Raw genomic sequence first — 72,089 nt, forward strand, 5'->3', positions numbered from 1 at the left:
GGAGAAACACAAGGACAACAGGTGAAGACAATCAGACACTAGGGCCACCAGGGTGGGTGGAGGGGGTCTGGAGGACGGGTTTTGGGCTGACAGCCCAGGAGCACAGCGGAGGGCCCGGAAGGGATCTCGGGCGGACGGCCCGGGGGCAAGGCAAAGTCCAAGGTGGGGGTCTCGGGCGGACGGCCCGGGGGCAAGGTAGAGTCCATGGAGGGGCGAAGACCACAGCGGGCAAACTCAGGGGGCCGAGCATGATGGCGAAGGCAGCGGCAGGAAGAGTCAGGGGGCCGATTATGAGGGCGAAGACTGTGGCACTCAGGGGGCCGGGCTCGCGGGCGAAGACCGCGGCTCTCAGGGGGCCGGGATCGGGGCCGGGATCGAGGCCGAAGACCGCGGCTCTCAGGGGGCCGGGCTCGAGGCCGAAGACCGCGGCACTCAGGGGGCCGGGCTCGAAGGCGAAGACCGCAGCTCTCAGGGGGCCGGGCTCGAAGGCGAAGACCAGACAGCTCCGGAGGCCGGGCAGGAAGGCGCTGACGGGACAGCTCCGGAGGCCGGGCAGGAAGGCACTGACGGGACAGCTCCGGAGGCCGGGCAGGACCCGGTGTCGGCCGGACAGGAACCAGAGCCGGTGGGACAGGCTTCGGCAATATCCCCCACGGAAGAGGACCAGGAGTTGGCAGGACCCCCGGCGAGACAGGTAACGGCGGGACCTCCAACGGAACAAGACATAGGATTGGCAGGACTCTCAGCGGAAGAGTAGACGGCGGGACCCCCAACGGGACAGGACACAGGGTTGGCAGGACCCCCGGCAGGAGAGTAGTCGGCGGGACCTCCAACGGCACAGGACATAGGGTTGGCAGAACCCCCGGCAGAAGAGTAGTCGGCGGGACCCCCAACGGGACAGGACATAGAGTTGGCAGGACCCCCAGCGGAACCTCCAACGGCACAGGACATAGGGTTGGCAGGACCCCCGGCAGAAGAGTAGTCGGCGGGGCCTCCAACGGCACAGGACATAAAGTTGGCAGGACGCCCAGCGGAACCTCCAACGGCCCAGGACATTGGGTAGGGACTTGAGAGGGAACTCAAGAGGAGACTCGAGAGGTGACTTGAGAGGGAACTCGAGAGGTGACTTGAGAGGGAACTCGAGAGGTGACTTGAGAGGGGACTGGAGAAGAGACTTGAGAGGGGACTGGAGAAGAGACTTGAGAGGGGACTCGAGAGGGAACTCGGGAGGTGACTCGAGAGGGAACTCGGGAGGTGACTTGAGAATTGTTTGGATTTATCCTTAATTAAAGTGAATTTATTTTATTTCAGTCAGTCATTTGTGTGTAGGCCTATGCAGGTGTGGGACATTCCAAATGTTCCAAAAGTGAGCACTCCACGAATGGACAACAGTTTGCCAGGGTAAAATAAAACATTGTCAACATATTATTTTGTGCCACAAGAAGCAGAATGTTTTAACAGTACAGTAGTTTGAATATATTTGTTGTTTACCTTTATCAGACCTCTCAGGCACCCACAACCAGCGTCTGATCGGGTAAGACTAATTACAAATGTAATTATACCATGTAGGTTTGAATTTGTGAACATGAAATCAATAAATACCTTTATGTGCACTTATTTCCTGGGTAAAAATAGGATGCAGCACCAACCCCATTCCAGGAAGAGGTCCAGTCTGCCCCGGGTCAGAACAACTTCTTTAGGTAAACGATGTTGACAGTTGCATCGTGACACAGTTGTTTGGTGTGTATCTTTATTTGTACATGTGTTTGTTTGTATAGCCTCCAATCACAGTGGGTAACATTGCCAGGAAGCAGAACAATTATACTTTCATACATTTCCAAATGACACCCACAACATCTGACATCTTAGTGAAGACGATACAAAAAACACCCACAAATATTTTTCAAAGATCAGATATTGTTTGTTTCATCCATTTCAAATGTTTACAAGGATTGTGCAGGAGTATGACAAAGTACTATTGTCAGTTTAGAACCAGATGTATTGAAAAAAAACAGGAAGAGGATCGACATCCTTTTGTAAATATGACGGTCATGCATATATTATGTATTTGAAAATAATTATTCAACTGTCTTCTCACTGCAGCAACTACACAAATGTGTATGCACTTATCATTATTGATAGCCAGTCTGAGCTAGAAGACAAAATGGAGCAACGGTGTTAATTGTTACTATTACCACTTAATTGTTCTATTCTATACCGTAAATCTTATTACTAGCTTCATCATTTAATATTACGATACATCACTTTGTCTTTCATAGCACAGAATACCTGACTGCGGCACACATTGTTGCAGAACTCTCTGCAAAAATAACAAATACATCTTGCAGCAGGTTCAATATTAATAGAGCCAATGTGTGGGATGGAGCAATCCGCGGCTTCAAAGGTGCCTCATTCGACCCCTCTCATGAGATGTCAGTTAAGTTCAATGATGATGAGGGACACACTGAGGATGGAGGGGACACTGGTGGTCCCAAGCGTGAGTTCCTGACCCTTCTTATGGAATGCCTGAGAATGCGAAGAAAACATCACGTCAGCAACTGTTTGTGCCCCATGGCGGTGTGACTTTCCCAACCGCTCACTGTCTCAAAATCTGATTCTAAATGTATAATGTTCTCTATAAAGATAGAACTAATACACAATTATGAATGTATAATATAAGCTGTTTTGTGTATTTAATCATGCATTGGTCTACAATTTAATGATGGCTTCTACATATTTCACATAAACAGACAATGAAAAAAATGTCTGCCAATTAGTATTCTAAACAGAGTAGTGTGTTGAATCCTTATTTCTTGCATTTGAAACCGATACAATAAAAAAAAGTGAACTTACTGTTGTGTTCAACTTCTGCCAAAAACTGTACATTTTTGCCACAGGAGCCACAGAACACTTGAACTGTCCCCAGATGATGGCCACAGAAAGGACAAAACATGGCAGCATGAAAAGACATACATTGATGTAGTAAATCCATTTAATCAAATCAATCAAAAACACATAGTCTAAATAGTGGTTAGCTAAATAAATAGAAAGATACATCATGTTTACCGTTGAATCTGTGTTTAGTCTCTCTCTCCTTGAATATCTTCTCTATATTTGTTCTTGAGCATGTCTAATGCACACTACTCTCCTGTCATTACTTTGTCCCTCTTCACATTTTGTTACTTCTCTCTCTCTCCTTCTCTCTCAATTCAATAGCTTTATTAGCATGACCACAGGCAATTGCTAAATCTCTGTATAGTTGCACCATCTATACACAAATACATACATATAAACAAACTGCTAAGAATTCAAATGTCCTTTTTCCGCGGTACTCACTATGGCCCGTGTTATTTGCCTGCACTTGATTTGTCATCTCTTTTAACAATGTTCTTCCCTCACTTTATCTTCTCTTCACGTGAAGCTCTCCTCTCCTCAGCTGGTGTAGTAGTTAGGCACGCTAACGCTAGCTATATAAATATGACGCTATATGTATAAAAACAAAACTTACCTTTGTGGTGACCACCTATTAATACACTGGGACATAATTCATACATGGAACTACAGTTGGGGCTATTGTTTCCACACGGACATATATGTGTTGTTATCTATATATGTTGTGTGCCCTCCTGGCTCTTTCTCTTGTCGTCCCGGGCTGCGACCCAACAACATCTACATTTCTGCTGCTCATTAAAGCAAGCTTTGTACCTCCATTGCACCGCCTCCGACTCCCTATCTCTCGGCACTACATTGGTGACCCCGACAGCGTCTTGGGAAGTTTCCGAGACGGACCCGAACACGGCAAAGGAAACCCAGGTTTCTTTCTCGAAATGCCGGGGATTTTTTGGAGTCTACCGTAGCTGCTACAGGCACGCGGACTGAGGCTCGGTGCGCGCCTCGTGGAATGGCTGAGGATGTTGCTCGCCATTCCCGCATCGGCCTTCCGACTACAGGGGGGACGATGCACGACCTGCTGGGTAGGGATGAACCCGATTGCTACCTCGTGGGGTTGTTTCTTCGGGGCGTGCGGCTGCACGTCCCAGCTGCGCTAGCTAACGACAACTAGCAGCTAACCACGTTGGCTAACTACGGCTAGCAGCTACCGGTGGCTGCCAGCTAACGGCAACAGCTAACGGCTATCGACCCTTTTGAGTTTTTGCTTTTTTTTTCTGGTGCCGGAGAGGAGGTTCGACCAGCCGGTTGACCTCAGGTGGACACTCTCACATTTTTCACGACCTCCACGGCGGTTCCAGACGCCACTCACGTTTTCATCGACGCCTGGGTGGTGCACTCCTGGACCCCGTCTCGCCTCGACGGTTTTGGACGTCGCCCATGCTGCCATTGGCCCGTGGGTGGCGCGCTTCGGAGCCTGTCTGGCCTCTCCTGCCTTCCGGGGATATCCAGACGCCACTCACGTTCATCGGCGCCTGGGTGGCGCACTCCTGGACCCCCTCTCGCCTCGACAGTTCCGGACGTCGCCCATGCTCCATCGGCCCATGGGTGCCGCGCTCCGGGATCCTGTCTGGCCTCTCCTGCTTCCCGGGGATGCCTCGACATCTGCTGAGGACTTCATGCCCGCCGCCGCGGCACGTCTGCCTGCGGCCGGGTTGCTCTCCTGCTTCCCGGGGATGCCTCGACGCCTGCCGAGGACTTCGTGCCCGCCGCCGTTGCACGTCTGCCTGCGGCCGGGTTGCGCTCCTTCCTCCCGAGGACTTCATGCCCGCCGCCGCTGTGCCCTCGCCTGCGGCCGGGCAGCGCTCCTTCCTGCTGGGGACCACCGGGTTGTTGACGCCCGTCGCGACTCAGCGACCCGGCTTTCACCGACTGGCGGGTGATGACTTCATTCGCCACGATGCCTACTGCGGCCCCCCTTCCGACGGCCCGTTCCATGGCCCGGTCCTCACCTGCGGCCCCACCCTCCTCGGCCCCTGTGGTGCTTCCTCCACGGACGCGAGGATTTTTTGCCATGTTTGAATTCTGGGGGGGCTTGTGTGGTGACCACCTATTAATACACTGGGACATAATTCATACATGGAACTACAGTTGGGGCTATTGTTTCCACACGGACATATATGTGTTGTTATCTATATATGTTGTGTGCCCTCCTGGCTCTTTCTCTTGTCGTCCCGGGCTGCGACCCAACAACATCTACATTTCTGCTGCTCATTAAAGCAAGCTTTGTACCTCCATTGCACTGCCTCCGACTCCCTATCTCTCGGCACTACACCTTCTTATATCTTTCTCCACTTAAAGGTGGGGTAGGTACGTTTGAGAAACCGGCTCGAGTCGAGATACACTTTTTTTTATATTCCATGGAATGCTCTTAACATCCCGATAGCAATGAATATCTCAAGTGCTTTGACAAAAAATCAATTAAAAAAATGTCATCTGTGGAGGCCGTGGTACTGTAAAAAACACGACCAATCATTTTAGCTGGCCCGGCTAAAATAACTGGATGGCCTACCTGCCTGTCAGCCTTCCATCTGTGCACAAACTTATCTCGTGCTCTCATTGGTCATGTGCGCGTTTGTGTGTGTTGGAGGAGGGGCTCTGTAAGGAAGTAGCAGATTTTTTCCGGTGTACCATATCTGCTCGGGGTACCATGGCCCTTTCTCATTTCATCAAATCCCCCTCCTCGACTCCTCGGTCCTCCGGTAGTGACCAGGACATACATTTTAGCGCGCCATGTTGAAGGACATCTCATTTCTCTAAATGCACTTCGAGGACCGAGCATCGAGCATCGAGGAGGCTCTCTGGAGGAGCTATAACCGAGGATACACTGATGGGTCCTCCACGGCTCCTTCGCGGATGCATTTCCGGCAACAGAGATGTTTCAAAGAGTCGTGACGCACGGCCGGACTTATCTCAGCCAATGACAGCTCTGCATGCATCCCCTGGATATTATTTTATTAACTGCTCTCATCGCAACGCGATGTTTACAGAGAGAACAGCTGTGAGGTCCGTGCAGAAAGCAGAGCAGTGTGTAAAATATATATCACTCAGTATAACAGGCCTACTCTCTTTATTTGCTGTAGTTTAGTAGATAACTACAAACAAAGAGTCGATATTTTTCTAAAACCATTTAGTGCTTCACATAATAAAATACACAACGGCTGTAGCCTGATGATGCTTTAGGAGCTGTAGGTGTGTGTGGTACAGTGTGTTGGTGTGTGTATGGTACAGTGCGTAGATACAGCGGACAGACAGGTCCCAGTTGGTTTGGTGTCCTCTGCTTACTTTTAATACTTGTAAATAAAACTTTTGGCCCGTAATTTACTTCCCTCATTGTAGCGACCAGAGAGGGGGGGGGGGGGATATATCCAGTCTCTGATAGTGTTACGTTATTATGAGAGTGCTCTGTTTGATTCTGAAATGGTATATATTTATATATATGTGTGTGTGTGTGTGTGTGTGTGTGTATGTATGTGTGTGTCCGCATCTGTAGCCTGTTATTGTCTCATTATACCGCACGGTGAATGAATTAAAAGTAAATATATAAGTCGTCATGAACACATCTGTCCATCAGACAGAGAGAGGGCTGCTGTGCCTCCTGTCATCATTAATGGACGTCTCTTTAAAATGACCGCTCAGAGGAGAGGAGTTCTCATTTCTCTAACCGCCTGCTGCTTCCCCTCCTCTCTCCTCGGTTCCCCTCCTCGACTCCTCCGTTCGCATCTCCTGTGGGCGGGACTAAGTCTTGAGGATAGGAGTCGAGGATAGGAGTCGAGGAGGGGAGTTAGAGAAATGAGAAAGGGCCCAGCTGTCCGTGCAGAAAGCAGAGCAGTGTGTATAATATATATCACTCAGTATAACAGGCCTACTCTCTTTATTTGCTTTAGTTTAGTAGATATCTACAAACAAAGAGTCGATATTTTTCTAAAACCATTCAGTGCTTCACATAATAAAATACACAACGGCTGTAGCCTGATGATGCTTTAGGAGCTGTAGGTGTGTGTGTAGCCTGATTATGTGTGTGTGTGGTACAGTGGCCCTTTCTCATTTAATCAAATCCCCTTCCTCGACTCCTCGGTACTCCGGTAGTGACCCGGAAATTAATTTTAGCGCGCCATGTTGAAGGACATCTCATTTCTCTAAATGCACTTCGAGGACCGAGCATCGAGCATCGAGGAGGCTCTCTGGAGGAGCTATAACCGAGGATACACTGATGGGTCCTCCACGGTCCTCCACGGCTCCTTCGTGGATGCATTTCCGGGAACAGAGATGTTTCAAAGAGTCGTGACCGTCGTGACGCACGGCCGGACTTATCTCAGCCAATGACAGCTCTGCATGCATCCCCTGGATATTATTTTATTAACTGCTCTCATCGCAACGCGATGTTTACAGAGAGAACAGCTGTGAGGTCCGTGCAGAAAGCAGAGCAGTGTGTAAAATATATATCACTCAGTAACAGGCCTACATTACTCTCTGTATTTGCTGTAGTTTAGTAGATATCTACAAACAAAGAGTCGATATTTTTCTAAAACCATTTAGTGCTTCACATAATAAAATACACAACGGCTGCAGCCTGATGATGCTTTAGGAGCTGTAGGTGTGTGTGGTACAGTGTGTTGGTGTGTGTGTTGTACAGTGTGTAGGTGTGTGTGGTACAGTGTGTAGGTGTGTGTGTTGTACAGTGTGTAAGTGTGTGTGTTGTACAGTGTGTAGATGCAGCGGACAGACAGGTCTCAGTTGGTTTGGTGTCCTCTGCTTACTTTTAATACTTGTAAATAAAACTTTTGGCCCGTAATTTACTTCCCTCATTGTAGCGACCAGAGAGGGGAGAGGGGGGGATATATATCCAGTCTCTGATAGTGTTACGTTATTATGAGAGTGCTCTGTTTGATTCTGAAATGGTATATATTTATATAAATATATATATATGTGTGTGTGTGTGTGTGTAGGTGTGTGTGTGTGTGTGTCCGCATCTGTAGCCTGTTATTGTCTCATTATACCGCACTGTGAATGAATTAAAAGTAAATATATAAGTGGTCATGAACACATCTGTCCATCAGACAGAGGGCTGCTGTGCCTCCTGTCATCATTAATGGACGTCTCTTTCAAATGACCGCTCAGAGGAGAGGAGTTCTCATTTCTCTAACCGCCTGCTGCTTCCCCTCCTCTCTCCTCGGCTTCCCTCCTCGACTCCTCCGTTCGCATCTCCTGTGGGCGGGACTAAGTCTCGAGGATAGGAGTCGAGGAGGGGAGTCGAGGAGGGGAGGGGAGTTAGAGAAATGAGAAAGGGCCCGTGTGTGCGTAGATGCAGCGGACGGATGCGACGGAAATACACCCGAGCAGATATGGGCCCTTTCTCATTTCTCTAACTCCCCTCCTCGACTCCTATCCTCGACTCCTATCCTCGAGACTTACTCCCGCCCACAGGAGATGCGAACGGAGGAGTCGAGGAGGGGAACCGAGGAGAGAGGAGGGGAAGCAGCAGGCGGTTAGAGAAATGAGAACTCCTCTCCTCTGAGCGGTCATTTTAAAGAGACGTCCATTAATGATGACAGGAGGCACAGCAGCCCTCTGTCTGATGGACAGATGTGTTCATGACGACTTATATATTTACTTTTAATTCATTCACCGTGCGGTATAATGAGACAATAACAGGCTACAGATGCGGACACACACATATACACATATATATATATATATATATATATATATATATAAATATATACCATTTCAGAATCAAACAGAGTACTCTCATAACACTATCAGAGACTGGATATATCCCCCCCCCCTCTCTGGTCGCTACAATGAGGGAAATAAATTACGGGCCAAAAGTTTTATTTACAAGTATTAAAACTAGTAAGCAGAGGACACCAAACCAACTGAGACCTGTCTGTCCGCTGCATCTACGCACTGTACAACACACACACACCTACACACTGTACCACACACACACCAACACACTGTACCACACACACCTACAGCTCCTAAAGCATATTATCAGGCTACAGCCGTTGTGTATTTTATTATGTGAAGCACTAAATGGTTTTAGAAAAATATCGACTCTTTGTTTGTAGTTATCTACTAAACTACAGCAAATAAAGAGAGTAGGCCTGTTATACTGAGTGATATATATTATACACACTGCTCTGCTTTCTGCACGGACCTCACAGCTGTTCTGTGCATCCACGAAGGAGCCGTGGAGGACCGTGGAGGACCCATCAGTGTATCCTCGGTTATAGCTCCTACAGAGAGCCTCCTCGACGCTCGATCCTCGGTCCTCGAAGTGCATTGAGAGAAATTAGATGTCCTTCAACATGGCGCGCTAAAATTCATTTCCGGGTCACTACCGGAGGACCGAGGAGTCGAGGAGTCGAGGAGGGGGATTTGATGAAATGAGAAAGGGCCATGGTACCCCGAGCAGATATGCAGTGGCGGTTCTATACCAATTTCACTGGGGGGGCCACTGGGGGGCCAGTTATTTTCTGAGGGGGAAACAATACATGCAGGACGAAAAAGAGAACTGGACAGTATGAAGTAATTGGGCATAAGAAAACAATGCAATACAGTTATTGGTATTTGTTTCAGTACACTTATTTATTTCAGATAGATCTTATAGTTATTACTGTTAGCTTCAGCTTAAGTTATAGTACCATCTTTGCACTAACATCATATTTATATAAAAATAAAGGCAATGAACAGTTACATCTCTACTTTACATAAGGGTGTCTGCATCCCAGGCTGTTGTTTCCTTCCCAAAATCTCACATTACAGCAACAAAATCTTGCGGTTTTTATCAAACCGATCAACAAGTTTACACAACAAGAGTACCAGAAAATATACATTTTTAAATCCACAGAAAAGGATTTAATGTAAAAGTCTACAAATCTTAAATGTTGACTTTAAATGAAATAAAATACATGCATATAGATAGAAAACATAGATTTCAGATGTATTATTTCCCATAAGCACAGACACGTAGGCTATTTAACAAACATGAAGACTGAATACAGAATGCACACCTGTTCTGCACGCGCACTAATCAGTTTCGTCTATTCCGTCACATTTCTAATAAATGTGATATCTGGAAAACAGACAGATTTACATATAAAAATAAAGGCAATGAACAGTTACATCTCTACTTTACATAAGGGTGTCTGCATCCCAGGCTGTAGTTTTCTTCCCAAAATGTCACATTACAGCAACAAAATCCTGCGGTTTTTGTGATTTTTGGCAAACCGATCAACAAATAAGTCAAGATTCAAAGCCTTTGACCTCCTTGACTCAATACTAAGCAGACCCAGATTGCTCAGTCTCTCATCAGTTATGGTGGATCTGAGAAAAGTTTTGACCAGCTTCAATGTAGAAAAACTACGCTCACAGGAAGCAGAACTGACTGGGATTGCGACTGTTATTTTGCAGAGTCTGAAGAGCTCAAAAAACACTTCTTTATAAGGCTCAATGAACTGAACAAGCTCCACTGTACTATCAGATCTCTGCATCCCAGTCTTTATTTTCCTATCTAACATTCTGCTGAACTGATGTAGCTCATGCCCCAAGTCCTCAATATTTGCATCATACAACTGAGCAAATGAAAACAGAGTTGTCTCCTTCAGAAATGCATCACTTTTGGGGTTAAGAGCTTGGATGCTATTCATCATGTCACAGTTTGTGTTTGAAAACTGTCTATCAAGCTCATTGAGCATCTGATCAATGACAGGGTAGAAAAGGGCTGTACGAAACCCGTGTGTATCTTGTTCTGTCTCTCTCTATCCAACAGTAGTCAGTACGAAGCTTTCAGCAAGTTTAGAGCTCAGTCGTTTTTGTCGTTTTGCTGCTGGCTGTATTGCGGTATCACATTGCTCAGAAATGTTCAACACTTCATTCCACAAGTTATCAAAAAATGACTCCTGCCTGAAGTCATTCAATGTCTGAACTAAAGATCCAACTAAATCCACAGCCTTTGAAAGGTCAGGGGATGAAGACTGTAACATGTCAGAGAGAAATGTTGTTTCTGCAAACACTTTACGGAGTGTTACAAGATGCACAATGAATTATAGATCCAACTGTGCCAGCAGACCACGTGCCTCAATAGATCTCTCACCATTGCGTTCTTGGGCTATGTCTTGCAGTACTCGCTTGAGGGCCGGTAATCTATCCATAATGGTAATGTTTCCATTATGCTACAATGATGGGGAGTTGTCTTTTCTCTTACTGTGCCACAGAACAACACAAACACTTGTATTTGTATTGTTATTATTTTTAAAGTAAAGTAACTTGTTACTAGTTACTTTTATAATTTAGTAACTAATAAAGTAACTTGTTACTTTTTTGAGAGCAGTAACTATAACTATTACTAGTTACTTTTTAAAAGTAACTTGCCCAACACTGGTAATAAATCATCATTTTTTCATTTTTAGGGGGGCCACAGGGGGGTCAGAGGCCAGTGTTAGGGGGCACTGGCCCCCCTGCCCCCCCCTAGAACCGCCCCTGCAGATATGGTACCGACACCGGCTGTGTATTTTCAAATTCTAGCGCACTTGAGCTGGTTTCTCCAAAATTACCTACCCCACCTTTAAATGAACTTTCTTTCCTCCCGATTTCCATCACTCTTGTTTGTTCTCTCTATGTCTGGTCATAGTCAATCTGTTCCACGTAGCGCGCTCCCTAGAGGCCTGGAGCACTTCGGGAATGTTTTTTTAAAAAAAATGTGTATTGGGATTTGTATGTGCTTTTGACTTTGGATATCGTTTTGGTATTTGCAGCGTTTTTCTGTTGCGTTTGTTTTCGGGGTTTGTGTGTTGTCTTTAGTTTGCATAATTTCTGTAAATGCAGCGTTTTTCTGTTGTATTTGTTTTCAGGGTTTGTTTGTTTTTCATTTAATTATTTGCAGGTGTTTCCTGCTTATGTATGCGTTTTGGGCCGTTGTTCCGCGTTTGCACCTGCCGGCCACCGTATTTATTCCATTTAAAACACAACAACTGATTGAATCATGACACATTTTATAGGCATTTGTTATACTTCATAAGCATCTGCAACTGAGAGAACACATCGGATTTGATGAACATGTACACATAAAAAAGTACTGTGTCTATTTATCGTCTGAAGCTGTTGTAAGTTCTAAAGATAATAAGCCCAACAAGTTCTAGTAAAAGTGAAAGCACCTCTCAGAGGTTCTTTATCGGCTGATAAACATGTTTATTAACCCTTGTGTTGTGTTCAAAAACTGTTACCGTTCATGGTGTTCGCGGGTACATTTTGACCCATGATTTATCTCAGTCCAAAACACACAAAAAGAATGACTATCATCCAATATTATTTTAACTACATCATAACTAACTTATAATGCATTCATAACCGTACAATCCTGTTGTAAATGTATTTGATGGCCCAAAAAAACATTACACCACATATTTAAGTAAAACATGTGATTCAATTCACTCCTTATATTTCCTATGGTGAAGACAGTGGATCATTACGTTATCTGACTATAATAGACTAATATTAAAACACAATCTCCCCCAAAAAAGTTTTAAATGATTGTTACAGTGGATGAAGGGGGTGGGGGTGGGGTGTCTAAAGTTAAAGATGCATTTTGATTGGGCCACATTTGAACCCGAGTCACCCACAACAATTCTGCTGATTTTTTGTCAAAATTGTCAAAATCAGTTTTTTTGTGTTTACATAGCTGTTGTGGAGGATATCATGAAGCCTTTTTCCGTTAAAAAAAACTAGAGCTTAGTTATTATATAATTTTAACATGAAACGGGTCACGGGAGACCCGAACACAACATAAGGGTTAAGCTGATTTCTAATATATTAGCTAATATTTAGCTAATGTTCCATATTAAAAGGCCACATCCGTGACTCAAATTAGGAAAATCCTGCACACACAGCTGATTCAACAGGACAGTGTTCACTGTTTTTTCTCACCAGAAAGAGAAACACTGGTTACGTTTAGTGTTGTACAGCCCGGTTTTATCCTTTTTAAACATTGTAAATTATTATAACGGGAAGTTATAGTCTATAAAGCAAAAATGAACGACTTTCTTGTAAGCTGACAATTTGACAGATAAGTATTCAAGGTCACTCAACTAACTGTTCACAATGTCAAACTGATAAAGAACATTCATGCTTCTTCTTCTTCTGTCTTCGTTTCAACCAATGACACATCGCTACTGTATGTTGCACGTTCACCATACAGTGTGTTTTTGTGTAGCAACTCATTGATACAAATATTAAGTCCAATATTCCCAATTTACCAAATAAACACATTAAAAAAATGTTTTTGTAGGTTTATACTTGAAGAATAAAATTGATGATCATAGATGAAAGCAAAGTATGAAATGGCTGTACATTTTAAAAGGTAATTTATCATATTTGATTTATACAACCACAAATATAATATATAACTAAATGAGATGTTTCATATTTTCATTTGTAATTTAGATACGCCTTATAATTGGATAATATATACAATCCAACCCATAAGAGATTAATACAATGTTGCATTAAACAAATGCAACATGATTTTAAAATGTTGACTTTCAGCAAATAAAAGGTATTTTTACTTTGTTCACCATGTTTGTTCAGCAAGTCAGCATGCTAACAATTGCCAATTCATTAACATTTGCTATTAATACAGCTAAGGCTTTCTGCTGAAATGATTTTCCAGAAAACATATGTAGATAAAGTTAAATTACTTGTGTTACATGTGTGCATGTAAAGGACAGGACAAATATACATTTCTGTAAAGATTTAACATAAATGAAACAACATCAATATTTTACTATCATTTTTATAAAAATGTTTTTAACATCTCCAGTTACAGTAAAATCAATGCAACTGATGCAGCAGGATTGGTGTAGTTACAAGAGTCAGTGACACATCTTCAGATGTTAGCTACACATGTAAGATCATACTTGATATTTTATTATCTGCCCATCTGTAAGTTCCCAAAGGCCCTTGTGAAGATGAACGTTTTTTCTAATGCAAACATCCTTAAACACATCCTGAAACCAAATGTGAACAATCTTTGTGTACGCTTCATGATAGTTAACTAAGTGCTGTTTTTCCCATGAATGAGTAATCAATCAGTATCACTGTTGTTGGTTTCAGGCATTTTATGGGTGCCACGTCAAGGTGTCTGCCTATATAAGCTGCAGTGTTCAGCATGTGAAGCAGGTTGGCAGGTAAAGGAATTCGCCATGTGGACTCTTGTGGTTCTTTGCAGCGTGATTGCCTCACTTGGAGTGCAAGGTATTGTGCATAATTTTCTTATTGTTGTTTGTGTCTCTTTGGTTTTGGATTAAGGGTTTATGGATGTTGTTAATCATTCCTTTGTTTTTCTCATCAGGTGCTGATCAGATCCAAAACAGTGAGGAAAAGAATCTGGCAACAGGTTCTCCAGGTAAAAAAATTAAATCAATAATTTAAAACAGGTAAAAAGGTTACCACCAAAATTAGCAGCATAATGTCAGATCATGGTTCTGATTTATACCTAAAAAATAACTGATTTATTATGTAGTTCTAAATAACTTGCAGGTACAAAGGTAACTGTTTACAAGGAGGATGACACTCTTCATGACACTAATGAAGCAGCAAAGTGTTGCTTTCCAAATCATTTAAGAATTAACTAGGCTACAAACTAAAAGCATTTTTAATGTTTAGTTTTTGTCTGTAGGAGAATGACACAGATCACATGTTATAACCCTTATGGTTCTCATACGTAAACAATGAAACATAACATTATGTTGAGAGCCTAACTGTGTGTTTTCAGTGATGGTGATTGTTCTGTCTGCTCTTTCCACAGATTCCTGCCTAAACAGCTGTGGCAACCATGTTGGAAACTGCTCTTGCTCTTCAAGCTGTGGAAGCAATGGGACCTGCTGTCCAGACTATTATGGTAAGCCCCTTATTGGAACTTTTATTTATAACATAGGTTTATTTATGTGTTTGCTTTTTGCTTGAGTTAGGATCTAAATACCTTTTCTATCACTGGGGTGAACCAGCAAAACAATCATTGATATATTTAATAAGAGAAAACAACAAATAGGGGTTTAGGTTCATAAGTATATATAAGTGTATGTGTTTACTCTATCTCACCATTGTCCTATCTCTACAAAACGTTTCATTTGTGATTTTTTATATTTACACTTTATATTAATATATTTATTTGTGTATATATTCAACTGTTTATACTTACCTTGTTTACATTTGTTGTCCTTGTTTTACCTGCAAAACAAAGACCTGTATTTCTTTGTTTGCACATTGATAGCAACAGAAATGAGGAGTCAAATTCCTTGCACACACATTGTGTGAATCTGATTCTGATACACTAACCAATCTAATATTTCTGCTTTACAGATTACTGCTCTTCTACAGCTGAACCAACAGCACGTACAGGTATTGTTCATTTCACTCAGGTAGTTTTATTTCAATTTTTTTTTAAAGTTATCACTCTTTAAAGTACATGTTGTTTCCCATAGCTCAGTCCTCATGTCGTTACAACTGCGGCTGGAACATGGGAACCTGTTCCTGCGCAAGCTCTTGTCAATACTATGGCAACTGTTGCCATGACTACAACTGTAAGTGCCAAGTCTAATAAATCAACGGGTAAACGACCTTTAGCAGCCGAGGAGAAATCAATCAATCAATCAATCAATCAATCAATCAATCAATCAATCAATCAATCAGTCACAACCAACTGAAATGATGTGCCGAGAATGACACATTTCCCCTTTTGTTTAAGAGCTATAGGTGTATTCCAGAAGTGTAAAGTACATTCAAAGAAGTATTAACTTAAGTCCGTATTTCGGGTACTTTCTTTTATTATCTTTTACTGTTTGTAAATGCCTTTGTCTGAATGTCTTTCATTTTTGTAAAGCACCTTGAATTGCCTTGTGTTGAAAGGTGCTATATAAATAAACTTGCCTTGCCTTGCCTTACTTTTCCTTCAATTGAGTATTTTTACAATATGCTGCTTTATACTTCTACTCCACTACGATTTGGGAGCTAATATTATACTGTTTACTCCATCACATTTATTTAGACAAAATCAGTTACTTTTCAGATTCAGGCTAAAACAAACTTTAAATAAACTAATATATAAAAATGATATATAATTATATGTTCATATATCCAACAGCAGAATAACTGAAAGTAGCTCCACTTTAACAGCTGTGATTAACACGTAAATGCATTAACACAAATAATCCAGTAATTTAATATATATGATTCGGGACACTACTACACACAGTAAATACTTTTGGATTTTGTACTTTTACTTAAGTAAGATTTTATATGCAGGACTTTAACTTCACTGTAGTATTTCTACTTTACTTAAGTACGATATATGACTACTTCTTACAACACTGGTGTTTTCTAATGAATTATGCAGTAAAACAAAGATTACAGTTTGTTATTCTCTCTCTTTCTCTCTATCTAGATTACTGCCCTGCAAGCACTACCCAGGACCCTTACGTGACACGTATGTACAACTCTTCAAGCTACTAAGAAAGAAAAAGAAAGACAGCCTTTTATTACAAAAGTTATTATCTCCAGCTACCAGTCCACACTCCAGACCCTACAGACTGAGCTACTGCCGCCTCTTTACTCACTTTTACCCATTTACCTTCAGCTATTTCATATGTAACATTTCCTTTATACTGTACTGTTAACGTCACTCTGTCTCTCCTACAGCTCGGCCCTCGTGTCGTTACAACTGTGGCCAACACATGGGAAGCTGCTCCTGCTCAAGCTCTTGTCAATACAATGGCAACTGCTGCTACGACTACTATTGTAAGTGCCTAGATTCACAAAGCTACTGAATTGTCATCCCAAGTTTCCATATAAATCGACTGTATTACAAACTTGCATAATTTCCTTTTAATATGATGTGTTACCTGTAGTAACAGGATGTTGGGGTAGGACACCATGGGGGATCTTTCTGTACCTTAAGCAAAACAGGAATCTATGAAGGAAGAGAAAAACTGTATAAATTTATTTGAAAGTACTAAAAAACTATTTAAATTCTACAGCTATTCCACCACCTGACAAGCCTTCTGATTGAGTATACTTGCAGCTTTACCACTCTTTGAATAAAGCCCTGACTAAAACAATTACCCTGAAACTCAACAACAAAACAACGGTATTAGTTGTTGGTGTTCAAAGTCTCAAGGGCATGAACATGACCCTTTTTAGCCTGTCCATACAGAAACATGACAATAATCTCCACTTAAAAAATATATCATGGGAAGCTGCACCTATTCAAGCTCTTGTGATTGGAATGGAAACTGTTGTAATGACTACTACTGTAAGTATCATGTCCCACACAATTGGTACAGTTTCTACACAAAAACTGAAACCCACGTTGTTTTTGTCAACAGCCTACTGCCAAGTCACAACTTACATGCCAACTACAGGTAGGACCCTTAGTGTGCAACATAAGCCTCTTGTACTGTATAGTTTTCTCCAATGACACTTATGTTATGTTCTTCACGGTCAGCATCGCCCTGTGGAGGCTCTCTGTACGGCTCTGGTTCCTTCTCCAGCCCGAACCATCCCAACAGCTACCACAATAACGCCTACTGTGTGTGGCAGCTCAGTGCTGCACACGACCAACGAATCTTCCTGTCGTTCGACTACCTGCAGTGAGTGAAGAAAACACTCCCTTTTGGAGAACATTCGTATATTAGCAGCTTTTCTGTCTTAATTTAACTTGTGGGGAATTTGGCACTCAATGTGTTATCATCAACTCATTATGCAAGTCAATAATTTGTGGCTGTCATCTTAAAAACAGATTGGAGAACTGCTGCGGCTGTGACTATATTAACGTCTACGATGGGCCGTCTGTTAACTCAAGATTTCTGGGTAAAGTGTGCTACGACAGTCTACAACAGAGTACTTTCAACTCCACCTCCAACTACATGACGGTGCTCTTCCAGACTGATGGCTCTGTGGTTGGTCGAGGGTTCAATGCTGACTTCATTAGCTCTCTGCCAGCAAGCTCAGGTACTGTTATGGTCGTTTAAAAAAAGAAATGTATTATGACATTATATTTGGGTGAAATGTTTCGTGTAGATTGACAAAGATGGCAAGGTTTTGGCATGATATAGTATATACACCAGGTTTACCATCTTCGTTTAAAATAACACAAGGTGCTACAACATACAAGTGAATCTGATGTTAAGGTCATTACCAGTATTTTATCAAATAAAAAGGAATGGGAAACAATTAAATGTACACCTAAGGATGGCGCTATATGGAAAGTAAAGGACCAAAGTTATTATATTTAATCTTGATGGGGACATGAATACAAGCACCAACTTTCATTGCATTCCGTGCAGTATATGTTAATGCATTTTATTTTAAACCACAAATGTGAACCTCAGGAAGAACGAGGGGATCACTGCAGTCAGAAGGTTCAACCTCTGGGGATCATGAACATCTGCACAAAAGTTCATACTAATCCTGTTAATTGTATTACATATATTTCAGCGGATAAACCAACCATGTGTAAAAGTAATTCAAACTGTCGTAAATATCCTGTGAAAACGATTATTTTGTCAGGTCGAGTGGACTGTTCCTCAGACAACATGAACATTGTGATCGAGAGGAGTTACCTCAACTCTCTCGGCTACGACGGCCAGAGTTTGTATCTGAATGACCAGTACTGCAGACCCCAGGTTTCCAGTTACCAGGTGGTCTTCAACTTCCCCATTAACACCTGTGGCAATGTTCGAAAGGTACACAACTTAGGCTCAGTTGCTTACTTAAAAATGAACAACATACATTACTTCCTGACTCAAATAACTGTCATAATTAGAGGCTCTTTTCCAATATCTTCTGTTTACCAGTTTGAGAATGGCAGCATTGTGTACACCAACTCTCTCCGAGCCTACGCCTCCACCTCTGGCGAGATCACCCGCCAGTCTCACTTTAAGATGAACGTGGGCTGTCGGATGGAGCCGGATTCAGTGTCCCAGATCATGTACGTTGTCCGTCACAATGATAACAGCAGCATTACCGGAACAGGCAGATTCAATACCAGCATGGCGCTCTACACATCCAATAACTTCTACCATCAGGTGTGTTAAAATAAATGAAATTCCTTCTGTAAATACCTAGTTACAAATCTGACGTTTTGCTTTTACACTCTTAGGTGACGGAGGTTCCATACATGGTGACGCTCAACCAGTACATGTATGTCCAAGTGGACCTGGGGAGGGGGGACAGCTCCCTGGTCCTCTATCTGGACACCTGTGTGACCTCACCATCGCCCCATGATTTCCAGAACAGATCTCACTACCTGGTCCGCAATGGGTGAGATGACAGTATGCTGTGTTTCAGTGAAGATTGAGTAAAACCTGCACTTTGTTCAAAGTACAGGCAGAGCTGTGTGATTTGTGACATTTGAAAATCAAGTGAAGTACATCAAACATCAGTAATGGAAAGTTACAGAACACAATTAGTAAATTATTTTTCTTTGATGTACTTTTCTTATACATTTCTGACAGAAATATTGTAACATGTAACACTTGATATGTCCATTGTTTGCAGAATGAGTAGATTTTTATACAAACAGTAAACATAAGTACAATTCTGAATGTAGGACTTTTCTTGCAATGGAATATTTTTGAATTGTGTGACTGGTCTATTTGATATAGAATCTAATATTTTCTTTAATCAGTTAAGTATTAAAATATAGAAATACTTACCGGACCTAGCTTTTTCTGATAACCGGACATAGTAATATTCTCCAGTAACACTGTCTGTTTCTCCTTTAGCTGTCCTGTGGATAACACCTACTATGCCTACGTCAGTGGCACCCATCCCTATGCCCGCTTCAGATTTCAGGCCTTCCAATTCCTGCGAGCCACAGAGTCGGTGTACATCCAGTGCAAGGTCCTGATATGCCTCGCCTCTGACAACAATTCCCGCTGCCGCCGTGGATGCTACAACCGCGCCGCCAGAGACGTGGGGTCAAAACACGACAGCCAAACTCTGGTCCTGGGTCCCATCCAACTCAAAGGTATGTAGTCATCTACTTGGTTTTGGTTGGGATGTCATAACCTTAAGAAAACTGTACAATAAAACACAAGTCACTTTCTCTTTGACAGAACCAGAGAAACAGGAGGAAGAGACTCCTAAGCAGGAGAAGGCTTAACTTGATTCTGCGGCTTCAATCATCTTCACTGTTCTTTTTGTTCATTGTGACAATGAATCAGCACTTCTTTCCTTTCATCATTAACTGATTAAAAGCATCCTCAAAAGACAATATGTGTTTGTATATTTCATCATGACATACTCTCAAGTGAACTTTAAATATTTAAACCCATGATAAAAATATCACTGTTATTAATTTCCGTACTTGAACACAAATAAGATGAAGAAAAAGGATGACAGAAGACACAGTGCAGTAAATTAGAAAACACTTTACTTATAAATTAGTAAGATTAATCCATCTCACAATGAAATGATTTGCCATCCAGAGGGGGAGAATGATCGCCATCCACTGTTACCTATGAACCTATGACACAGAGAACATAAGGCAGTCATTACTGGATGCTCCCAGTACTGGTAAGCATGGCAACAAGGAGGTGGTCCTAGAAACAGTAACTATGTTCTTCCCGCATGTTGCTAAGCAACAAACAACAGTACCCAAGACAAAGAATAATCTTGCTGATGTAGCAGTCTCACTGCAACATTTGCTTTTTTGGACACTAAACATCTACCCACCGACTCAGAATACAATACTCAGTAAATATTCAGAAAAGCACTTTAAAGGATCCGTATGATAGATGGGGAATCTTTGTCTTATCACAAAGGCTAAAACTTGGCAACCCCTGTGCTACGTGGCAATTCTGAAAACGTGTTCACATGAGACACAAGACTTGGTGATTCTGTCCTAAACACTGGATATTAAAGTGACTTCATACAATATCAAAACATCAGAATGTGACAGGATGTGATTTAAAAAGATATACCAAACCATTTAAACAAAAACAAGTGATTGTGACCATGATGCTGGTCAAGGAAGGGCACTGTGTGTGAAGGAACTCCCGACGTCTACAACATGTAGTTTGACAGTCAGATCACAAACCACAGTTACAAACGTTGGCCATCATTTACTGTGAATGCCATACATATATTCCAACGTTTCTTAGCAGCAATCTTGGAGCAGGATTTTGGCAAAAAAAATCATGGCTACCAAAAAATAACTACAAAGGCCCAAACTATTTTCTAAGGTTCCAGGCCCTTTACGTTAAGTAGAAACAGGATATTGTAATAATATCTATTAATATGTAAAGAAGTAACAGTCCTTTATATCTTGGACCAATTAAGGTGACTATGTCAGGCACTGCAAAGAAATAGAAGTAATGCACTATATAATGAAATAATTTTTTGATAACTCAAGGCCAATAGGTTCACTGCTGTGTCAATAATCAACCTTTAGAAATAGCTCCAGTAGGGTTGAGAATGTATTTTTATTTAGCTAAAAGGGACATGCTGTTAAAAGTGGAAGCCAATTTCATGTGTGATATCTTTTCCTATACCGAAAAGATCACACCTGTATTCGGTCCGTGTTTTAGCCATTTTACTCTAAATCCCAAACCTGGAACATGTTGACCATTTTTCTAAGGTAATTCATAAGGCTTTTTATGTCAGCTACCATAGTGTTGCATGGTATTGCATTGGAATTACATATGTGAAAGGTCACACAAGTTATGCATTTAAAAAACTCAAAAGGCAATTTCTTTTCACATGTATTAGGAATTTGGTCATCTATTACATAAAATATGATGAATTAGTTCAGCTAAATAGAGAATCTTTTTTTCTGATTTACAACAGTGTGTAAATGTAAATCCCTCCTTTACTACAAATACATTCTCAACCAGTGGAAAACACTGATCATCCCCTCATAATACACTTGAATGGGCACCTACAGGTATACAATCTGAATGTTGCCATTTTATAAGTACAACTTTCAAAGGCTAGGCTACATCAAGGCCAAGTCAAAGACCAATAAATAATATAACTATGGATTTAATAAAACAAGGCTGTCCAATAAAAGTTTTTTTTTGTTCCATCACTTGTGCTGCCCGCGGGCAAAGTGGCAGGCGAAGTCATACTTGCTCTTGCTCTTGTGGCCGCAGATGTTGCACTGGAATGGTTTCTCGTAGCCGTGGCAGCCCATGTGGATAGTGTAAAGGATGTTGTCGGGAAAGTAGATGTCACAGTGCTGGCAGTGATGCAGCATGTGGAGGTCCTGGAGTGGGACAGACAGGCCTGGGGCCGGCGTACTGGGTTGGCTGTTGGAGACACTGGGGGTACTGGTGCGCCCACTGTGCTCGCTGCAGGGTCCCCTCCCAGGGCTGCAGGTGATGTGGGGGGGGGCCCTGGGCTCTGGGGTGATTGGGGACGAGCAGGAGGCGTGGGCCATGCTGGCTGAGACAGCTACAGGAGCTGTGGCAGGGTGGGGCTGCTGGATGAGGAAAGGCTTCTCATCGACGATAGACTCTGCTCCTGGAGACATGGGGGGTTGATTCTGGGCCTGGGACTCTGAAGGGAGACTCGCCAACTGGCCTGCCAGGGTGGACAGCTGATTCAGAGGGTTTTCCATAACCATGTCTTGGTGATGGTGATTTGTGGAGTGCCCATCGTCGATTGTGCGACCCTGATTATCATACGACTCTTGGCGTAAGTGGGGCAGCTCATGGGAGAAGTCGTTCACATTGTCAGCTTTGTGCACCACCATAGAAGGGGGGCTGAAGTTGATGAGGAGCCGGCGGCCATAGCCCAGTGAGCTGGCTTTCTTCTGTAAAACACTCAGCATCTTCTTGTGGGAGAGTGAGCGCGCACCTTTCATTGGCAGCAGTTTGTGGCGTCGACGGCGATGGTGCGACAGGTTGCTACGGTCACTGCAGCGGAAAGAGCACAGCTCACACTTATAAGGCTTCTCGCCCGTGTGAGATCGCATGTGGGCCTCTAGGTGGCGCTCATAGGCCGAAGCAAATGGGCAGAGATGGCAGCGATGAGGTTTCTCTCCTGTTTGAAAGAGGAAAACAGACTTAATAACAAAACAATGTCAATGACATTCCCTGAAACTAAAGTATCATCACTTACCCGTGTGAATTCGGATGTGCTCAATGAGTCTCGCTGTGCCTCTGGTAGCATAGTTGCAGTAGCGGCACTTGAGCTTGCCATCATAGGTCCTCTCAAAACCATCCACTAGGATCCCTGAGCTGTCCTCCAGAGACATGTCCACTGAGGGGTGATCCAGTCCATTCTGACCGCAGTCTGCACAAGAACATAAGCAGGATCTTTTATAAAAATGAAATGTCACCCCTTACAACATCTAATTATATTCAACTATCTACTGAAAAAATATTTAGGATGGAATTCTTTTTTTTTTATGACCTCTATAACTGCTTTAGACTCAATCCTACAGCTATCACTCCTGTTGGTTGTAAAATAACATATCGTATTATACTTTAGTAACATTTGTGCATTAATGCATTGAAACACCGATTTATCACAGACTTATTGAAGGAATATGTAGATGACCATGCCTGATAACTAGATATTTGAAGTCAGATATCACATAATACGTATAGGCGCATCTGTCAGCTGCTGGTCTAGATACAACTGTATCAAATACCACCAAATCCAGACGAATAATACTGCTGAATATTGCAAAAATGTTAACAATAAAAGACATATCTGGTTACCTGGTGGCAGCTCGTCCGCCTCCTTGACGCCGCTGACAGAGCCTGATATCATGTTGACATGCTGGGTCTGCTGGCTCAGATACTCCTGGAAATCCTTCACAAAGTCAAGCGTGTCTGGCTTTTCTTCGCCCATTGAAAGAAAGTGATGAAAATACCCAACACTACAAACACGTATTGACTTTAATTACTGAAGATCGGAAGTGAATTGGCATGAGGTCCGAAAAATGTAGCTAAGACGTTATTTGAAAAAGTCACAGTATCACAATAGCTGAATTTTAAAGACCACATGCAGATATCTTGGTTAGATGAAGGCAGTTTTGTTTCTTTTGGTTTAGAAAGCCGTGTCGACTGTATCCAGACATACAGACATGATAATCCTGGAGATGTGTGATTGACAAGCAGGAAATCGGGGCGATCCAATGTCTGGTGGGTCGCTCCTACACACCGCTCCCCATCACCGTCATGTTGATACCAAAGATACGCTACCAGACAGCTAACGTTAGCTTATCTTTGAGAGAAAAGCATCTTTGTCAACAACAGTGCCGCTATCAAGTCGACACGGTCATTATTAACACAGACTGTACGCGTTTCAGTAAATCCCAATGAGTGCCACTTGTTTTATGAGGTTTTTCACCCGAGGTGCTTGCTTCAATTCACGCGAAAAGACAACCTGTTAATCAAAACAATAAGGCGGGGTGAAAGTTCATTTAGTGTGCGTCGGTGAAATCATTCCCGCCAAAAACTCGATGTAACTGCGAAGAAAGGTTCCTATCAGTAACGATCTTACTTGGGTTGACATAAAACAGTGATACAGTTGAATATATTGTATGAAACCCACAAAATATTATTATCCAATGCTTGTGAAGTGTACAATGAATCGACAACGAACTTACCTGCCGGTTTTCTGTGTCAGGAGACCGAATAAATCAATGTTAGTAGTCGTCAAGGCCTAAAAACGGGTCACAGTATGGGTAAGATACAGTTAGTTATAATTAACATAGTATTTTTTAAAACATAGACTTCAAGTTTTGGAATTGTATCAAGGCGTCGAGTTAAAGTAGGTTTAAACAATTGTAAGAAGCTGTGCTTTCCAAACGTCTACAAACAAACATTTGTTTGTTAGCTAAAACTCATCGGTTACAAATTAGATACTTTTAGCACCGCTGAAAGATACACTGTGTAATTGCCTTTCTGTTAAATATTGTGCAACTTTGTTACTCATTATTTTCAGAATTCATTCAACCAAGTCTGATGAATGCAAACATGTTGGTTGGTATCTGCTCTTTAAATGTAAGGATTTATTTCTGAAGGAACTTTTTTTTGGACAGCATAGGCCTATTGGGAATTGGTGATTTAAAGATTCATACTGTCATTGTTTGCATATACGAGCTCAGTGGTATTTTTTTCACAGACATATTGAATTGAAACACTGCTCTCTTACAAACTAATAAACTAATGAAGTTAACTTGATAGCATTTCTACTTACATCAGTGACATGACAGACTTTCAGATGTGCAGTTTGCAATTATGCACTAGTGGCAAATGAGGCACAACAATTGCATTACTTTCAAAAGCCATTGACTCATTCATGTTTTATCACAATCAATAATTTACAAGTAAGCGCTTGGGGAAGATCGCATTGCCGCATTTGTGTCAAAGTTGTAGGAAAACCATTGAGTTGAAAATGATAAACGACCGAGCTCTGGTATCTATTTACTTCGTTACACCTGCTATTGTCAGAGCAATGGTATTCCATCACTAATGTAGACAAGGTAATTATTTACTTTGTAACATGAGTCACATGTTTGCTGTTGAAAATCAATCTACCTAATAACTACACTTTATTCTGTGTAGTAATATTGGCATCTGTATGAGCTGTTTGTGTGTCCATTTAGATAATATCAACCATTTTAACTTACTTTTCTTTTACAGGTAAACTTGGTCCTGCATGAACACCTACTGCGGCCTGGCTTCATGTTCATGTGTGTACACTTCAACATCTGGACACTAGATGGCGCACATGACTCAGTGGTGAAACAGATAGGCTACTTCCCGTTCTGCCAGACACTGTTTTGAGGCTCCACATGATACAGGACACAAAGCTTAGACATGTAGGCTTGTACTGTTAATAGGGCTTTTTCTCTGACTTATCAAGGTTACCCAGATCGTGGCTATCACTGCACAGATATGGAGAGCTCAATGTACAGGAAGAGAGTCCCGTCTGTCAGCTGTCAGTCCCCGGGGACAGCATGTACAGGAGCGCTGGAAGACATGACAGTCGACCCCATCAGTTGAACCATGACCACAGTGAGCGGCCAATTACATCACCTTCTAACAGCCTGTCCAAACTAATGTTATTTTATTGCAATTTAATTATGCTCAGGTTTCAACCAGGGCCAGATCCTGTTGAATAATTTACACACAGCCACAATGATTTGTCGCATGGAAGAGACAAAGTGCACACTTCCCTGTGCTCTCTTATGTTTCAATAGTTTTGTTTTATGTTATATTATTAATCATTAATACAATATTCTTATGTTGTATTTCCAACTAAGCATTTCATGCAGTAAGAACTGATGAAGCTTTTATAATGAAGGGCAGATTTATTAAGACTTAATATACTTAAGGGGAATAATTGGTTAAATGTAATTCTGCATTAAAGACATGTCCACCACACACTATATTAAGCTGTTCTTTTAAAGGGCAGTGAGTATTTATTAATGAGACCGAGAGCAGGTAATACTCTAATAGGGCTTACTGAGGTTGGCATTTACACCCAATAATGTGTTGGTCACACTGATGGAAACCTGCATATAAATGGCTTCAGCTGTATTGAAACTGTAGCTGTAGTATATCAAACACACTAATCCAACATTTCTGTCTATGTTGACACAATTACTCATATACTTAACATTTTGTAAAGGCCTGACTTGAACTCAAAACCTTTACAAGACTAATCTAAATAATATGAGCGAGTTTGAATATACACACAGGCTCATGGAGAATGGGCTCTGGGACTACACCTGTCTTTGAGAAGGTTGCAGTGTTATCCACTTGCTCTGATTCATATTTAAAAGGCCTGAATGAAAAGGTTCCCTTCTCCTCTTAACCGCTTGATTTACCGGCTGTTTGTGGTTTAACGCCACACAAGACAATTGATTTGCTCCTCCTTTCTTGAAAGAAATTGGAATTTCATTTAGAGAAGGTCTTAAGCAGTTTTTAAAGACTTAGTGTCATTTGTTGGGCCTGCGTAAAAGCTGCATTAGAGATTACCCTCCTGGAAAAGCTTTTAATCCTAGACAAGTGCAGCCATAGTAACGGTAGACAGGAGCCTCTTGGAGGCAGAAAGGTGAAGGGGGACTTTGACAAGATGTATTCTTCTCCTACTGAGACTGTTTCTTTCTTGAGGTCTCCTGCTCCACGAGGAGCATTTGAAAAAGAACCAAGAGGTGGGGGATAGGATAAAGGAGGTATATATTAAGCTTTTCTTTCCTCTCACCACTTAATTTCCTTGCAGGCGCGCCTCGCGCCGTTGTAATGAATGTAATTGCCGCCTTTGATGAGAATGCTATTATCTGGATCACACTTTACATGGGCAAACAAGACTGCCCCTCCCTCTACCTCCACCTCCCATTTAACTCAGCAATGAAACCCCCCAATTATACAGGGAACAAGTGGCTTTTCATAAAGCCAGTGTGTCGCTCTTGATTGGTGAGGCTTGGAGCCAGCTACATGTGCACAAAGGATAGATTAGATTTGATATAGGCACACCAAAAACCCCATTTCCTTGATTAATTTCCTGCATGCCTCACAGAAAGGACCCACTCTCTCCCCGCTGAATTCTATCTCTCCTTTAAAGCACATTTTCATCTTTTGATAGATTTGGCAACTCAATGGACAAACAGACCTTTTATTGACCTAAGTTTGACCACAGCTGTCTGGGCTTCAGGAGGGAATAGCAGTGAGAAAGAGAAATGTTTCCCTTCAGTGTGGGAGGATGGGCTTATTTTTCTTATAAAAAGCTCAGTCTTTGTGGTGTTACTGCCCTCGCCCAGGATCAACTCACTTTTCATGCTGATCTTTTTGTGCTCTCATATCATTACCCTCAGCACACACCTATATACAGTCTATGGCACACACACACAAACACAGGTTGTTCGCTCATCCTCTCTGTGTCTTTCACACACCCACACACGGACACACAGAGGCACGCTAAACACCCATTTGATAATGGTGGCGAGCAGATATGATGGGACTTTATGAGGCGATGCGCGATAAAGCTGCTGTCACCTTAGGAAGTGTAAGTGTTCTTCTGACTGCCTTATTACCGTATTAAAGCACCACTCGACGCATCCACACACACCTCAGCTTGGCTCTGACAACTCGTCATGATTCTGTCCAATATTCCACCAGGCTGAAATATCGAGAACAATCAAATAGACTGTCACAAGTGACAAATTATACTATTACTCCTCAAAGATTGTCATCCTTGAAATGTATTCATAGCCATTTCTTCTTTATCGGTGAGTGATTACTCCTCTAAGCAAGCAATCCCCCAATGATAAATTGGTAATCAATTCATTTGACTATTATGCTTTGGGAATGGCTCCACGGGATTGGCAGCATTGGTCACTCTTATTCACATGCATATATATCCAAAACTAACACTCATAGTGCTGCTGGGCTTGATGGATACTGGCTGCCTGACCACCTGACTCTTAAAGGTTTATTCCATCAGAAACAGGTTGCCATCCGGGCCCAGTCATGGCAGTCAAAGAATTGGCCAATATCTTTGACTGAAGTGCCATTTTAGCTGTATTTATTTGATAGGCCTGCTACCAAAACCACGGGCCACAAATAAAGAAGATGGTATGGTAGCTTTTGACTGGCCAGCTCGCTGCCGACTCGAAATGAAGTGTCCAGTTGTGAGTTATCGTGGCCAAACGTCATTTGTACAGCCTGAAAAGTGGGGACATTTTTCTAGCTTGTCACTCTCTGGCTATAGCTCATTGTCCTGAATGATGCCTCTGAACGCACAGTTGCCCTAATACGAGCATTTCACTCTTACCGCAAGAGGGCCCATAATGGATTAGCCTGTCTATAGGAAGATAATATAGTGCGTCCACTGGCACATCTTTAAACACCAACGGGTCACAGGAGTATCAACTCTCCGCATGTCTGCTCACATCTAGTACTGATCGAGTTTTCAGCCGTATTTTCATGCTTCTGACTGAAACAAAACAAAGTTCCTTTTTTGGACTGCAATTTATGATTAGTTGTATGGATAAATCTGCCAATTAGTTTGTAGATTAATGTATCAATTAATTGTTTTGTCAAAATAGCCAAAAAGAATAAATTAAAGGATTTAAAACAAAAAATAACATATACAAATGCAAAGACATTTATAGTTACATTCACATAAAACATCCATCAAATCCTGCATGTTTGGCATTTTTGATTAAATGTTTTTTTCACATTTTATTTTCACCGGAAGTGACCTAAAATAAGATGTATGTAAAGAAAGCTGCTGAATTAATGATATGATACAGAACAACTACAGTCTATGTCAACAGTTTACAAATTGGCAAATATTGAATTGTGATTTTGTGTTTTAAATAGCAGAATCACAGACCTCCTGAAGGTAACAGGAACACAAAACTCCTTCATGTTCATACAAATATTTTGAAAAGGTACTGAATACAATTATTTTTTACAAAGCTAAACCATGTTCAAAGGGATGTTTTTAAAAAAAATTCTACACAAGTCAAAATCCCTATAATGTATCAATATCAGGAACAAACTGGTCTCAGTATTTCTTGGAGAGCTCACAGGTTAAACAACTCTAAATTAGCTGTAGTTTTGATCTGTGTATGGAGTAAAGAGGGGCCTGAACTGGACAGTGTTGTTAATGTGGGGGAAGTTTTAGATGAATGAGACTTCTCTGCCTTTTTGAGGGTATTGATCAAACCCAATCTGGCCAGGAACGGTTTGCTCCCCTGCTGTAATATTAATAATGTATCAACATCATGAACAAAACTGGTCCCAGTATTCCTCGGGGAGCTCACAGCACTAACAACTCTAGCACACTCTAAATTAGCTGTTGAGTTTTGATCTCTGTATGGATCTGTTGGAGTGGCTGTTGAGTCTGGGCAAAGAGCGCTCTGAATTGGACAGTTCTACTAATTTGAGGGAAGTTTTAGATTAGGCAACTGCCCTTTTTAAGGGTATTGATCCAATCCAATCTGGCTGGGAACGATTTCCCATGTTCCCCCTGCTGCGATATTAATGATTAGCAACAACATGAACACAACCGTTAGCTGTGTTCCTCGGGTCACCTACGGGATGAAAAACTCAAAGGTCCAAGAAATGTGAGGCCAATTAAAATCTGCTGTTTCATTTTGATCTCTGTATGGAACTGCTGGAATGACTATTGAGTCTAATAGACTGAAATGGATGGTGTTGCGAATGTGGGGGGAGTTTTAGATTCATGAGACACCTCAGTAGACTCACAGTTAATAATGAAACCACAAAGACCATAAACCCTTGCTGCCCTGCTGTTCTGTTTGTCCTTTTGAAGTTAGTGACATCACCAGAGGCCGTAACTGCAGATCCTGTTGATGTGTTTGAGTTTTATATGTTGATTTCAATGCAAGGAAATACACAATATTTCAATTTGTAAGTGTGATTCGACCTAGGGAACAACATTATTAAAGAGCATGGAGGTCTCCAACCACAGTAAAGCCAGTTGGGGACTCCCTGATATTCTTGTATATGCACATTAACAATAGTATAGTAACAAACATAGAAAATGAGTTTCAGCTTCATCCCCAGAAACGCAGCAGCCTCGGTTTGAAGCGGCTTCATCTCTCGCCCTCCTGCAGGCATCGTTAGCCAGACGATGATGGGAGCAACCAGGGCCATAATGGGAGGGTTGACTGACCCCTGACCCCCTATCGATCCGCTGGCTGTGTCCAGCTGGGCCTCCCCAAACCCAGTCAGCTGGAGAGGTGTTTAAAAGCTACCACCCTGGCTCCCATTCACTCCGCTACACACTCATTAATTACATCATTTACCTGTGACAGTGACAAACCTGCCCAGCCACGCCGTAGTTTATTAGGGTCACTGTACAAAGCCCAGGCCAAACCCAGATTAAAAGAGTGTGTGTGTGCGTCTGTGTGCAATGGGGAGTGAAAGACCCCATCTCTTACTGTATGGGATTATGAGTATAGATGCATGCTGCAAAGGGGAGTGTGACTGCTTTGTCCTGGCCTGTCGAGCTCCTTAGTGGAGAAGTTTATTTTGATTTATTTGATGTGTTGAAAGACAAAGATTACCAATTTTCTTGTACAGACAAGAATATGAGTATAGATTCCAGAAACACAGTGGGAGAAAAAATCACAAACAAAACCACCTGCAAAGTTTATCATTGTACACCTTGTAAAACACCTCTGAGGCAACGGCATTTGACATGTTTTTGGATGTAATATAAAATCTTGCGGATTTAGGACCGCTTTCTTTTTTATGTCTTCTCTGTTTTTACTTTCAACACCTATTTGCTGACTCAGTTCTTGGCCGGTCTTTGTTGTCTTTGCTGCTCAGGAGCAGCTGGATGTTTGTTGCCCGTTCACTCCTCAAGTTGTGTTGCTGCCTTTGCACGGCCTCTTTATTCTGCAGGTGTCTCTGTTCTACATCCACCTAAAATCCCCCCCGTTCCTGTGCCTTCACCCCTCGATCGTTTCCCCTCTTTCTGCTTCCCCTCCCTTTTCTCTTTACTGTAACCCTCAACACAATAAAATACCTCTGGTTTCCTCTTGCCATACCTTTCCCACTACACACTGGTATTTCAATCTCGACTCAATCGAGAAGGCTGACCTGCAGATATAAAGAATTGGCTTTAAGGCTTTGGAAATGGAACTAAATCTGCTGCAGGTCACACTGGGGGAAAATAAGCGGCAAATGTAAGTAAGCATGAAATAGTTTTTCATAAATAATCCAAATGACAGCAGGCTTTCTAATGGTGCCAGGGGGCTGTAAAAGAATATGTTGCCAATTTCTTCCCTATTAAAGTGAAATAGAAAGCCAAATACATAACAGTGCTGACGGAAAAGTTGCATACCTGGGCCCGTTCGAGTGGAGATTGAGGACACATTTGGGTGTTAGAGGTAGTTGTAGTTGGAGGAAAGGTGGGGGATTGATTGCTAGCCTTACAGTGGAGGTCTTTCCGCTGCAGGAAAAAGAATGCCCCTTCCTCACATCAGATCAATTGGTCAATAACTGCCCCTTTTTCCTGCGTGTGCACAGGAAGGCAGCTCCCATCTGTCTCTGTGCAATGTTGATTTGATTTGCACTTATGATTTTACAAATAATCAATGCTCCATGTCATCAGAGAGGGAAAGGAAACCAGAAACAATGAAAGAAGTAAGAATATTAATAGGAATGCCATTGACAGAAAAGAAAGTTCCAGAACATCCCTGCATGATTTAGAAAAGTCAAAAAAAAGAGAAGAATCATTGTTTAGTAGGGATCCAAATACTTAACCATTGAAGGAAGTATTCATATTCTTTACTAATATAACAATATATGTTTTCTATTGCAATGTACTATACCTATGTAGATAAGGATTATTGGCAAAATGTTAATTTTCTATTTTAAGTAAAAAAGGTACTCCCTGTAAATTAAATAAATGCTTTGATTTTCACACTAGAATAATCTGAATATTATTGCTTGTGTGTGTGTGTGTGTGTGTGTGTGTGTGTGTGTGTGTGTGTGTGTGTGTGTGTGTGTGTGGAAGTCCCCTTGAGTCAGAATCTGTTATTTATTGCTATTAAATGGTTAATTTTCCCTGGTGCCCTGAGGACCTTGGGGTGCGGTAAGATGTGTGGAATATAGCGTTGTCAGGGCTCAGTGTGAATGCTTGATGTATTAGGAGAGCAGAGCCATTAGGAAATGATGCTGGTGCCTCGTATGTTTTCTATTTTTACTTAAACTGAAAGAAAATGATGATATCCCTCAGATGAATGTTATTTAATTTTATGATTGGATAGCATTTGATTTAGCTTCCAGGTTCCATTTATGTTATATTCATGTTCTGTCCAGACAGGGCCCCTACTTATCAACCTGTTTTAAGCTTAAGTGAATAGCCTACTTGCAAGCTGAAGAATTAAAGTTGCTTTGACTTGAATATACTTTTAAATGTAAGAGTGCTCTTAACAACGGTCAAGAAAGGATCTTAAATGGCTGCATTACAGGGACACATTTCATCATGTACCTCCTGAGACATATGTTCTGGACTGAGTGTAACACATTGGTAATTATGGTGTTCAGAACAGGGTAGTCTGACTGAATTATAGTGTTCCTTCTTTTTGAAAGGCTGTCTGACTTTTCTTTATTTCATGTGTTGATTGCTAATGGATATATAAAGGGTTTCAGATTGTTACTGAACTGAAGGAAGAAAATAGTTATCTTTCACTGAACACTTGTTATCAAGAAGCACAGTGGAGCAGATGTTAATCTAGTCTATTTCTGCTCTGTGCATAATCACACAACCACTTGAGATGTTCTGTTAAATGTGCCTCTAACGCTTAACAGGATCAACTTGGAGAGAACAGACCTCTACCAAGGCCAAATGTTCTCTAAAGTGAGCAATAATGCTTGTATCCACTTCTTCTTCACAAAATGAATGACCTAGCACCAATTTTCCCCGAAAGTGTGCCAGTTTTTCTGTAATCCTGCTGATAAAATAGACAAACTAACAAAAGAACGGAACCAAAACATAACCTTCTTGGCCGAGGTAATGAGTCTAGTTCTTCACACTCTGCGAATAACATGTGTATGTCTTTGTATGTGTGTGTCTCTGTGTGTGCCTCTCTTGTCACTCTGCTCAAGTTTCCTCTAATTAGACGGTCCTGACAGCTGCTGTAAGAGGCATACTAATCAGCTGACAGTAATAGCACTCTTTACCACCCTGCGACACAAAAGACGGAGAAATGAGACCAAACAAACACCAATTACTGTCCGTCATGAGGAGGGGAGCAATCATGTTTGGGCACTCTTTGTGATCATTCGCTCCTTGTTACACTCGCAGACCAAACAAGAGGGTCAGCGGAGTTGTGTCCACGGGGAAGATCCAAGTATTAGTGTCAAATAGGAAACACACCATTTTTGTTCTGTGACTTGCAGTGTGAGACTCTGTTGAGTTAAATAGTCTTGTTCCTGTTCTGTTTTGGGGCATTTCCTTTGTTGTCTTCTTCAATTTGGGAGTATTTTGAACACCGTTAGTCCGATAGCTGCAGGGGTTCTGGTAAGCCAGTGGAAAAACAGAAACAGCTTAAGTGCTATTAGTTTTGATTGGTAAGTAATGTGCCCTGAATTCATTAGCCGATCTATTGATCTATCAGTAATCAATGTTGTCCCATTTCTAACCCATGAGCTGAATCTCAATCCATTTCCTGAACTGTCGCAGACGGGACAAAACATTGACCTCAGACCTTCACATGCTGTAGTCTGACGATAAGATCTGGTTCCTTTTTAATGTAGAGTTGTGTCACATTGTAGTGGAGCGCACACATCAGTCTCATCCGATACGGGCCGCTTCAGAGACTGTCTGCTGCCCGTGGATGCACCCCGTCTGGTTCCCACAAACTCTGATCGGCTCGTGGGGGTCTAAGGTAACACTTTCTCATCCCTTCAGGGTCACATCCTTGATACCAACAGCTCCTTTAATTATGCAGTGATGCAGAGAGATCAGCTGTCGATGTGGATGTAGACAAGATAATATGGTGACACCGAGTGTGCATTACACTAGTGTCCTGGGTCAAGGCTCTGGGTCTGTAGCCAAGCTCTTAAGAGGACAGTACAGTCGGTTAACCTTCTAAGAATGCTTGAAATTCTCTCTGTTCGGGTTGAAATTTCACATTCTTTGATTTAAATGTATTTAATTTCAGATTAAAAATTCATAGTTACCGACCTTTTACTTGTTTTGAAAACACCATTGTTCAGATGCACTTCAGTCTACGATTGAGTTCAAACAGTCTAAAAGTAAACCTGTGTAAGAACTGATTCGAACACTGCATTCACACACACAGGAACAAAGTAGTGAACAGTCTCTGGCCCTTCAGAAATATCATAGAAATATTACTCAGACGTTCTTTTTGTTGATAATAACCGTTTCACAGTACGGGATAACGTCGTTTAAGTCCTTTTTTTACCTTGTGGTCCATGTTGTACAAGTTGTATCTGCTTATGAAGCCTGTTTGCGTTCTGCCTGGACATTGCGAACATTTTCTTAGACTTTCTGAACTTTTTCTTGTTGTGGTGCTAAGCAACTTTTGAGTCTCTGCAGCTCAGAGTAAATAGTAGCCTGTCCCTGTCCCAGCATTGAGTTATCACACCATAATTCAGTAAGGGTTTAACCAGGCAGAGCTGCCAACGGGGCTCTCAGCTACCAGTAAGGGGAGCTCCACTACTAAAACCTACTGATTTGTTCCCTGGCCATCATGATTCAGTATAGTCAGTTTAGTTTGAAACATTTGGTGTTAAAGATGTATTTGTGCATATACCCAAAACTACTCATTGATTTATGTCAAGGTACAGTACAATAAGATACAGAATGATCTGGCAAACGTATGTAAACAAATATTGCATACAAAAAAGATTGTACTTAGACAAATAATAGAACATTTAGGTAAACATGCTTTTATTGCCAGGTTAAATGAGAAGATTGATACCACAAATGTATCTGTACAGTAAATATGTAGCTTAAACCAGTAGAAATGTAGCATAGCATAGCATAAAGCAGCCAACAGAAGTCCAGTGCATCTGAATACAATTTGAATATTTGTCTTTGCACAAAGTAAAGCTACAATATTAACTATGTAAATTGCACATTTTGTTTGAGTTTTGGATAGAAGCATGCAGGCAATAAGCCCAAGCTTCCTGTCTTTATGCTAAGCCTCCTTGCTGCTAGCACAATCCACATCTCTACCGTGAAAACGCTAGTGCTATATCGGCAATTATGAGAATAAGTGTATTTACCAACATTTCAAACTATTCCTTTAATATTTGTTTGCGCTGATGAATTTTCATGAATGAATTATGTGATTAATAAGTCATGAAACAAATAGTACCTCCTTTTTCTTTCACTACATATTTGGTTGAATGGGTCGCCCGGGTCACATTTAGATATTGTTAAGTGGCTCTGAATAGCTCCCTTGGTTTCACAGTTCCAAATGACCCGCGATAATCAGGTCATTAAAATGAGCCCATTCTCCATATCTGACACACTTCCACTCCCGCCTCATCTGAATAACAAATCAGCTGTGGAGTGCTTCCTCAAACAGAAAAGGGAAAAAAAATAAAAGAGGGAAAACTGACTTTCTCTTTATTTTCAGGTTAACCTTATCTCTATATTCAGGAGCAAAGATGGTAAAGAAAAAGCTAGAGGGGGGTAAAAGGTCCTGTCAAAAGTGCCAGTGCCTGTGTGAAAGTACCCGGTTTTCTTAATTCATCCCTTAGGACCGGATAAGTCTATCAATCTGTTAAATTGGAAAGCCATTAGGTGCCCTGGTTTATGTGTTTCAAGCTGTTAACTAGAGGCTGATTGATTGTTGTTCCTTTGATGGGATATGCTGATCTAATCTCACTGTGTGCACGTTTGCAATAAATTACACAATTCATTTCCCCCATTTAGAGGGGGGTGTATCACACCTCGAGGCATGCCTACGCTCTGCAGGCAAAGAGCAGGGAACCTATTTTATGGTGCCATTTAGCCAGCAAGCTTTCAGCAATCCCAGCCTTCTTTCCAACCCCCCTCCCTTGCCCTCTACCCCTCCAAAAAATCGAAGCATAATCAAGGTGTATGTTTAGAAAATTTATTGTTATAATTTCCCCCATAATCTCTTCCATTTTCCGGGAGCCGTGCTGACATAGATCATCATCTAAAAAGAGAAAATGGATAGCAGTTTAAAATTTATCGGTCTTTGATTCTCAATTATACGTGTTTATGACTTCATCTGTCTTCAGTGACTTCAACCTTTTCCATTATGGTGGAATATTATTTGTACGGAATCCATTAAATTCACAAGGCAGGACTCTAATGGTGGGGCTGCAGCGATTTGCAGAGGGAAAAGTTTTGAAAGGTTGGCTTTAGGAAAAGCGTGGCTGTTATGACACAAGAAATTGCTTTATTGATGGTCTGCTCTGCTGCCTGTGCATTTGGCCATTTGTTACCCGGCCCATATCTATATCTCAGACTGACACTGATGAGAACTTTTTCTGTTGCCCTCTCCAGATTACCGACTTGTAATGACACATACAGGCAGGTTGGGTAAAAGCTGAAGATCCACGGCAGAGTATCTGAAGGTACAGACGCTGGATATTGAGGCTGGGTTCCTGGAGGGCTCGGACCATGCTGCTCATAATAGAGAAAAAAAGGTACATCGCTCCTGTGACTGCTCCCATCCAAACCATACAGAGGTCATCATCTCTGCTGAGTAACAATAAAGGAAGAGAAAGAGGGATAACATGTGGATACGATCAGGACAGGAGAGATATAAAGGAGAATGCACTTCTTATATGCCTATATCTAAAAGGTACATGCTCAGTTATGATGTTTCTCAAAGTGACCATGAGGGGAAATTACAGCAAGACTACCGTACATTTGCCAGAAAATCTGTCATTCTCCTCCTTAAATACATGTTGTTTCCTGTTTACACAGGAAGTAACAAGATTCCCTGTAGTCAAGTGTCCGCTGAAGTGTTCCAACCTGAATGACATTGAGCTCCTTCGACTGGCTGGTGCAAAGGGCCGACTAAAAGCTAATCAGGCTGTAATTCAAGATTCGCCCAGCCACTTACAATCAATACTCGCACAATCCCAATTAAAGCTTGCCGGGTCAATGGAGGGCCACCAATTCCTTTACAAGTTAAATGCAATACTTAAATCTAAAGCAATCTCAGTGTGGCCTTCAATGGTTTAATGGCTCGTGCCAACAGGAGTGTCCAGTTAAAAGTGCAAGAAGGATACAGCGTGGACAGGTTATAGTGATTGATACTTCCTTACCCCACAAATACGTGCACACTTTTTAAATATCATATTAAATGCAAGATCTTACTTGGAAAGTTAGCATTTTTACGAGTGGATGAAGTATCTGAATACTTTATTCAGTACTACATTTGCATAGCTTTAGCTACTAGCTACTCTGAGGATTCAATTTTTCTTTTCAAAAGCATACATTTTTGTAACTTGATGTATTCTTTTTTTATATACTTACATTTTGTTAAAAATAAGTTATATTCAACTACTATGTGAGCTACTTTCATATCATGTACAAAACATATCAATAAAATGACTACTTTTACTGTTGAGATCTTAAGTGCATTTTTTTTCAATAATGCCTACTTACCTTTACTAATAATAATAGTAATAGGGTATTATTTGAATACTTCTAACAGATCTGAATACTACTCCTTAGACCTCACTGTCAACACCTCCACGCCACCCATTTTTCCCATTTTCCCTCCAGTTTTCTCCCTCCTGAGCTTTTGCCATTGCATCCATGTCTTCTATCACAATTTTGACCAACAGAAAGGAATTCTCACAAGATATCAAAACAAAAATCTATATTTAATATGGGAGCAATTACAAAGCGAAGTTGGCTGCACAGGGCCGTTGTCACCCGAGCGCGTGTTTTTCATCAAATAGGTCATTAGACGATGATGGATGTAAACCTATAAAGTATCTAAACTGGACCTTTTAACAAACCACGAGCAACACTATCATTTCTCTAATAGAACCTGCTGACCGTGTCATTCCCTCCTGCCATTTGTCATTTTTCCTTGTGAAATAATCAATATCTGGGCGCTTTGAAATAAATAATATAAAAGTCATAGTAACCTACCCGAGGAGCAACAAAAATAGACTTATGGAGCATTCAGAAGGCCGATGTGGCTTCTGGGCAAGGTCCACTGCATGTTTCTAATCAATGCATAATATTAGATTTTTGTATCACAGGGTTTTAGTTTGTACAGTTTATTTTCAGGGTTAGCATCAGCTGTGGTTTTTAACCCCTGTTATGGAGTGCTAAAGCATTGCGGTAAATTATTATTTGTCGCGTAAACCTTAACAATCTATTGGACTTCTCAAACACACAACCTAGGGATGAAGTAAATATTACAATAGTCACTTTTGTCCAAGTGTTAAAATGATAATGGAGAGGAGGGTAGCGATATCTGCATTTGATGCACTACTTTAGTCATATAGACCTTCAGCTGGCTTCAGCTTCTCACTGTGTTTGAATTCCTACAGTTAATCCACCAGAGCCCACCGTCATTCTTTTGAAACATTATGATTTCAATTATTAAGATTATTCACAGTAATCTTAATTTTGACGACAGGAGCAATATATTTTGTCTTTATTTACAATTCATTTTATGCTGCTTTGCTGACATATTTAGCAATGTTTATATGTGTAGTAAATCCAATCCAATCCATTTTATTTCTATAGCACATTTAAAAACAACAGAGTTGAACAAAGTGTTGTACATCAATAACTGTATAAAAACATAGTATAAATACATCAAAACAGATGGGACATGAAACAAATGTAAAACACGAGACAATGAAACCAGATCAGAAGCCACAGACTGAGAAACTTTCCTACATGATGTAAAAACAATACAAAACACTAGTAAGATAAAAAGACCTAGTAAAGGTCGTCAATGATTATAATACTGTGTACATTGTGATGTACATACTCAAAACTCATAAACAGGCTGCAAAACAGCCACCTTTTTTCTTTTTGCACCATGTGATACATTTTTTAAATAATATTGTTCAATTGTATATATCAGATCTCACATGAAGTAAACACCTTAAACACAATAATAATTCTGGGGTCAAATAATTGTGAAAAGTATCAGATATGTAAAAATTAGGAAGTCAACTAATCTTGACTTCCCAATATTAGTTCAGGAAGTCAAGCACTTCTAAATGAATAAGGATCCAATACAAACTGTCCGGAATAATTAGCGGTAGTTTATTTTCTGGTACAGTAGTTGTGGAGCATAGAAGAATATAAATACTACAATAATGTAAGTGACATTGTGATGTATTATGATTAAAATCTTCATATCAAGATTCTAAGGCACTGTTCATATTCGCAAATAAGTGTCAAACACATTTGGGTAGATTCTTTGCATGTTATTCTAATAGAATATCTGTTATAAGACACACATTTTGCACCTCAGTCTGAGGGTGCCATCAAATACCTGTGATGATGAGTGTGTAAGGAAAGGTGATAATTACATCACAGTAAGAGGATATGTCCACTAATGCAGCTCACTAAATGAATGACACACGTTAATTACATGTGGCTGCTAATGCAACCTTTACCTTGTCACTGACACCCTCTATTATGACTGCATATCCTATGGCTAATTAACGTTTTTGGGTAACAGGTGATGATGTTTCATAACTGAAATGTGTACATCGCCATTAGGTAACCAATGTGAAGACTGTTGTATTGGACATGGCTGCTGTATTTAAAAAATACCAGTTAATGTATTTTGGACTCACAAAAGCATTTTTTTGGTATCACTTTGGAGGCCATTGCGTTTACTTGCATGCACTTCCTGTAGACTTACTTAAAATCTAGTGGTTTCTTTAGTACGACCGGTTTAGCTTCCAAATGTGATTCCCAAAAACGTAAAAGTATGATATTTGTGTCCCCACACCATGATAAGTACAAGCATTCTCAACGCACACTGTGAACACTTTAATCACACACGTGCAGTTCCCTCTTGAGACCCACAGAGGTCGCTGTCTCCCCGTCCTTCTTCCACAGAAGCTTCCAACCAAAGGGCTGTTTTTTTTTTACAAGTCAATTAATATCAATGAGTGAATATACATAGCACATTTACAAAGAGTGCAATCTAAGGGATGAATTAGCCAAATCGATTAGGGAGGAATAAATGACTGTGCGACCCGCTGTCGGTGTGGAAGTGGCCCTTGTTGAAAATCAATGAATTAGAAATATGAATCTAATCGCCCATTGGTGACGCATGGAGTATAGCTGCAGTCTGAGCTCAGGCCTTTTTTCTCATTTTGTGTCTAGAAGTCTTAAGAAGAAAAGTATTTTGGGAGTATTTGATGGTTAGAGTTTTGGTATGATGAGCCTACACTTATGTTTGATTTAATTTAGTCAAGTTACAGTAGGATACATATGAAAGTCTGCAGAAGAAAGGGTGAGTTTTTTTACAAAAAAAATAGCACTGAAAACCAAGACTTTTGTGCTATTTTTGTTTAGTTAATACTTAATTGTATTATGAGTTTGCATGGCAGTGGGATCTTGTCTGAATGGACCCACTATTTAAAAACATTACATTTGGGCCTTGGCTAATCAATGCAAATGTTAACCATATACAGGCTATTCTTTTTTTCTTTTTCTAAACATAACATTTGGGCTCATTTTAAATATACTACTATCACAACTCATATCATGTGTTCATAAATAGCCAATTAAAATACAAATAATCAACCAGGCACCTGCTGCCTGAGTGAAAGTGGTTTTAAAAATGTATCGCTAACTCTTTTTTAACTACTATTTTTAACCTGGAATTTGAGTAACTCCGTAGTCGGTCTGTAATGTTTAGTTGTTTGATGAGGCGCTTATCCCAAACCTTTCTTTTTGGCGCTAACAGCCCTGTGTTCATTTGCTGCTAATTGGACTGTATGAGACCAATAACAGGCGAGCACACACAGCCTGCAGCCACAGCACAGGGGGAGGACTCTCTCTCTCTCTCTCTCTCTCTCTCTCTCTCTCTCTCTCTCTCTCTCTCTCTCTCTCTCTCTCTCTCTCTCTCTCTCTCTCTCTCTCTCTCTCTCTCTCTCTCTCTCTCCACACCGTCTTTCCCTTAATCCCATTTGCCATTGTACATGCCCAATCGCCTATACTTTCCGCATTTAACTTGGATGACATTTTTATTTCATCATTAGCATCAGACGCCAGACTGACTGACACGGTGGACCCAGTTTGCGTTTTACGAAAGAGCCCGGAGTGAGACATCTCCATGTTTCTACATTATTTTTTTCTCGCTAAAACATTGTATTTGATAATTGTTCCAGCCTAGAAGGACGCGTGTTTTGACGCTATTTGACGAATAAAACAGGGACTCCTCGCAGCCTGGATATCGACATAAGTCAGCCTTGCGTTTTTCTCTTTTGATTCCTGCTTCCGTGGTCCTCTGCGTTCAGACCACAAACACAGCGATGCCAGAGACAACGCAAGAGACGTGCGCTTCGGCCAAGGACTCTCCTTTCTTTATTAAGAACCTGCTGAACTGTGATAGCAAACCGTCCAAACCCAAGCCCGTACTGGCTGCCTCTAAGGTGGCCTTGGAGGGAGGATTTTCCCTTTCCCAGGTCGGAGACTTCAACTTTCCCCGCTTCGACCTGTCCGCACAGAGGTTCAGTCTGCCGGCTCACTACCTGGAGCGCACCTCGGCGTGGTGGTACCCTTACGCACTCAGCCAATCTGCCCACCTACACAGAGCCGAAGGTAAATACAAAACTTTATTCCTCATATTTTGTAGACTCACTTATGTGCAAGTCATTTTCTCACTTTTAACCATTCAATTATGTTTTGATGTTAGAGTTTAGTCTCTTAGGACAAACTTAATTACTTTAAAAAAACAAACAATTCCAACAAGTTTTGTGACACATACAATTGTGTCAGATTACAGTTATTTCACTTCCCTCTAAGAACTGTTCTCGATAAAGGGGAATTTGTTGGTTTTGTTGATGTGAAAATAATATGACGTGCATTGAATTACCTCACCAGTGGGTAAAGTGAGTTGACGCGCTGTCCTTTATGAAGGCCTATTTTGTTATGCCACGATGCGGGATAATAGATCAATAAAGTGACACACTGTGCATAAAATGAAGCAGACATCGTCAAATCATCGGATGAGGGTGACGATGCGCAGCGTGCTTTTGATTTGTCTATTGGCGCTCACTGCGAACATCTTACCCCAGAGGCTTATTGGTCACTGACAGAGTTTTTACCTGCTTCTTTCTGGGATTTATTCACCAGGGAATTAAAACACCCTGATATTGGCACTAGCATGCCTTCATGCAAAGAACACACATCATTTTAAAAATAAAAGCTTGTTCAATTATGAGCGTGATTGTACTTTGATTTGTTCAAATAAAGCAGACCAGATAGAGATTTCAAATATTTCATTTCTATTAAAAAGTATATTTTAAATAATAATTTAAATGTATTTGAACACTGTGTTGTCAGTGACCTCTTGTAATACAAAATGGTTTACGTTTATGTGACAAGCATAAACATATTTTCTGGCACCATTTATAACCACTTAGATGCAAAGACCACAAGCTGTCCAGTATCAATTATTTGATCAAATCCCACCAGGACCCATGTTAATGACCATCTCCCCGTCTCTTTATTTCAGTCCTAAACAAACTCGGAGCCAGAGACTGCTCTCCCACCTCGGGCACGGACAGAGACTCGCCGGACCTGGTTCTAAAATCCGAGCCGGATGTCAAAGACGACGACGACGATGAGAGTGAGCACAACAACAACAAAAGTGGCGACGAGATAATCCTGGAGGAGAGCGACACGGAGGAAGCCAAAAAAGACGAGCTGGAGGAGTGGAAGAAGAGAGACGACGACAAGAAGCCGTGCCGTAAGAAGAAGACGCGCACGGTGTTTTCCCGGAGCCAGGTGTTCCAGTTGGAGTCCACCTTCGACATGAAGCGGTACCTGAGCAGCTCGGAACGGGCCGGCCTGGCCGCGTCTCTGCACCTGACGGAGACCCAGGTGAAGATCTGGTTCCAGAACAGGAGGAACAAGTGGAAGAGGCAGCTGGCCGCGGAGCTGGAGGCCGCCAACTTGAGCCACGCGGCGGCGCAGAGGATAGTCCGTGTGCCCATCCTGTACCACGAGAACTCGGTCTCAGAGAGCGGGGCTGGCGTGCCCGTGAGCCAGCCGCTGCTCACCTTCCCGCACCCCGGGGTCTACTACTCCCATCCCATGCTCACCTCCATGCCGCTGCTCAGACCGGTCTGAAAAGACAAGCGTTTTCAAAATCAACCGAAAAGTTAAAAAAAAAAAAAAATACTAATATTTTTCTACTGACTGAATGAAGAAAATCACAAAGTAAAGAGAAACTGTCAGGCCTATATGGACCTTTTTCTTGGAAAATACATTGTGTCATTTTCCAAAAGGGTACCGTTTACACGTGATTCGACAACTCAAATCCCATAATTAATATTATTATTATTATTAAATATCACCTCAGGAGTCCACCTGCTTACACTGCCTGCAGCCTGATGAGTGTTCTTTTTATTTTTTCACTATAGTTTTTGAACATGACTTCGGGACAGGCCAACTCTACAACTGTAACCATTTATTTTTGTTGTTTACAAAAAAATAATGGTGGCCAAGAGGCGACTGATTTGTTTTCAGCTGACAAAATTATATTCTACTTTTACATTTTCAGAACTCATTACATGGTGATGTGCAATACACTGATGGTCTGAATGAATGAATCCACAAAACATGTCTTATCATCTTTTCACTTTGGGTATTGATGAGGCTTTGTTGTAATTTCCTTTTTTTTGGGTTCCTTTTTTAAATCGCTTGACGGGGACAATCAAGACACTGTCAACTGTAAAATACCCATGTAGTTCTATGTTTAGTGATTCTCACTCTTGTTCCCTTTACATGGACCAACTTTCAAGCACAAGTGTGAGCTCCAAATGTCTTTTAATCTACTTTGTGTTTTTGAACAGGAGTGGACAAATATCGACTACACTGATGTAAAAAATATGTAAATGTATATATTTAATGAGGCCCGAGGAGAGGAGCTGCCACTTCTCCTTTGTACAGTAAAAACGTTTTGATATTGTATTGCTGAACCATGTTGTGAAATAAATGGAGAATATTCCTTACATTTTAGGTTATATTGTGACTTCTGTGGATCCAGCAGAGAAGAATGGAGTCACTCTATAATCATATTTTAAATAGTTTTGTCACCAGAGAATTCAACATTTTCTCACGAAATGATGTCCTAAGACAATTCGTTTTTATAAAAAAAAAATCAAATTCAATTCATTTACGTCATTATAATATACACATTGAAAACCACACTTGTTTGAGCAGCCATAGGTTTCTATAATCATCTTGGTGTTATGCACTTTAAAACGTAATTTTACATAAAAAGTGTCTCGGTCAATTAGATGCGTAATTGCCACCATTCCTACAATTATGGGTGATGTAGTCAGAAGAGGACATTAAACACTGAGCTGCTGTCTTTAAAAAAACAAATTATCTCCCTCTCTGATGGCCGTGTGTGTGTTGTCTTGGTTCAGTGTGAGGTGGAAGGTGAATGTTGTCAGGATATATGCAAGTATCTCTACCTTATTATTCAAGTGTTTGATGCTTCCATTTAACTGTTATTTAATTCAAATTGTATTATTTTCATTTCATTTCAAGCACTTTCTGAAATTCGTTAGATTTTGTGACGAATTCATGAAAACCGTCTCCTTACAGAAATCCCTTGTGGTGTGGGCAAATTATTTCAGGATATAAAAAACATGTTTGTCGCTGGACACGTGATCTGTTTGAGCGAACACAGTGTTGTAAATAGCAACACAATAAATGAAATAATGCAGTTTAAGGTTGAAAAAAACTTTAATAATAATACATTTACATAATTATGTTCGTTTTCATGCAAACTGGCTCTAACATTTTTTTAAATAAGTAATAACCTCTGAGCGAATAGGAAGACTTTAATTGCTTCAAACTCGTCCCACGATATTGCATAATTTGAGAAAATAAATGTGCACTCAAATAGGCTGCCTTCCTAAAGTGATGGTACATTTAAAAGAAGGAACAGTTTCAGAATCACATCCATACAGTATTATAGACTGGATCAAGTTATACGTGCCGATACTCAACCAGATCCTGGACATGTTTTGTTATAAGTAACTTTATTTACTGTTATTGCATTAAGTATTTATGTTATTTAACTTTTTACGGAAGTTCATTTTTGATGAAAGTGCAGGTGAACTCACTGCTCATGCCTTCTTTAACCTGGGCACAGTAAATGTTAATGATCAATAATAATCAATAATAAAAAATAACCAAGATGGATAGTATTTTAATTAAAGTGTTAACATTTCATTACGTGTTTGATTCCGAGTAAAAAAACACCCCCAGACTTTGATAGTGGGACAGAGTCCAGGTGGACACTTTGACATCTGCAGAGAAACAGAATATTTTAATTAAATTCCAACACTAACACAACGACACAGATTAATTCCCCTGTAGTGTGCTGGTAGGGAAACTATTGACAGCTTCGTTTGAGGACACTTGAATGAATTACCCTGCATAAATACATCTAATAACAAGCTGCACTTGGTTGGCCCAAACATAAAAACATTTAAGAAAAAAGTTGAAATTCAAAATATAACAGATTATGATGTACATCATTTTACATTAACTTTTCCTCAAAGGTCATTTTTGGTTTTCATTTGCAGGCTAACACTTATTGAAAATGAATCAGTCTGCTATAAACTCTATATGATGACCTCATCAAGAGACAAAGGGTTCATTCAAATATCGTCAGATTACCCAAGTATTGACGCCTATACCACGCACACTCAACACGGCCCCATTACCGCAAATTAATAGATTGCTATGGCATTATTCCTCTGGCACATATCGATCCGTAAACGTCTGCATCATATTGCGTCAAGTAAGAGCAACGTTCACGTGCTGCAGCGTATGACCTTGATTTGCGCGCATAAATTGAAAAAATTACCACTCGATAATATCCATTTGTGCGACATCTGCATGCAAAGCAGTGAGGGGAGCGGGGTCAAAATCAGATAAAGTACATTTGTGGGAACGGGGGCAAGCGCACGTTACCGGGTACTGCGTTCAGTGTGTTACATTAAAATGGAGAGCTGAATGGGTAATTTTAAGCTCTATCGTGGGTTTTAGTGCCAGTTTGGAAACACACAAGTGGCCCGACCACCTTGCGTAACGCTAGCCTCTGTAGCCACTGGCATCCTCTCTCATGTGTTGGACAAAAGAGACAAAGACAGTTTGAGATTTTAACAGTTTTAGTTTTGTATAAAGTCATACAACAACAACAAAAATACCATGGGTGGGTTTTTCTTTTTTAGTGACAGAATTTGTTTCAGTAGTTAAAATGTTATTAAATTACATTATGAGAAAACAAAATGCATTCTAGCTAGCGAGGCTAACACAATGCTAACATACAATTGTATTATCATTATAAACTCGTCTTTTGGAGGGGGGGGGGGGGGCACAGAGGGGTCAAAGCTCATTGTTACAGGGGCATGGCCAGAGTTGCCCCCCAACCCCCATTAGAACCGCCCATGCTATTAAAGTTAGTCAGAGGAATGTATAAAGCATCAATTTCGAGAAATAAAATTGGCTTTGTCATAGGCCCAAGGAACCATTTCTGTCAGAGGTTCAAGAAGTTAGTTTGTCTGATGTCCTTGAAGGTTTTTGGTAAGGTTTCCTTCCAAGATTGAGATTTTTTTTTACAAATCACCAAAAAGTAAACATCCTCATTGATTGCTTCAGCAAAATGGGCCAAAGGTGAACAGGTGCACATATTCCCATGAAACCACCTCTTGTTCTTGTGCTTCAACAAATGCATCCTGTTACAGATACTAGCAGATTTGGACAATCAGAGGCCAAACACAAGTGATGTGACGCGTCAGAGTTGGTGTGTTGGAACAACTCTTTTGACACTTCTTGAAGAGGAAATCTCGTTTTAAACCCATCCCATTTGCTTTGCTGATTGAATGCGAGCATCAGATTTTGATCAAAGTTCTATTAAGTGAAACATAGGTTGCGGGGCACCGTCTGATTGGAACAGTTTAAATTTTAATTGTGTTTTTAATTTGACATATAGTTGCTGTGAAGAATGACACTGAAACGCCGAGGGGCGGTCGATTTTCTTAATTTCTCCCCGAGGAATTGATGAGTCTATCAGGGCAGTAGATTGGAAAGCCATTAAAACTCAATGGTTAGGTTGTTAATTGGAACTTGATGGATAGGAGCCCGTGGATAGGCTGTACTGATCCAATCTTCCTGACTTTGTGTTTTCCAATAAATTACCCAGTTCATTTCCACACTCAGATTACATAAATTGTACACCTCCAGGGCTCGGCTGTGCTTGCGTTTACAACTCTCTCTCTCCCCCTCTCTCTCTCTGCACACATACACACGTGTGCGCGCACGGACGCACACAAACGCCTCCTGAAAAAAGAGCAGGCCCAGCTTTCCTGAATGAAAATCGAAACGTAATCAACGTTTATACTTAGAAAATTTATTGATATCATTTTCTCTGGTAATTTTCTTATTCTAGAGTTGGACACGCCATATATCATAATACACACGTGTAAAGGGTCTTTGTTTAATATTTATCGAAGCTTGATTCCCGGATCAAAGCGCCTCATAACTTCATCTGTCTTTCTCAGACCTTTCTCTGCTGCTAAATATCTTGTTCTGTTATTGCGGTAGGGCGGCCATACAATAGAGCACGAACTTAGGCCCGCTGCTCGCCGTTTGGGCCTCTCCAGACTCCGGTGTGAAGAGGACACACGAGTAAGATACGAACATTTCATATACTAACACTGATCTGGCCTGCACGACTGGCCTTAAACGCCAACTCTGACACAAAAACTGCGTGTAATTCATTATGTGCAGCACAATAGCAGCCTGTTATGTCCACTATCTCTGTGATGAACTAATCTCACTTTGCAAAAGTCGTCTGAAAGTGATGAAGGCGGCACCACTGACAAAGGTCTTTGTTTGAAAAGAGCGGCATATAAAATAAACCCATTTCACTGTCATTGCAGATTTCACGCCTTATGTGTAACCACCATAAATCCAGCATCCGCCCTGACTGCCCTCATATATTTGCCCCCCTTCAGTAAAGCCTCCACTGCGAAAGCGTTTTGTTAAGATCGTTTAGCAGCTGCTGGCCCCGCTGCCATGTCGACGATATTTACGCGTGGATCCAGATGCTTCCGTCTGGCTGCTATGAGGCAGAATCTGATGTCAACATCCTCCTCAGCCTACTTCTTCTCCCTCTTCCAGCCTGGCTTTAACACCGAATGTCGGTTGTGTGGCTACCGGGAAGGCCGCTGACATGATGATTAAAGCTGACCATTTGTAATGTGTCTGGGGCTCCCTTACAAAGCAGTAAAAGAGGGATAATGTGCCCGAACCGCCAGCTCAAGCCCTGCAGCTGTCCCACAGCCAGACACAACCAGAGCGGCAGGCACACACACACGCGCGCGCACACGCGCGCGCACACGCGCGCGCACACACACACACACACACACACACACACACACACACACACACACACACACACACACACACACACACACACACACGTGCATGGGTGGTGGAGGTGGGAGGAGATGGGATGCGCGCCCCCCTCCGCTCACATACGCGTGCGCGCACTCAGCCCCCACCACCTCCAATCAATTAGTCAATCAATTAGCCGGCCTCCACTCCACGCGCGGTCATCACGAGGCAGATTAGCTCAGTAATGATCAAATTAATTCTTAATCGCTGATAATGGACGCTGAATGAGTTTATTATTTTCAGGAAAAATTAGTTGGGCCTCTGTATTAGTTCCAAGGCTGTACGTAGGTTTTTACCGTCAGCCAGGACAATTTAGCATGCATAGGATGATCAAAAGCTCCTGCATGAGGTCATCCTCAGTTGACTGAAGCGTTTCCTGGTTGTACAGGTTGATTGAAGGATTATAGACACATTGTCTTTTTTATTGATCAGATAAAAAACGAAAGAAATACATTACACAAAATACATTGTTCTGCTTCTATAAATGGGACATATGACTATGATTGAAAGAAATATTTTTTGAAAAAAAACCCCAAAACTTACATTTATAATTATATTTTCATAAATCTCAACATCAATATACCAGATCCCACGACAATTCAGTCCAACATTTAGAATCCTTTTAAATTCATAAACGCAGGTTTTATTTAGCCTAACTTAAAACAATATTATCCAGTGATCCCACATTGTGTATGCTTTTTAATATGCACAATGCAGAAATGAGCACTCTGACTCTCTCGCTCTCCTCATCCCGTCTCAAGACCTTGACAGGAGTTTGAAATTTCCGGGCTTATGTTGAAGGCTGCCATTGGCCCAGGAGGAGCTTACCTACATGCAAATGAAGCAACGAAACCTTGCTGCCTCTGGTCCAGAGCGTGAGGAGGAGGACCAGGAATACACTCACATTCCCCGAGCTCTAGAAAAAACACCTTCAACTCCTTCAATGTTAAAACTCCACAATTAAACCTGCCAGAGGGGGGGAAAAACAGAAGACAAAAACCGCTTTCGTAATTTCTACGCACCAATCGTGTAGATACCGATAACGGAATACAAGGGGCAGACAGATTCAGGCAATACCTCAATACTGTTATGAAGCGAGAATGAGTGTCGCAGAAGACAGCGGGAGCAAGTGCTCGTCGGGCCCGATTTCCAGCTTTACCATCCAGTCTATTTTAGGGACGCCGTCCGATGCTCCGCGCTCCGGGAACAAGGAGCTCTCCAAGGGGCCGCTGCCTCCGCCGCGGAGGCGCTCTCTGTCGGTGTCCTCCGAGGAGTGCAGCGGCGGGGAGGACTCCGCGGACTGCTTCTGCTCCGACACGGGTCACAGCGAGCCGTGCACCACGCACCGAGCCCACAACTTCTGTTTAGGTGAGTAATGTTTTACTATTTACAGTACACTTTTTAATTATTAACTTAAAAAGGGAACTACCTATTCAACATAATTTAAATGTCATGACACGCTGCATGCACTTATAAAATACGTTAGGCTACTTATTAAAAGGGCATGACAATAGGCCTACATTAGTTTATCTTTTTTCTTTTTATAAACAAGCCTCCTGTTTCCAATTTTTTTTGCACTTCAGCTAGGCTACAATTTCACAAGCCCGTGTTTGTGACTGTCACACTCATGCAGCTCATCCTCTGCCACTTGTTTGTTGTGTGCACACTATCATCGCAGCAGCGGAAGAGTGAAAGGTCGAATAATTATCCCTCTGTCTTTCCTCTCATTTCAAATTTAATTGAGGCTGCTAATTGATGAAACATGTTTCTAAAATGGCTGCACTACACGTCGTCAATTGAGCGTTAAATAGAGCGGGATTGTATTAATAGCTGACTGTATACACCGAGCGTCCTCATGCTGAATTGTTTATTTAAAAAGTCACCGGCTTTCAGCTGTCGATTTAGGAAGTCAGAGTTCACACTTGACGAACTCTCAAACTGAGTATGCTGGGGAAATAAGTGATTTTTGTTTTTTTCAATCGTGTTTTTAAATAAATATGTATTTCTCGGTTATGATATCAACCACCACCTTCTCCTCGCGCTTATAGGTCCCGCTAAAGGACTTCTGTCTGGGAATGAGGGGCTCGCGCGCCGGCCGCACCTGCCCAAGCCTCTGCGGCAGGACTATAAGGAGGAGCAGGAGAGACCGTGCCACCAAATGTCCCCTCTGTCAGAGGAGAGACACACGGACGGGGCTGACAAGCAGGGCAACTCGACCAAGAAGAAGACGCGCACGGTGTTTTCCCGGAGTCAGGTGTACCAGCTGGAGTCCACCTTCGACATGAAGCGGTACCTGAGCAGCTCGGAGAGGGCCTGCTTAGCCTCCAGCCTGCAGCTGACCGAGACTCAGGTCAAGACGTGGTTTCAGAACAGGAGGAACAAATGGAAACGGCAGCTATCAGCTGAACTGGAGGCGGCGAACATGGCCCACGCCTCGGCACAGACACTAGTGGGGATGCCGCTGGTTTTCAGAGATAACTCCTTACTGCGTGTTCCGGTTCCCCGGTCTATCGCCTTCCCGACGCCCCTTTATTACCCGGGGAGCGGCCTGGCAGGGTTACCTTTATACAACCTGTACAACAAGATTGAGTACTGAAAGACTCTTTGTTCACCACTGCAGTAAATTACAAACAAAACAACATTCTTATAAGTGTCTCCACATAACCCCTGTATATTAATTGTATCACTTTATTTGTTAAGGAAATTCTTATTATGCAGCGTCTCACATGAAAGCAACCAAGCTTCCCTAAATGTATAAAATACACCATGTGTATAATTAATTACAATCTTGTTTGTACTTTTATTTTCTTCTTCTGCTTTAACTGATTAAATAATGGAGTTTAACATTCATATCACATTCAAGAAAAAATAGATACCACATAAAAATGCTTTTACACTGTTTTTATTCAGAATTTGTTCATCACATATATTGCAAAGCATCAGTCTTTTTATTTCACCTGAAAGGAAAAATATAATTATTCCATTTGAGGAAAAATATCGTTGTTTCTATTGTAATTTAGACCTTCAATAATAATCTTCTCATTCAATAAATTTTTCTATTTCAGTGAAAATTGAGCTTGCTTGGTTTCATTTCTTGTAATGTTTAGTGTAATTTAATGTAACTATTGACAACGTTAGATGTTTAATACAGAAGGGAAACACAAACTAATGTATAATAGGTGTTTTTTGTAATATAACTATGATCTCAGATATAATCAGAAATGAAAGTCAGTTTCTTTTTCTTGTAGAGCTGCACTAATTTTCAACTAGGATGTTAACAGAGGCACTTCAAACTAAAACACCTCTGCTTTAATCATGACTCAAGTGAGGAAAAAACGTGTAATACTCTGGTGTCAATATGACATTTCTGTTTAAACAGCCGTTTACATTGACTCACATATTTTACCTTATACTTGCTATTATTAAATCAAATATTATGTTGTAAGCTTCTTGACAGGTGCATTGTAATTGTATCTGTGAATACAGTGTGAAATGTGATGCATTGTTTTCCTTTTTCAAGCCTCACACTATAGCTTTCATATTTGTTTGATTCTTAAGTAAGCCAACAAGCAGAATATATCAAGTGGTGTTGTGAACTGCAGATTACGATATAATGCAACAATTTTAAAGCCATACTTTCAGATTCATTTTGAATTTATAAATACAGCTCTCCACTGCTTCACTGAGGCAGGTTAAACTGAGCAAGATGCCTTGTAGAGTGACCACATTCAGAGGTAAATAAGAAGTAGATGCATTGCAGGGTCGAGAAGAGATGCACACCCTCACAGGCCAATCCTGCCTCTGGGCTGGATCTGCTCTCATTTGAAGTCTGCCTCCTGTGGCTCTCTAGCATCAGGCCTTGGAAGGGGAAACATAATAAAGAGGCATATTGTCAAAGTGCAAGACTTGTGCCGTCATTAATCGAAGCTGTTCTCTTGTTTCCATCTGTGAAATGAAATACTGTATCGGTTACACTTACCATACAAACTATGCCTTTTTATTTCAGAAGCTAGTTTACATTTTCAAAGGTCCAGCTCACATTAAAGTGCAATTTACGGTTTCATAACAATTTAATATATGGAAATACTAAACACAAGCCTGGAGAGAATCGCTCACTCCCAAATGCCCATGTGGTTGATGGGGAGCGATAAAACCGTGTCATTTGCCAGCTTTTCTTGGGTGTCACATCATGTGCAGGGACCACCAACACTCAGCCAAACCCTGCTACCCATCCCACCGTGTGTGCTAATGGCTACATTACCTAGCAGAATCATGACTAGCCAGGCTCTGCTGCCCTGCAGATTATGCCTGACCCAATTTCTGCAACAGCCGCCCTGTGTTTCTGGGAAAATGGATAGCGTTAGACAACAGCAGTGATTTATGGGTAACTCCAGCACCAACGAAGAGGTGAGGCGCAGGGGATGAATTTGTGACAGATAAGAGAGGGAGAGAAAAGAGAGATAGAGAGAGGGATGGGGGGCCGTAACACTTATGAAAAGGAGCAATAGCTTTGGTTGAATGAAGCTGTTTATTAGTTTCCAAGTGGTCATTATGTCATCAGGTGTGACGGCAATGCGCTCCTCTTTTGGATGGATGTTTGCACCCCACTGACTTGTGGGAAATCTGCATGACCTGTCACCTGAGGTTGTTTGATTTACAGGACAAGGAGAGAGAGAGATGTGTGGAGATGCGGTGATGAGCAAAGGGGAGAATAAGCGAAAGAGAGGAATCGGTGGAGGAGGGGGTTCGATGTAACTATGTATCACTGCAATGGCAGGTGTGAATTACACATTTTAATAGCAGGGCAATGAAAATGATTTGAAGTGGTTTAAACTGCAAAGAGACAGCGACTGGCATGGTGATGAAGATTTGTTGAGATGATGTGTTGTGCCTTAGGATTCATCAAACCTGCCTGCTAAGGTGAAAAGCAAGTGTAATTCACTCTGAGGTATAATTTATGATGGGAGTAATGGAAACTGTGGGCTACACAGTGTGGAGAGGCAGAGACAGAGAGCACAGGGCAAATTGATTCTCAGGATAGTTTTTAGAGCATATTTACAGGATCGTAATGAATTATACTAAAACCCCTGGATAACACTTATTTTACACCTTGAGATAAAATGATGAAAACTAACTTAATAGAAACCCCATTAAATTTAAACCGGCTGCATAAACATTTCTTTTTTTTATATTTATAAATCTCTTCTAATATTTGAAGATCTCTTTTTCTTCATCATTTCTTTGTATGAGGGCTTTTCAACTGCCTAACATATTTACAGCTATTTGATTAAAGAGGGCATGTGTGGCTTCTTATTAGAGTGGAGGGTTATGAAGAATAACACCACGAGCAGATGCACAGCCTCGGGTCTGCCTCAAGACAAGAGTTTTAAAAGCGATCGCAATGCATTAAGCCAGACAACTCTCAAGACCTGTTTGCTCCCTAAATGAATTTGAGGGGAGCGTAACAAGGTTTTTGAGGCAGGCCCTGTCATCCGCTGGCTTTACCAGCTTCTGTATTTATGGGTTAATGGTTAAAAAGGAGAGCTGGACCAGAAGTGATTTTTCATGATTCTGTTTTATATCAACTGGAAATGAAGGAGCTGAAGGGAAATTGTGTTTGTCCCCCCCTCCCCAGCCCCTACTCCTTCTCCTTAACAGCAGTGCATATACTGAACCGGGATAAGCCAATATATAAAGTATATTCAATAAAATATGGTAAATAATAGATTGCAAATGATTTGGTCAAAACACATGGATATACCAAGCTTTTACCAGAAATGGATTTCCAATTTTATTTCAGTCTTTAATCAATGTTCTTATTCTTATGGCTTATTTTGAGATGTTTATAATGGAAGTTCAAAAACAAGAAACTCTGTAATTGTAACTCCCCAAGAACAATATTTAACCAAAAGTCTAGATAAGGGCTGAAATGCATATGCTTCATTGTTAAATTACTAACCTTTTCTTGAAGTGGCCGTTTTGGAGTGCCATTCGCTGTCCAATATGCATCAAACTATTACAGGCTGCAGTACAGCGGAGATAACTCGACTATTACTCTAGAGATAAGTCCATTAGCATTACCTTTGACACAATAATGGATGTGAGATACAATTCTCTGCTCTCCATTTTGTATTTGTAAGGATAATAGGGGGATTATCTTGAAGGCCTTATGCTACACACTGAAGAGTGAGACCACACTGAGGAGAGAGAGCTCTGCAACAGTTGTTTTCACATCCTCCCCTCCCTCAGCCCTCCCCTCTGCTCCAAGACCCTCTCAGAGAGCGGCAGGGAAGATAAAGCATGTCATTATTCTATTAAAGACCTACAATTTTTGTAATGGGACTTGCAGCGGTCGGCAGAAGTGCAGGCAGCTTCTTCAATATCCTGGACATTATTTGCTCGTTTAGTTAAATGATGTTTCTAATTCCCTCATAATTACTTGTAATGAGGCTGTCTCCCTCGTTTTGATGCGGCAACATCTTAATACAGCATGGCATTCTTTTTTAGGGATAATTACCTCTCATGAGGCCGGGCAGCAAGGCTGGGGTTTGTTGTGCGCTGCACACGTGGCAAATTGGCTTGTTTCCTGCCATCTTGTCTTCCTGCAAATTGGTAAATTAAGTTTCTCGGCTGGAGCATTAGAACTGTTACGTTTGCTTTCTCGGGTCCTTCAAATGATTGGCTTCACTGACAGAGAGATGGCTGTGTATTCTGTGTTTTGTCTTATTAACCTTGTAGACTGTTTATCTACAGAGTATACAGTAAATGTTAGGGGGGCTGAATGTTAGAGCATTACAGAACACATCTTAAAGTAAGGGCAATTATTTAAACTTGTATTCCAGATCAGAGCTACTAAAAAAAATACAGATTCATAAAATGACATTATTTTTAACAAAAGTAAAAAAACAGCGAACTAAAACTATATTTGAATGTAATTTACTTCAATTATTAGATGCACAAATAAGGTTGATTTATTGTAGTGAATTATGCAGGTCAGGTCATTTTCTAACCGGCTATTAGAAGGAGCGACTTGAAAGTGGATTTTCGTCATGCTTCAAAAACATAGAAACATTACTGTTTTGAAATGAACTGAGTATTGACTTTGGCCAAACGAAATGAAGGAACATTTAGCTCATTTATTGTAGTGTAATAGATAACAGTAGTACAATAAAACACTGCCACTGTGTCAACAAAGTCAGTGGAGGACCAGCAAGTATTTTCTTAATCGTAATGATAACAAAAACTATTTCTTTATATTTAAAAGTTCAGAAATCTTTCAACGGATTTCCCCTCTCCTGTTTCCCTTCAGCAGCAGAGTGTCTGTGCTGTCCCTCTGAAATGATCCAGCTGCCGTACTCCAACCGCAGCCGTCGCAGGGTTGGCTGAGGGGGTTTTATTTCTAAGTGCTGATGTGTCGCAGACAGTTTGGCTCTACAAGGGCCTGTTATACGCCGATTAAAGAGAGGGAAGGAGTGCTCCCGCAGGGCCGTCTTGTACATTTACCCTGACCACAAAAAGGTCTAACGTTTACGCCCCGGTGCTGACATGACCTTCAAACAAGGTCCCACTGCTGCCTGGGTGGATACTGGAACTGTCTGGAGGAGACCTGCAGTGAAACTAACAGACAGACAGGAAGACATCATATCTTTTATATCAGGAATTACCAGTCTGCCATATCCTGTGAAGTTAGGAGATATGGCTTTTATTGGGAAATACAGGAAAGGATAGTTATTTTTCGCACTTATAAGGCTGAATGTGATTGTGATTTCCCAAAAGCTTTTGTCAGTTTCATTGAATGTTGGAACATGATATAATAAGTATATTTTCTCCATTAAAATCACCTAGCTTGAACAAACTGACAACCACAAAGGGCCACTAAATAATTAATTACCAAATCCAGTCAGTCATCCAATGGTGGGAGACAAACACATCACTTGCTATTGTTTTTATTAGTGAGAGCACAGACAGAATCTCAAGTGATCCTCTTGTCTTTGCTGGGTCAGTGATCTGTTTGTTATGAGATTTGATATCGAGTTCTTGGTAATATGGAGAGTTGGGATCTCTTTGTAAGGACCAAGTGGTCTCTTTCAGCTGCAGGGGTCTGGTGTATAGAGAGATGATATGTCACTTCACTCTGAGACTGACGGCTGACCACATAGCCTGCAGCGCAGCAGCACAATGAAAGCAGCACACTATCACCTGACAGCTAATTAGGGATCACTCCCCTGGAAGGGAATACATTCTCTTTGAGGGAATGAGAGAAAGAAAGCAAGAGGTCACCAAAATCCGTGTGATGTGTCAGTCAAAGCCACAAGCCACCTGCGATTTCTTACAGCAATATGTTTGGTTATCACTGTAGTAAATTGTTAATGTTGGTAGTACAAATCTGACGACCTGACATCAGTTAAAATAGGAAGCTTTTGTTTTTTGTCTATAGTTACCCACAGGAGTGAACTAAAATACAAACAAATCATATCTCAATATTAATTCAGTCCTTTTTAAATCTTACAGATCAGAAACACCAATAGTCCCCAATAGTTAATGCCACTGTGCCGACATGTGTGCGAAATGACTGTGTGTGTGTGTGTGGTGTGTGTGTGTGTGTGTGTGTATATATATATGCCTATCCAGCACAGTCTAAGTCTTTGGTTTGTACAGGAGACCTGGGATTTCTTTGAAAACACATTTGTAACCATTAGTTGAGTGTTGGGTTTCATGTGCAGAGTGCATCCTCTGACTGGTGTCAGAGTTTCTACGAGGCACTGCAGCAGCCTCTCTTGGAGGGACAGTGCTGAGAGGAGGAGGAGGATGGAGGTGCTGGTGGTTGAGGAGGAGGAGGGGGAGCACTGGAGCCTAGGCGTCCCACCAACAATGCATCCCGGCAGCCAGAGTGTAACCTGATCCCCCCCCTCTGGCCCTGGTGTGGCCCGCCACAGCGCACTCCCTCTTGGTCCCCTTTGCACCCCCAAGATGCTTTTAAAGGGATTTGGTCAGCGAGAAAACAGTTCTTCAAAAAGAAGCGTCGTCACATTAGAAAGTAATTAGCCTGGCCTGAGGCCAAGGATCCCCTGACCTGACTAATTCTGCACCCTTAAACTATCCGTCTCGGTGCGAGGCGGCTGGTGAGGCACGTTCTCGGTGTACTGGGGAGGAGGATTTTTTGGCAGGGGAGATTCCCATGGTCCTGCAGGTGAGCAAACCCTACAGAGGTCACCAGGAAAGGTTACTGGGTAATCCATCTGAGTAACGGTCTGCAGGAAGATTCGAAAGATGTCTCACAATACACGTACAGGTGACTGTTGAACCCAACTTTAGTCCAGATTTAAGTGAACAGGGCAAATTATAAAACAGAATAACAGTTGGCAAATATATAACACTACTTACATGTTTTGCAATTACAAAACCAAGATAGATTTGTTCAAAACAAACATTTGGGCTGTAGATACGGTATACATCTTAAGCTCATAGGGATGCAGACCACCACATTGCTTTTGCAGATCAATGCAAAGAAACCATTTCAGCACTTGGCCACCTGTTCCTCTGAGCCTGCAGGCCCACTGGCCACAACCTTTCCTCTCACTATTAGACAAACTAATCTGATTGGGAAAAAGATGGAGCTGGGGAGGGGCAGAAACTTACAAACCACATGCTGCAGGGTAGGACTCGACACCGCCAGTCCTCTCTTCCAATGTCTCTGATGGTTTAAGAGCTATGTAGCCTTCAGCATTATCAGGCTAACACACAGTGGGAGGTAGCGTGAAAGAGACAAAAGAGAAAACATGTGAGAATCCCAATGGAATACACAAACACATAGGTTTCAAGCTATTTCAAATTCCCAATTGTATACATTTACAAGATTGTGTTTTCATCCATGTTTCTGACCACATCAACCTTTTCGATGCATAATGATCCTGTAGACTTCTTTATAATCGATATAGTGCGGTAAAGAAGACTCACTCCGAAAAGACGTGAGTACTGATGTGGTGAGGAATTGGAGAGTGGGAAGGAAAACATACACTTGTTAAACCAGCAGGATCCAGAAAAGGCACTGAGCAATTGGCCAATTAGGAAGTGGTGCATCATGTCAAACTCATTTGCAAAGGGAAGGCTTAACCCTTAGGGTTCGAAGGTCGGGATCAAAGGGTGTCCCCCATGGGATCGCACAGAGATCCTTGAAGAAACGCTGATCCCTAGCTTTTGTAAAGGAATCTTCTAATTACAATAAATCTCCACTGCAAGGTAAAGACAGCAGTGCTTGGTACAGTGGCTATATGATAGCTCTGGCCCGAGGGCCTGCAGTAGCCTATAGATGTCTGGATAGAAGACTAGCAGATAGTGGTTGCCACTAGGGTAGTGGCCTCTCATTTGCTCAGGTCAGAGCCTTAGAGAGTGATCACAGCTTTGACGGCTCAGGCTGACCAGCACCTCAGAGCCTTTATAGCCTCTGGTGTGTAACCGGGTCTTTGACCTTGCCCACAGATTAGTATCAGTATCAGTATTAGTACTGGATTTACCTCCTCTATTCTTAGCCCTCTTTCTTTGATTGTCTTGTTTTCTCACAAAGGCGTGTCACGGTTGGGTTTCTTTGAAAAGATCACCGCTGTTCAAGTGAGGTGTTAGCCTTTTACTAGGAACTTTTGTAACTGGCTTAATTTTGCACTCTGATCTCTTTGGTAAAACATTTTAGACTTTTGAAAAGTGCATTAGATTCGTTTTTATAACTTTTTAATTTGTGTTTAGAAAATCATCTGCACATTAATAATTGTTGATTGAGTAAAATAATTTTCTTTATAAGGTAAAACCAGTAGCAACTTGTGGGAAAGTGCTTTCAAAGGCTGCCTCTTGAGAGGAAAGCAAGATACTGTATATGCAGTGTAGTTTGAACAATTGCCCTTACCTATAAAAAGGAAGATTTCCACCTTGTTGGATGAAAGTTAGTGTACAGAAAACGCTTTTCCCCTCACGCTTTCATGACAAGAAAACTTCATATGAAGGCCATGGAGAAAACTCGGATTGTATGTTCAACAGTGTTTTCCCTCAACATATTGAATCTCGCTTGCAGAACAACCCTCTTTGTTCCAGCACTAAGTAAAGCTGTATGACACTCTCTGTGCTTCTCAGCGGTCTCTACTGTTGGCCAAAGGGGGAGGAGAGAGGAAAAGGAGGGGAGACTAGTAGTTTGTCCTTCCTGCAATTAGCATTCACGGTTAGCTAAGCAGAACTAATGCAGCGAATCTCTGAGTTTCACGTTACCTGTCCTCCACCGCCGGAGTACCTGCAGGCCAGATTAAACTGTAGCAAGATGACAAACCCCCTCCTATGTATCCGTTACAGGCCTTTTATTATTAGCGGTGTTATTGGTAATGCCCTATCAATGGCCACGACAAAAACTAAGGAGGCTAAGGAGGACTTCTAAAAAACAGGATACCGCATGGGTGTGGTATTGATACTGTAACTTTGAAAACAAACAGAGCGAGAATTACGCCTGCATTAGTGTGGTATTGTTTGGCAGCGCTGACGGAAGGCATAACTCCCAGCGGCACATTTTGATCTGACCCGTTTTAAGTGATGGGCTTCCCATGACAACAGTTAGCGCTGTCACATGTCAACAAAAGAGATATCTGCCCTCGAGCATCTCTCCCTTATTGACTTCATTCATATTTCATGTACCCACATATTTTTTTAGCCAACCAATAAAAGGTTGTCTTCATTCAAATGTTCTGTGCCTCAATTTAAAATCATACTTTTGTGTCTAGCGGGGTCATATCCAGTATGTTCTTCAACATCTAGGTCAAGACTGAATGATCTCATGCCTCCCTTTTCAACTGGGGCCGGATCAGTATGTGGGCTCACCGTGTCACCATTATGGGATGTGGATGAAACTGCAATGACCTCATGAGTGTTAAGTGACACAACGACATGGCCACTTAGTAGTCCTTGTCATGCAGTCACAAGAAAACACCGCACTGTGGTTTCCAGCTCTTTAGGTTCTTGTTGGTGATTGTAATGCTTTGTCACAGACATACCAATATATTAATTGGATTCATAATTATGAACAGGTAAGTAAATGATATGGTACTTCAGTCATGTAAAACAAAGGACAATCTATTTCTTCCATTATTTACATGCTAATTTGTTGTGTTTGTCCTCAGCTAATCATTATCAGTTCTCTGAAGTGTTGTCTTATCAGTTACAAACAGGTACAAGCAGCGAAAGTGCTCCCGATTGATCCACTAAAGACTCCCACAGTGATGAGGCCACTGTCTAGTCACACAAAGCCCAAGGAAGACACTGCTCTGAATCAATAAGTCTTACTGCTGTGACACTGGCGCTGCTAAAGCCTACACTTCTAGTAGCTCATAACTGTGAATATGAGCAGTGTGAGAAATCATTGAAATAGAAGTGAAACAATACAGCTGCATTGATGATTTTAATTGCACAGGCTGTTTTCAAGAGATTTGAAACCGGCTGTAACCGCTGGAAACATATTTAGTACATTTAGAAAATCCGTCTGGATTGTGAAATTTGTACTTCATTTTTTACACCTCTGCTTGAACATGCAAATAAAGATTTTTCTCACAAATGTATCTCTGTATGCTCTAAAGCAATTCTGCTATCAGCTATCGTAAGAGGCTAAAATATCTGTTTTAAGAAAAAAAAGTGTTTGCAATCAATGCTTGGTAATTTCTGGAAAAGGTAGAGGCACATTGTACCATAGTGTTAGAGGACCTTTAATTCAATTAATGTTGTATGTCAGTTTTAATCTACATGGTTTTAGCACACAATTGATAATGTCGCTGGACAGCCAGGCTCCGAAAAATACAGCTATTAGCAAAAGGATTTTAAAAAGGGGAATATCATTGCACTGCAGTGTATTAGTTTAGTTTAAATCAAAGCCAAACTGAATCGTCTTAGCTAAACAGATATTTTGACAGGTATTAGTATTTCAGGAATATATTTCAGCTTTAAATCAAGACTGAGGTACAACTCAAAGTGCTCTAATATTTCTGTTTGTATCACCCTGTATCCTTGTTGAACCACAGCTACTTGCCTCTACTTGATGTCCAATCTAAATAAAAAGATTGTAATATAATAAAGGACCCATAGTCCCTACTTATGCAGTACTTATTGAGTGGAACATTGAGATTTATATAATCCTCTCAATGAGAGAGAAAAGGAGAGAAAGAGAGTTTCTCTATGATTGCGAGGGAGGTTTAAGGTTACCGACTAATTTCCCAGTCGTTACCTGTCGACAGCGCCACATCCGGTCTCCTCAGTGTTTTTCAACAGGGAACAGTACAATCTGTTATACTGTAGTGATCATCAGCTCTTCCTCGACCAATGATTACCAGTAATTACCTGTTTTTCTCTCCCTCCCTCCCTCCCTCCACCCCCCTCCCTCTCTCTCTCTCTCTCTCGCTCTCTCTTTCTCTTCCCCTTTCTCCCTTGAGCTATTACCCTAACTGGCTGTTGTGGAGCAAAGAGGAGGTGTGTAGAGAACAAGGCAGGCTTTTATGGACTCCCCACCAGCGCCACTCCACACCGCTCCATTTTGAAATTATCGGGTCCCCTTGCTTTTGAAGTCTCTGTAAGCGCACCCTCCTATTTACGAGATGGCTATGTACTTAAAGGTCACAGATTGATCAAGAGGTCCTAAAGATGGCCTTTTCCCTGAAAGCACTGCAATACTGTGGCTTCCACAGGCCACATCTGTGGGAGAAAGAGGGAAAATAAAATGCATCACTCCCCCAAAGTCAGGCATATTCAGACTTTAATGCACAATTCCATTTACCCTGGAAAATGCTACAATTGAGAATGGAATTGACAATGAGCACAGCGATTTATCACGGCTCTTTTGTCCATTTCTGTTGGCTCTGGCTTAAGCATATTTTACTTACTGATTACCCACAGGTCAGTTTATGAATGTGTCAGAGTCTAACTTTGTTTGAACATGAGACCTTCAATACATTGTTTTGTCCATTTCGAATAAATACAGTTGACACACACACAACTGCATCTGCTGGAATAAAACAACAACCAACCAGATGTTTTAAGAGATAGAGGTTATAATAAAGGCCCCAGTGACAGTATGTTTATTTACTTTTGTGTGTATATTTGTACTTTCAAAATAAATCTTCTAATTTTGAATAAAATTAAAAAGGCACAAAAAAATATGTATATACTTTTACCTAAATGTATGGCAGGTTACTATCTACCACTAAAGCACACCATAACTTATAAAAGATAATTTTCTACATTTTATTGATATATTTTTCTTTTAACAAGACACACATCACACATGACATCACTCCATTGTTTTGTTTGTGATAAGTTTTGTAATCAGTATTGCTTTCAGTTTTCAGATTTTTTCCAGAGGTTTTACTGCTTTTTACTGAGTGAATAAATTGTGATAACATTGGATCAAATTGAGAATGTCCAGCATTGTGTCATTAAAGTGAAAAAATAAAACAGTTTCTCTTTCCCACGTTTCAGTTATTGAGTGAGGGCACAACATTAGAATTGTGCAAGACGTGATGACTTGTGTCACAATATTATAAGCATAAATATCCACAAATATTAATAATCCTCAAGTTAGAAAAAACATTAACCCAGTGTGTAATTTAATCCAGGACTAGTACATGACAAATAATACTACCCCTTTATACTGTTCCGTTCCACATTAAAATGTTTAATCATTTGAATCAAAGCCTAATAATGTAGTTTTGCAAATATAGGCTAGTGCTTTATAATTTCACCTAAGCTTGTTTTTATTATGACATGAAATATAAAACATGTTAAATATTGTTGTATTGCCTTATTAGGATACCATGTTCTAGTTATAATGAGAATGTAATATTTGTTCAAAGGGTAGGTGAATCAGACGGCAAGATCCTTTCTTTTCAACAAATATGAGTGGAATACTGAACGGGGACTGATTGCCTGTATTCAGATGGATATTTGTTTAACTAATGTAATCCCCTGAATCAAAGCGTTTGTCTTAGACTTACTCTCTCTGAACAACAATGTGTCAGCCTCAAACAAAGCTGTACCAAACCACGCCGGCTTCATTCATCATAGGGTCCCAAACTAAACTCGCTCTGTTATTATTATTGATAGTCAGTGCCTTCAGCCCGTCTTATTTATTAGCAAACTGGGGATGAATGGGAGACTGCCAGACGGCGCATGCGAGGCCAATTTGACCCTTTGTTTTAAAAATATGCACACTGTGAACACCAAGACGGGCAACTTGGCAGCAGCACAGACTGAGAAATTGTATTGATTTGTATTGACTCGCCAATAATATGAAGCACGTCACATTTGACAACACTATAAGAAGAGGGGTCAGAGCGCCAGGACTAATGAAACAGTTTTGAGAGGGGGAGAGCGGAGAGATGGATGTTGTTTTCCACAACATTAGCCTTGCAAATAGCTGCCAGAGAGCAGCGATGCCTCACACCACACACACACCCTGACACACACCCTCCCTGTCAACTCTGGCAACTTCCTGATGGTTGACATTAACACCAAGCTAAAAATCTCAAAGCATTAAAAAATACCTGTACTCGATGCAGGGAGCTAAGATGAAGTAATATATTTACAAATAAATGAAAATCGTATTAACATCACAACAGCGCTCGTGGCAAAACACTGGGTGATTTGAAAAGTGTCCCCTCCTGTCTGCTACTGGGGATGACAGATGAGGTGAGGACGATGTGAAGGGATTGGTGTGGAGCAGGGGTGGTGTTGGGGTGTTGGGAGCCAGAGTTAAATCTCTCCAAAATGAGTAATCTTACATAATAATATCCTCATGTGTCTTGATAAGAGCAAACCCTGAACAAGCCGACAGCATCCGTCAGCGCGGTCTATGAAAACTCACTAACAACCTTATGGATCCTGAAGGCAGCTATTGCCCCGGAAAATATGCTCTGTGAACCTCTAATTTGGCAGCTATATCTTCTTTAACGACACCATTACCAGTGGCTATCACCATAACCGCATCCACAGCAACAATCCTCACAAAACCCATAATGTGAAACCAGGCTAAGATGGCTCCCGTGGACTCTTATTGGAGCGCTGCTGTGCTGTTACACACATGAACAGGCTACAAACCACACAACCACAAGCGTTAAATGCTCTCTACTGACTACATTAGCTTTCTGCTATTGTTTTAACTGGGAAGCCATTAACTGACTTGGTCAATAGGTGGGATGGAGAGCCAGTCTGCGAGGTGTTTATAGGTCCCGAGAGTCATGGCGGGGGTGAGAGGGCACAACAGAGCCCATCTATCCAAACTCAATGACCTGACAGATCCTCCACTAACGGCTCACACTTCAATCAATTATTGATAAGATAAAAGAGTACTGCTTTTACCCATAACTACAGATAGGATGTGCCCGTATAGCTCCATGTTTGTTTGAGAGTATGTGTTTGAATGTGCAACCGTGTAGGTGTGTGCTAATCAGACAAACCGAATGTGCTCCCTTTTTATTTTTTAACACGCTGTGCGGAAAGAAGCCGCGGATCGGTAAATGGCTCCCCTCGCTAATCATCTCTGCTGTAGCGAGGGAAAAAGGGAGAGATAAATGTTTGAGTGGAGAGGTTGAGGGCGTCTCTTTCAGACCTGCCCCTACTGTCTGCGAATAAAAGCCTGAAAAGGAGCCACAACGACAGGCTAGAAGTGAGTCCAACTGGGCTTTGAAAACGCTGCCTCTTCTCCAGGCCTTGGTGCTAATGCATCTGACTCAAAGGCTTTAAGCCGGCGAGAGAGAGAGAGTGGCGGGAAGAAAGAAAAAGAGAGAGAAAAGGGTAGAGAGACAGAGGACTGGTGCTACAGAGGACAAAGAGCTCCAAGGTGTGCACTCGCTATTCAGTAATTGGTAAAAGAAGCTTCATTTCTTCCAGTGATTTCCTGTCTTTTTACCGTCTCTGACAATCCTGATGCTTTTAATAGGGGTATGAGTAGGGGCTATTCTGTGCGCCCACACCCCCCTCCTCCCCCCCGAACACCAACCTGTCTGGCTGCTCAGCTCGACCACCCCTCCTGTCTCCTTCTCTCCTCACAAAATGGAAAAAGAAAAAAACCATTAACCATATTCTTTCTGTCGTTCTCTCTCTTTGAATACCTCAAACCCCTTTAGCTTTAATCATTTCTGGATCAGGCTCAGTCCAAATAAGCCAAGCCATTTTCTGCACTCAATTACTCCCTTAACAGCATCAAAAAGAGAAAGGATTCAGGTATAGTGAGGAGAGAAAGAGGGTGAGAGGGAGAAAATTGTGAAGCATCTTCATCCGCCGAAATGCTTTGAATGCTTTGAAAGGCTTTCTTTTTTTAATGAAAAACCAGTAATAAGAGATGGTTCTGACTATAACAAAATGTTTACTGTCTGTTCGCTGGCTGTGAGCTCTTCACTCTCCCTAGATAAATCGTTGGAGAGGGAAGGGGTGAATAAAGGCTTGAAGAAATGGGCCTTCCGAAATTACTACATTTTCACCGAAGCCTGCTTTCATTACCAAGGAAAATATATCTGAAGATACTTCACTCCGAAAGGTATTTTAATAATACATGACGTTTTTCTCATAACTACTCTTAACCTTTAAATACAATGCATTTTGGATGAATGCCGCTGCCACGACTTGGTGTTCGGATAATGAGACGCCTGACTCTTATTTACTTGTCTGCGTGAGCTACAGAAGGTTTCACACCTCGCACTGTCTGGCTCCTATGAGACATGTGTTCACTGCAAGCCGGTCCAAACTGTAATATTCTCTGATGGGCATAAGGGCAATGCCATCCAACGCTTTCTGGATATTTTATCAAATGTATGCAGAAAGTGCATTTAAATAGGTTGCTCTTTTTCATAGAGTAGCACTCAATCCATAAGCACGGGCTCCGGGCTTGTAAATGCTGCCCTGTTTTTCCTCATTGCCCAAATTGCCCACATTGTTCTAAACGCCCGCCAGTAGATACAAATCAAGTATGAAATGTGTGAACACCAACAGAGGTCAATAAAGCATGTCCACAGTAATATAATGTGATTGATTTTTCTCTGCAGCTCTTTCCATACGGGATTCTGCTGTGTGCACATTGCCGATGATTACACAAAAACTGCTGATGGTTAATCATAATGGCTCAGGGTGAGCACTTTACTTTGGTGCTCCCTCCTTCTCATACCCTGCGCTCATTTCCCCTCTTAGCCAGCCGATGGTCAGTAAGGTCACAGTGACACGCATGCATCCCAAAACGAGTGGAAGCCACTGTTTGGATGCCGCACCAAGAGCCTCTACTGGCATCGGTATAGTTTCTCTCTACAGTCTCATTATATCAGTAGTGCTACAGTGGGTGTCGGGGTCGAACACAGAGCGAAGGGTGGTTGCTTCTCTAGGGTCCTCAACAGAGAAATAATATCTTTGCCTGCCAGAGGAATGCAAACAGTAAACAGAGAAAGTAAACAGGTAGATGTGAACCTCTTGTGTTGCAATAAATATTCAGGTCTGGACTGCGGAAGGAACAATTCCATGAAGTGTCCACATATTCTGATTGAAGCTTTCATGCTCTGCATAAATAAATCCAAGAGCATGTTATTCTTGCCAAGAGCGTTGTATTGTCATTAGAACATTTTGAAATCTTCTATATTATTTCATATTATTTATGGAGGCAATAACTTGTCTGTGTTGCTAAAAAAATATCTGCTACAAAAGTCCTTCACCTAATGAAGGCGAATAACAAAAAGCATGTCGTTGAGTAAAGACATCTTGTATTGTGGACTCTAATAGGTTACTTTTGGCATCAAAGTGGGCAAAGAGAAGTCATGCATTTGGGCTTTGAAAAGAAAAAGGCATCTGCAATGTCCCTACAAAGCACCTTTTAAAAACATACTCAAATTATAACTCTGCTCTTTGCTAAGATGATCATTTACAGCACATGAACAAAGCTGCCCGCTAACTAGGATGTTAATTAAATCTAGATGCCTTTTAATGCATTTAAACACCCACTTTATATTTTCCACTTTTCATCTGTCCACAACACATTTAGACTATTCCCTTATTATCCTCTTTAAAGAAGACAAATCTGTGCCAAATGAATGTTCACAGAAAAGAACAGAAGCTTTGACTCTTAATGGGCACGTTAGCTCAGCAAAGTCGCTAATGGACGATGCTAATTAACACAAGCTTGGAAGGCCTCACAAAGGAAGTGGATCAATATGTGACGCGGCCCGCTCCGCTCATTCATAGATGTTGGATGATGACATTCGCTCGAAACATGGCACTAGACAAGAGTGCATTGTAGGGGTAGGATGGTGGTAGGAAACGGGGAGGATGAGGACCAAGAGTGTTCTTTTCTTTCATATCCGATGCGTGTTGGCTCAGAAAATACCTAATGCTTTCATAAAGACAGACAACAGGCGAGGGGAAGAGCAATGTGTGCTGGTGGATAAAGGAAAACAAGAGGGCCTCAGTGTCATTGAGTCTGGTTGTACTGGAGGGTTAACAGGTAGTTCCTGGAGACGAAAGTGGTAGAACTACTGTGGAAGAAAAGTCAGTGTACTACAAAATGCTTCATGAAAATGTAACTTGTGAGGAGTGATTCAATGACTACCACAACACAGTTGTTTATATGACTATGATTACAAGTAATCAAAGCGTCAATCATTGTATCATCATAATCAACGACTGCGAGGTTAACTACTAGTACAATTAAAAGTTACCTTTTTGATTGCAAATTTGATTAGGCCATCGGTGTTTTGTGATTTTGCATTTTATTGCGGTAAAGTTGAGCTTTTTTGAAAGAAAACCATTTGCTTATTTATGTGAATTCATTTAAATGAATGAGCAGGCACTAATGTCAATGTGAACACAGCCATCCCATCAATGTTTAAAATTGTAATTGAGATTTAATTCACTGACAATTCTGTAATGACGCATCTGTTTGAGTACATTTAAAAAAACAATGCTGTTGATAAACACTAACAGTGTGGTGCCTTTGACAGGAATATAATAGTAACCAGCAATCACTAGTATAGTTTGTTACTGTAGCATAAGTAAAAACCTTTATTTTAGCAAACCAAAACGTTGTATCGATAAACACTTCCATTCAGACCCAACACAAAGATGTTTAATAGTCTGTTAGGTTGGTTATTTCTTAATCACAATGAATCCGTTTCAAATGGCTTAGCTGCAAAACCATGTGACTTTATATGCATTTGGTTTTTCGAACATAATTATCTTTGATAGTAGTAATCTCATCTTTAATTTTAACCAAAAAATATGCAAAGTACAGGTAAATAAGAGCTCTTCAATAGTATGTTATGAGGTCGAACAGAACAAAGCTTGTTGGGTAACTCTGTGCCATTGTAATCTGTAATACTAGTTCCAAAGCCAGAACCTTGGTACTGTAGGTGTGGCACGGGCATACAGCCAAAACAGGCAAGTGAACATTCAAACTCAAACTTCTGAACAGGTAACAGGATCCCCCACAACTTTGGAGGTAATTTGGACACAGCGTGGCACACTTTCTTTGGTGCAATATCCTGCTTTGGACCCCTCCTCCTTCCTTCTCCTCCCCGGAGAGACCCATTGATCCGCTGTCTGGTGAGCACTGTGTCTCCAGTATCAGGATAATTCCAGGAGGGATTGGTTTTCCCTTGTTACCTTGTAGTTGGGAGCCCTGTTCCTGCCCCTTCCTAATTCTCCCTGCCTTCACTTCCCAATGGCACTGGGCACGACCGGCAGACAAGGGTCTCTTTGTCCCGCGTTTCAGGCAGGAAATGGAAGAGATGTAGCTGAAAGGTCTGAAGATGCGTCTCTTCCTCTATCAACACCAGGAATTAAATAATAACATCTCTAATATGCTCCATATAAAGGCATGCTATTGTATGTTTTCATCGTGAAAATACAGGCTTTATTTAATACTCCCTAACATGATTCTGGTTTTCTTTTATGTGCATATTCATTACGCTCTTTGTTGAAAATAACTATATCTCCATCCATAATGTCCATCCACTTTTTACTGATTTAAAAAACTTGACCCTCTTCCTTTTTTTTTCTATATTTGCTGCCTTTAAAAGTAATATTGGCCAATGCTTAAATGAACAGAAAACATGCTAATTTGACATTGTCGTTGATGTTAAAATGTAAACATATACCATTTAAAATACTTTGTTTATCACAACTGGTTTATCCAACCAAATTATAATTTGTACTCTTGAGGTAGCATGTATGAGCACAAACACTGCAATCATAAAACAACCTTTCTTATTATTCAACTAAATGAGAATGTAGGCTGTCTGTGACACTGGACATCTCTTTCATGCAGCCTGCTTCCCTCTTGCCTGAAATAATGCCACGAGAGCTGCCTCTACAAAAGTTCCCGGCACACAGGCAGTTCTTATTTTCCTTTCATTGTCCATGCCGGACAAGGCAAACAAGCAAACAAGGCTCGAGAGCGCTTCATTTCATTTCCATATAGATGAAAAGTGCGCGATGAAATAAGCAAGTGTCCATTTGTACACAAGGCACAATGGTTTTCATCTTGATGCTTCCGTATTGTTCGAAGTGCTCAATGAATTACCTGAACAAAACACTCAATGGGATGATATTACCTGCATTGTAATTCTAAAAAGGGTACTAATAGATTTTGCCAGTGTCCGAGCACTTGAGATGTGAAAGAGGTTAACGCAACATGGGAGCCGAGATGATAGTGTCCCTCTTCAATCTTATTCTCACCAGATGTCATTATTATCACTAAGCCACACTTGTGACAACATCCTGTATCTTTTGGGTCTTGTTATGTTTATATGAACAACCTTAGCTGAATTCTGAATCGAGCATATTGTAAAACTTCACAGACTGTTTATACCCAGCATTCAGGATATCTGTACGACCACAGGTAACCTTTTACAGCAGTATACACCTCAGAAAACAGCTAATAATGTGTGGTTTGTACCTTGCTTGACACAGATGTACATACATTATAAACATCAGTTTAATAAAAAAAAGAAATTGCACAAAATATTGCAACAATTTGAGACTACCATCCCAAGACAAAACAAGCCTGTATCTTGTCGGTCAAAGGACAAATCAGAACAAGTTGTTAATATTGTAACAATGTCAACCGAGGTTCCTTTACCCAAACAAAGTGGCACATATCAACCACTCAAACTTCATTTGTTAAGCAACTTTGATACACGTTTTTGCAGTTCAAAGTGATTTTTAAACTGACTGACTGTGTGGGAAAATATGACGGAGGAGAAATAAAAGAAAAGACAATGAGATTACGACTATTTAACAATTTGAGATCAATGCACAACATGAAATTATAACCCTAACAATGTAGGTGCCTAAACCTAACTATGCCTTAATTACCAAAAAAAACAATATTTGCATTTCTCCAAAAGTGATTTGTAATGGCTTTGATAGTCACGGATAAATGACGCCATGTGGTGCTGGATCAGAAAATGCTTGTATGTGTTGTTAAAAAGGGCGATGACAAAGGTGTATACATTTGAGGGTCTTGTATGTCTGAGACATAGCAACTAAAGTTCTAATGTAGTGGTATAAACAGTGACATTTGAGGCCTGAGTGGTGGATACATTTGCAAATATCCAATAGAGTAGAATAATGCAACCAAATAAGCACTTAACCAAAAACATTGGTGTACATCTTGATGATGATGATTCTCAATCCGAAGAAAAAGGCTGACTATTATCTATGAAAGGCATCTTTAATCTGAAAAAGTTCAGAGTACAGGAACCTATACGGAGCACTGACAGATGCAATGATCAAGGTTTATATTCCTTTGATCTGGACAACCCCAGTTCTTTACCAAACCTCTCAAGACCAGTTCCCGGGATTACACACATCAGCATCTCTCATCTTCTGATGAAAAAGCTTGTGCGGTACACACAGCTAAACAATATTTCACTCCCAGGTTCCAGGTCCCATTTGAAGAGATCACATCGGGACATGAAAGCATT

General features: G+C 41.2%; 4 protein-coding genes across 4 annotated transcripts; 3 read left to right on the forward strand and 1 right to left on the reverse strand.

The window, feature by feature from the left end:
• Nucleotides 1-14,118: 14,118 nt before the first annotated feature.
• LOC117560845 (deleted in malignant brain tumors 1 protein-like) lies at nt 14,119-20,224 on the forward strand. Its single transcript, XM_034237923.1, has 15 exons — nt 14,119-14,205; nt 14,303-14,356; nt 14,759-14,851; nt 15,313-15,351; nt 15,435-15,533; nt 16,394-16,435; nt 16,648-16,746; nt 17,334-17,369; nt 17,453-17,597; nt 17,747-17,958; nt 18,517-18,692; nt 18,804-19,034; nt 19,109-19,269; nt 19,734-19,978; nt 20,067-20,224. The coding sequence occupies exons 1-15, from the start codon at nt 14,154-14,156 to the stop codon at nt 20,111-20,113; spliced, it is 1,731 nt and encodes a 576-aa protein (XP_034093814.1). The 5' UTR covers nt 14,119-14,153; the 3' UTR covers nt 20,114-20,224.
• Nucleotides 20,225-21,045: 821 nt separating this feature from the next.
• Nucleotides 21,046-24,378, reverse strand: ikzf5 (IKAROS family zinc finger 5). The gene is made up of 3 exons (XM_034237959.1): nt 23,679-24,378; nt 23,074-23,247; nt 21,046-22,995 (listed from the first exon to the last, which is right to left on the reverse strand). The coding sequence occupies exons 1-3, from the start codon at nt 23,809-23,811 to the stop codon at nt 22,037-22,039; spliced, it is 1,266 nt and encodes a 421-aa protein (XP_034093850.1). The 5' UTR covers nt 23,812-24,378; the 3' UTR covers nt 21,046-22,036.
• A 17,247-nt stretch (nt 24,379-41,625) lies between these two features.
• hmx3a (H6 family homeobox 3a) lies at nt 41,626-44,653 on the forward strand. Its single transcript, XM_034238031.1, has 2 exons — nt 41,626-42,231; nt 43,148-44,653. Exons 1-2 carry the CDS (start codon nt 41,943-41,945, stop codon nt 43,762-43,764), a joined length of 906 nt encoding a protein of 301 aa, XP_034093922.1. The 5' UTR covers nt 41,626-41,942; the 3' UTR covers nt 43,765-44,653.
• A 5,387-nt stretch (nt 44,654-50,040) lies between these two features.
• hmx2 (H6 family homeobox 2) lies at nt 50,041-52,350 on the forward strand. The gene is made up of 2 exons (XM_034237987.1): nt 50,041-50,484; nt 51,165-52,350. The coding sequence occupies exons 1-2, from the start codon at nt 50,217-50,219 to the stop codon at nt 51,710-51,712; spliced, it is 816 nt and encodes a 271-aa protein (XP_034093878.1). The 5' UTR covers nt 50,041-50,216; the 3' UTR covers nt 51,713-52,350.
• Nucleotides 52,351-72,089: the final 19,739 nt, after the last annotated feature.

The sequence above is a fragment of the Gymnodraco acuticeps genome, unplaced genomic scaffold (genome assembly GCF_902827175.1).
Source record: "Gymnodraco acuticeps unplaced genomic scaffold, fGymAcu1.1, whole genome shotgun sequence".
Taxonomy (NCBI): Eukaryota; Metazoa; Chordata; class Actinopteri; order Perciformes; family Bathydraconidae; genus Gymnodraco; species Gymnodraco acuticeps.

Excerpts from the sequence above, each read along its gene's own strand:
- hmx2 (XM_034237987.1), top strand. The coding sequence starts at position 50,217 with ATGAGTGTCGCAGAAGACAGCGGGAGCAAGTGCTCGTCGGGCCCGATT. Across the intron at positions 50,485-51,164 it reads AGCCCACAACTTCTGTTTAG|GTCCCGCTAAAGGACTTCTG; the intron begins GTGAGTAATGTT and ends TCGCGCTTATAG.
- ikzf5 (XM_034237959.1), bottom strand. The coding sequence starts at position 23,811 with ATGGGCGAAGAAAAGCCAGACACGCTTGACTTTGTGAAGGATTTCCAG. Across the intron at positions 23,248-23,678 it reads GGCGGACGAGCTGCCACCAG|ACTGCGGTCAGAATGGACTG; the intron begins GTAACCAGATAT and ends GTTCTTGTGCAG. Across the intron at positions 22,996-23,073 it reads GCACATCCGAATTCACACGG|GAGAGAAACCTCATCGCTGC; the intron begins GTAAGTGATGAT and ends TCTTTCAAACAG.
- hmx3a (XM_034238031.1), top strand. The coding sequence starts at position 41,943 with ATGCCAGAGACAACGCAAGAGACGTGCGCTTCGGCCAAGGACTCTCCT. Across the intron at positions 42,232-43,147 it reads CCACCTACACAGAGCCGAAG|TCCTAAACAAACTCGGAGCC; the intron begins GTAAATACAAAA and ends TCTTTATTTCAG.
- LOC117560845 (XM_034237923.1), top strand. The coding sequence starts at position 14,154 with ATGTGGACTCTTGTGGTTCTTTGCAGCGTGATTGCCTCACTTGGAGTG. Across the intron at positions 14,206-14,302 it reads TGCCTCACTTGGAGTGCAAG|GTGCTGATCAGATCCAAAAC; the intron begins GTATTGTGCATA and ends TTTTCTCATCAG. Across the intron at positions 15,534-16,393 it reads CTGTTGCCATGACTACAACT|ATTACTGCCCTGCAAGCACT; the intron begins GTAAGTGCCAAG and ends CTCTCTATCTAG.